The following is a 70,542-nucleotide window of genomic DNA, read 5'->3' as shown; positions in this document are numbered from 1 at the left end:
ATATAATGACTGTGATATATATATATATATAATTTGATGTGATAAAATGTGATATACAAAGAGAAACGAAGTGTTTAATAAGTGTTTGTATTGTTGTTGATTTGTGTATCATAAGTGTTAATTATTTGACTGACCCTTATGTAGAATTTATCTTCTAATCTAGTGCATGGATGGAGCAAGATTTGATTTGATGATTAATAAACATACACATTCCATTGTGTTGATGTCGCTGTGTAGTTTTTTATCTTTTTTTTTTTTGTAGATTCACTGTTTTTGGGCCATTATGCGGAACCTAAATGGGTTTGAAGTTTGGGTCCTATAACATCATGTTAAGCATAGGTCTCATGTTGTGTGGACTTCGGGATACCATGCTTCATATCTAAATATTTGGGCTTGGCTACTTGCATTTTGCTTGCAGCTAGCTCTTTGTTTTCTTGGGCTCAAATCTTCACCAAAGTTTGATAAAAAACAAACTTTACCAAACCACTACTATCTTAAATTAATAAGCATAGGTTTGACCCAAAAAAAAAAATTTAATAAGCATAGGTATCTCTTTAATAAAAATAAAACATGAGATCTCTATGTACCTTTCATGCTCTCAAAATATTTGCTTACCCACAAGGTCTAACATAACTAGTGAATAGCTTGAACTCCTTAAGACCCTGTTTGGAAAACAACTTAATTAAGTGCTTATGATTATAAGCGCTTATAACATAAGCACTTATTTATAAGCTATTTTAAAATTTTATTGAAATAAATTGAAAATAAGTTGTATATAAGCATAAACTTTTTTTCATAAGCTATCCTGAATAACTTATGAAAATAAGCTCAAAACAGCTTATGTTAGGCCATAAGTTTTTTGCATAAGCTCTCATAAACACTGACATAAGCGCTTATGCTATCAGATCAAATAAGTTCTTCCAAACGGGGCCTAAGTATATAGTGCAAGGTTCAATTTGTGGGCAGTACATATGAAGATAAACTTATTTAGGTAAATTCAGTGATACCCTGAATTTTTTTTGGGGTGTGGTACCCTTATTAAGTAATTTAATAGATTATTATCATGTTATTCAAGGTAAATACTACATATTTAGATTTTACCTTACTTATCAATTAACTTCATCTCATGAAATTCATTTTTTAATGAAAAATGAATGGGTGGTGGAAACGAATGATGGTGATGGTGATGGTGATGGAGATGCGCGTAAGATGACTATGATTGACGAATGAACAAAACTCATAAAACACAAGTCGCAAATCTCACATCCCTAAGAATGGAACGATATATTACTACGATAGAACAAAATTAAAATCTTAACCGGTACATGAGTCTTTATTATCGAACCAACTCATTTTGGGTACCACACCTTAATCTGGCTTAAGGTACCATAGCAAACACCATTTATTTGAGAAACTTATCTACTTAATGTGATTTTCAAGTCTCAATAATTCACAGTTAAAATCTAGGACTTCGTGTTTTTCTTTCTTCAATTTAGCACATGACTCTTTCTTCAGAAATGGGGAACATCCTTGGTTTAAATGACTGATAGAAGCTTCTTGTAAAAGCAATGCTTTTCCATTTTTTCTAATTCTTTTTTTTTGAAAGTACCATTTTTTCTAATTCGTATTCATAATAAATTATTATACACGCTTAACATTTTTTTTTACTTATATCACCATGAATTCCTTCATTACCTCATTCCGATTCGAGCAGCATGCATCATATATATTATATAGATCCCGTTGGGTATCTAACACGCGTGGTCAATTAATCAGGTCAAAGAAACTATACAGATTCTTTAACTTTCATCTTTCTTTTTCAAAAATAAGTACAATAGAACTCACTCATGCGTTTACTTTGACTATTGGTCTTCTCCATGGATATTTTCACTTATGTATACTAGGTGCGTACGAAGAGGATTAGTCTCCAGGTTTTAACCAACATGAAAATGGAACTTTTATTTTTCAAATTTGAAGGCCTTATTATATCAATCAACACGCTTAATGTCGTTATTGATTAATATTGATCATTATCACCTATATTAGGGTTGAATTAAGATAAAGCAATTTGGAATGGTATGCACGACTTAATCAAGGTTGTACTTAACTGAAGATATGTTGGTTATTAGTTATAGTTAAGAATAGCCACTGGACAATGTAATGTTATCCGTTTGACCTTCATGGTGCTACTGGCCTCTAGGTAATGTAATGTTGTATTTCAGTTGTGACATGTGTCCTTAGGCGCTGTAGTCATTTTTTTTTTTTGATAATATAATAATGTAGTAAATTTTCCATAAAAACAACTAATTTGGGGTATAAAAAAAGTCTCTATGTGGTTCCCAAATCTTTCATATACAATTGAGTACAATCTAAGGTGTTGGTGTATACAAGCTATATAGATAATAGATCAATGTACGAGTGATGTTATAAAAATTTAAATTCTGAAAATATTGTTAAAGATTTTTACACTTTAATGAGAGGTGATGGCACTCGTTAAGGATTTAAAAAAAAAATCATAAACAAGGGATGGTTATCCAACCATATTTAGGCTTCGTTTGGTTGGAGGGAGGGGAAAGGAAAGGGAAAGAAAACACGGAAATCGAGGAGTGAATTTGGACTAAGGTTTAGTCCAAATTCACTCCTCGATTTCCGTGTTTTTTTTTCCTTTCCTTTCCCCTCCCTCCAACCAAACATAGCATTAATGTGCCTGGCGTGAAGGGAGCAGTATCACTCATGACAGATATGAAGTCGGGTATTAAAATTAAGTAAACCTAATGTTGTGATCAAGATAAATGAACAAGCTGGCTCAAGAAAAAAAAATGTCTTTTAAAATATGATTGTACTATACGGCTCATTCAAATTGTGGATGGTTTATCATTCATTCCTATCCATTTGGCATGTCGTTAATGAAAAAGACACTGGTCAATAGACCACTTTTTTGCAGATTAGCAATATCAATCAAGCATAAAGTTGCACTACCTGTCCACTGTTTCTTCATTTGGAGGCCGGTCACGCTGGATGTTTGCTGCCTGTGAGAGTTGGACTGTCGTCACACTCATGCTTATACAACTATTGCTCAGGCCCACTGCCCACTGGTTTATTTATTTTATCTTTTTTGGGGCAAAAGAACAAGCTATTGTTGTGAATCAATCAAATGCTGGGTTTATATTTTGTTTTAGAAAAAGATTAGTTTAACACTTTGAAACATGAGAAAACTTAAACACAATGCCTAAAATGTAAAATGACGATGTCTATTAGAGATGATAGACTATTATTTCCAAGAGATGCTCGCGAGCACTTTCATTATACTAGTTCTCCTTGTTTTTCCCATCCGCACGCATCTTCTTTCTTCTCAAGTTTTGTTTAACTAGTTTCAAATAGTAGTTTATGAATGTCTCTTGATTTCCTCTAATGGCAATTAATACCACGCCTTTGTTCACAATTAACTTCATTAGGAGGTGTGTTGGGTAGAAATTAATACCCCGAGATCGTTTAGGGTTATTGTTCGATCAGCCCAATAAGACATTAATTGTAGGCTGAAGGACAATAAGGCACTAGAAAAGTACTTTAATCGTCTTACTCATTTGTTCATTTTTTAGCGTAATTCTTATTTCAATGTAGTCCTTTGAGATGATTTTATCTTCAGTGAATATGACCAAATCTCTTTTGTAAGAAATCGAATCATCGTCTACGAACTCCAAAGCCTTAAGCAATCATAAAAGTTGACATCTGTCAAGCTACCCTGATGAACAAACACGAGTCACACTTCCGCATTAGCAATGGTGGGTGAGAAGACAATTAGGTCATCATGATCAACGAAGATCATTTTGTAGTCCTTGTCACAAAAAGTATGGATAGGTTCATTTGTCCGATTGTAAGCTTTCCCCTCTGAGCCTCTAACGATCTTCAATACTTCATTTAGTGGCAGATCCAGGACCCGGAGTCAGGGGGTCAAATTTTTCAAATGAACACATCGTAAAAATATAATTAAAAACAACTTTAATATGTATACACATAAGAAATTATAAAATTCATAGTTGTGCAAATAAGTGCAAAACTTAGTCTACTAGTATAATTTAAAATTTTCAGGGGGTTTAAAAAAAATTATATAGGAAATTAAGTGCAACTTTTTTTGTTTAGAGGGTTCAGATGTACCCCCTCACTTATAGCTAGGTCCGCCCCTAACTTCATTCAAATGCTTCTTACAAGAGTTAGAAGACCAGTAAAATCAGGTCCCTGCAATTGAATTCACAAATGGTTGAGCCGCTCCTTCAGCCGAGTCATCTTCTTCACGCTTCAAACCCAGTTGAACCGCTTCGACTAATCTTTCATCAAATATGAGACTCTTCAACAACTAATTTTGAGATCATGATGAGTCGTGCTTAATTTGATACTCCCTCTATTCCTATTTATAAGTCAATTTTACCAAATTCTCTTAGATTAAGAAAAGTAGTTACAAGCAATAAATTTGTAAAAGAATTTATTCACTTTCCTAGATTACCCTTATTTAATTTTTCTCTCCAAGATATTATTTCAAAATCTCATTGTCTCTTTCATATTAAATATGAGGATAGTTTTGGGAAAAAATAATTAATGCTTCATTGATATTGTAAATAGACTTATATTTAGGAACAATAAAAACACTCAAAAATGGTCTTATAATAAGGAACGGAGGGAGTAACATTTTTGGGACAAATATTATCAAACTGAAGAAGTTTTATCACTCTCTTTAATTACTTGCCAAACATGTCCTAACATCACACGGATCTTGTTCATTCAACCATATCTGGAAGTAGTACGTTCACGTATACCTGTTTTTAAACAGCTACTGTTACGGAACATAATGGCGTGTCACATTTAATTCTGGTCTCTTTAATTAATATAGATAGGAGACTTTGTTCTATTTCTACCTTATCACCTTCAATTTTGGTCTCTTCATTTAATATAAACCAGAAACTTTGTTTCAACCTTGCAGGATCACCACGAATACAACCTGGGAGTACCAGGTACCTTTTGTATTCCATGGCTACTAATCAAACACATAATTCATAAAACTAAGTGCAATCAATAATAGTCTTCATTCAATTCATTTAATAACTTTTTGGACTTCACCACTCCACCGGCACCAGTACACTCTTGGCATTTCAGGGGAATGGCCTTTTGAATAATATTCATCACCCAACGTGTCAACCAGTTTATCAAAACCTTCCCTTGGGTGTCAAATTCATTGGATATGCCTCTTTTTTAAGTATAGTTTATCTCAACATTCAACAAACCTTAAGAGTTGCTTAGTTTTGATTGTGAGTTAGATTTTGGATGGAAATGAAGAGCAGGGAGATATTTATGGTAAGTCCTTTTATTATTTGAGAGTTTCAAAAAAAGGGAGGGTGTTCCGGTATGGAACCTTAGACGTGGGCTAATCAAACTGAGAATAAGCGAAGTAAATGAAAATTAAGAAAATTGCGTGAAATGATAGGTCTCCCGCCGCTTAGGCGATGCCTGTTATTTATAGTTTGGGTTTCAATCCGGTTGGATCATGGGTTACCCGGCCCATTTGATACATAAGTTTAGTCAGCCCAATTATTAGTTACATTGATCCGCCCATACCAGACCACAAGCCCTCAAGACACTAAGACTTAGTATAAGGCGAATGTGTCTTTAATAAGCCCTCAAACGTTACATCACATACAAAGCCAACAAAGGCGTGTAAATTTTGATTCCTGCAAATTTTGATAAAACAGATAATGATAATCATCTTTGCGTGTTGAATCGGGCTTGTCAGTTCTCCTCAGCTGTCACTTCACATGCCCTTACCGTGGCACATTTCAAAGTCATTATTACTTCCCCTGTCATAAATATATCCACAAAATATCCTGCATCTATCTAGGAACTTGGAGCTGCAGTTTGGCGTTATCAAGTTCCACTAATAAAATCATTAAGAAAGAAATAAATGTAATTGAAATCATAAATAAAATCCACATATGAAAACTCACACCTTTTCCTAAAGTAGTTGTACCGATATACCCTCTTTGAATCGTGAAAATTGAATTTACTCTTTCAAACATCCTCTGTTCCGGACCGATATGCCCTTTCAAATTCAAAATCTTCAACAGTCACCTTCTTTCACATTCAAAACTTTTCAGACCAACACGTCACTTCCGTCCAATCGTCAACCATGCGCTTTAAATGCACGCGTGAGATCATGCGACTGCTCATCCTTTAACTCACCCTTTCGTCTTCATCCCCTTCTCTATATAAAGTCCCCTATTTTCACTTTACCCTTACTTGTGCTTTCTCTTTTCACCATATACCAGACCAAAAAATTTAACTTTGTTGCTTCCTCTTGCTTCCTCACCCTTGGAACTCCACCGTTGCCTCCCGGAATTCCCTAGTTCAGAACTTACTCAAGTCCCATTTCTCTAAGGTAACTCTCTTCTCTCTTTTCTTTTCTGGAATTCCTGCATCTTACTCTTGCTTTCAACATTGTGTATGAAAAGTCTGCGTCTTTTAACCCAAAAATCTCTAGTTTGAATAACCCAGAACTCACCCCTAAACTCCTTCTTCATCTCATCTCATACCTCTAAAATTTCATTTTCAGGATCAGAAAAAATGGCTACTAAACGTACTCGTAGAGAAACCTCCACTCCTAGTGCTCCAACTTCCGCGGACTCTCTATGGGTCTCCAGTAAAATCAAAAAACAATTTTCTAAAATTTGTACCCCAAAAGCTGTCATTGATTTAGTCACCAAATATAATTTTAGGAAAGATGGCCTAGATGCCCACCTGGACATAATTCCCTGCGCCCCTGATGAACCATGTTATTTTGGGAAAACAGATGGTCAAGGGCGAAACTTCACCTATCTATTCGAAAGTTTATTCTCCGATCTAAAATACGACCTGCCATTCTCTGACTTTACCTGCTCTGTACTAACCCTTTTAAACGTTGCCCCCACTCAGCTCCATGGCAACGCCTGGGCGTACTTAAAAGCTTTTGAAGTTCTGTGTCAAACCTTACACATTATACCCACCAGCAACAAATTTTTTTACTTTTTTGAAACATGTGGACGAAATGTGAGATGCGAATATGTCTCACTTGCCACCGCTAGGGGTTTAGGATTATTTACCTTGTACAAAAGCCATTACAAACACTTCAAAGATATATTTTTTAAACTTCGCGAGTCTGATGCCTGCAAAGACATTTTTTATTTTGCCGATGGAAGCCCAAAATTTCCCTTCTATTGGATGAACCAATACGAGAGCATCATCAAAATTCCCGATGATGCTCTTACCCCAGAGGAACTAGTAGATTGCCAACTTCTATCTGGCCTAGGCTTGAACCTTAAAGATTTTATGGTTGCTCTCTCTAAGAATGCAGTTGGTAAATACATTGGTAAGGCATCTTAACTTTTTCGCCCCTTTCTTAAATTGTATAAGAAACCTTTCTTAAGTTCTAATTCTTTTCACTTATTTGCAGGCACAATGGCTCGCCTATCTGAGGAAGACATCCTTCGATTCCGCCGTGAACAACAGGCTGCCCGCGAGAAAAGAAACTCCGGGAAATCTGCGGTCGAGCATGCCACCAGCCACTCCGGTACTGAATCCGGCCGCCTCGCAAAGAAGAAAAAGAAGAATGAAGATCATGCCTCTGTCCAAAGCAAAGCTTCTAACCAAACCTCGCTGGAAAAGTTCATGAACAAGGGTGAATCCGCTGTGGCGAACAAAGGTTGTTCGTCGAGTACACCACCCCTTTGCTGGAAAAACTTGCTGAAAGAATTTGAGGAGTTATCCTCGGATGATGTGACCTCAATTTGGGATTCCAAAATTGACTTCAACTCTTTGGTGGAAACAAATCTGGTGTTCGAGGCGGACCGTGATAAGATGAGGAAACTAGGCTTGAAGGAAGCTTGTCAAGCCATGATGACAAAGGGCTTGGAGATTGCTGCTATCTCCAAGATGATCGACCTTGAATCCGCCGGTTTAGATGGTCTCGCTTCAGCCAAGCTTGTTGAAGAGAAGGAAAAAGAAATTGGAAAGATGAAGGCTACACTCAAGTTGCTAGACAAGTCGAACAAAGCTAATGAAAAGAAAGCCGCGGATTTGGCTTTAGAGTTGGAGAAAATGAAGAAAACTTCTGACGAAAACAATGCTTCCATCCAAGCATTGAATGAAGAAAATGAAAAAATGAAGGCTGACTGCGCCAACCTGACTGTTGTGCACAATCAAGTGCTTGAAGAGAATTCCTTGATGAAAACAGAAATCGCTGATTTGAAAATTTCTGTTTTGGATCAGTTTGAAGCTGGCTTTTCTAAAGCAATTACTCAAGTTACTTTCCTTAATCCTGGCTTGGCGATCAACTTGGCGGGAACAGACCCTTATGCTCGCATTGTTGACGGAAAATTGATCAGCCCGGATAACGCGGATGAGGAAAGAGTTGATGAAGAAGAAGAAGAAGAAAAAGAGGAAGAAGGAAGAAGGAAACAAAGAAAATGAAGAAGGAAATGCCAACAACAAGGAAGGAGGTGGCGAAACTATCTAAATGATCTAGGCTTTTATTTTGTTAACCCCTTTTCTTTCAACTTTCAATGTAAAAGGCTGCGAGCTTCTTTTGCTTTAAGTTACTTTATGTTCCTTGCTTTATGTAACAAATTTTCCTTTATCGTTATGAATTTCTTTTCAGTATTTACATGAGTGCCTCACATTCTAATTGTTTCGCCTAAAAACCCACATATATCATAATTATTTCGCCTAAAACCTAAAACTTTCATAACTTCTGTAATAACATTATCCCTTATTCACCCAAACAACTATCATTATAACTAATTCTATGACTGAGCATAACTTTACTTAGTCATCCAAGTTATCATATAACTTCAAAATATAAGCATAACTTTACTTAGTCATCCAAGTTATCATATAACTTCAAAATATAACTTAACATAAATGTCATTTACTAACCTTTTCACCAAAATCGATCCTCCTTCATCATTTAGTCGAGCACATTGCCTTCACATTTTACCGTACATAGTAAAATACTCTTGAGTGAATCTCTTAAATGTTGTAAAGTTTAAACTTAATCAACTACTTTGGAATCATAAGGCCTTTGTGTGTATAACTTAGTCAAATTTTCATTTTTGACATAGTTATTCATGGAAATCAAAGTCACAATATTTGATTTCAGTAATGTGCTCGCGTGGAGACTTGTGCTTAGTTTGGACAAGCTTAAATCCAATTTAAGGTTGTGCTTATGAATTCGTGGTCAAATGCTCTTGTTTTAAGAGACTTACTCTTTTCTCAATTGTCTGACGTCGCCCAATTGATAGACCTTAGTTGATAAGTTTCCGCTATGGGTAAAGGAAATAAATAAAATGATACGCCCTTGATCACTTTAAAAAGGTTATGCCTCGTTAAAAACTCTCCCGCCTGGGGTAGAGAAAAGAGTGCATACCTGTTATTCATTAATAGTTGATGCCTCGTTAAAAACTCTCCCGCCTGGGGTAGAGAAAAGAGTGCATCAATTTTAGTCTTACACAACAAACATAGTCTTAAACGATACAAAGAACAAACGTAGTCTTCAATACACACAAACTGAAACAACGAAACATAGTCTTAGACACACATAGACTGAACCAAACTGTACAACACAAAGCAAACTGGACGATCACCCTGCACTTCAACTGTAATAGTAACGGAGATGTTGTGTGTTCCAAGCCCTTGGAACCCTTCGCCCAGATAATTCCTCCAAATGATAAGCCCCTTGACCAAGCTCTCGCAAAATCCTGTAAGGTCCTTCCCAATTAGGTGATAACTTCGAATCACCAACTTTCATTTGCCTCGGAACCACTCTGGAATTGTATCGCCTTTCCGACCTCTGTTTTACCATTGCTTGCCTCAGGCGAACTTCTGCTTGCGTTTCCTCTGCCAAATTGAGATCAACCAGTCTATTCATGTCATTCTGGTCTTCATTATAAGTCGTCACCCTGAAAGTGACATCTTGCAACTCTGCTGGGATCATAGCATCTACCCTGTAGGTCAACTTGAAAGGTGATTCGCCAGTAGTTGATTGAGGAGTAGTATTGTAAGCCCAAATTACCGTGATCAACTCTTCAGCCCACAATCCTTTAGCTTCGCCTAATCGCTTCCTAATTCCATTGAGAATGACTTTATTTGCTGACTCTACTTGACCATTTGTCTGAGGGTGCTCAACTGAGGCGAAACGCATTTCAATTCCCATTTCTGCGCAAAAATTCTTCACGCTCCTGAGACGATAGTTGCTGGAACGCCAAACCTGCAAATCAATTTTCTCCAATAAAACTTTCTGACTTTTTCTACTGTTATCTTCGCCATTGATTCCGCCTCAATCCACTTAGTGAAGTAGTCTACCGCAACCAAAATAAATCTAATCTGAGAACCTGCTGGAGTAAACGGTCCCAGAATATACACTCCCCACATTGCAAATGGCCACGATGAACTCATTGAACTAAGAGTTTCAGGTGACGCCCTATGTAAATCTGCATAAATTTGACATTTTTCACACTTCTTCACATATTCCATACAGTCCCCTCTTAAAGTTGGCCAATAGAACCCTGCTCTGAGCACTTTCGCCGCCAAAGATCTGCCTCCCACATGACTTGCACACACACCTTCATGAACTTCAAACATGATTCTTTCCGCCTCATCTTTAGAGACACATCTCAATAGAGGCACTCCAATCCCTCTTCTGTACAATTGATCGCCCAGCAATGTGTAACGACTTGCCTCGCGAACTTGATCTTTAGAAAATGTCAGCACGTCAGAGCCTTCTGCTTCCAAACACTTTTTGATACGCCCCATCCAATCTGAATCCGCTAAAGTCAACACCATCATTGTCTCATCCTCTTCGATACTTGAGCTGCTCAAAACCTCCTGGATGACTGACTTATTGTTCCCCGGCTTCTTGGTGCTTGCTAACTTTGACAGAATATCCGCCCTTGTATTTTCCTCCCTCAGAACATAATTGACCTGCACTGTGCCTATCTGCTTTATCAATCCTTGAGCTTTCAGTAAATACTTAGCCAGTTGTCCGTCTCTCGCCTGATATTCACCTTGTATTTGCCTGGAAACTATCTGAGAATCTGTTTTAATCATTATGCTCTTGACTCCCATCTCGATCGCCAACTTCAATCCCGCAATTATAGCTTCATATTCTGCCTGATTATTACTGGCTTTGAAGTCAAACTTAAGTGACTGTTCAACTGTTACGCCTCCTGGTCCTTCTAGAATTATTCCGGCTCCGCTTCCCTTGACATTGGATGAACCATCCACAGACAAACTCCATTCTCCAACTTCCATAGTTTTCTCACTGGAAGACATTTCATTGACAAAATCCACCAACACCTGTGCTTTAACAAGACCATTCCTTTCAAAAGTGATTTCAAATTCTGACAACTCAACAGCCCAGGAAACCATTCTTCCAGCCAGATCAGGCTTTTGCAAAACTTGGCGAAGTGGCAAGTCAGTTTTTACCACAATTGGAAAGCCTTGAAAATAAGGTCTTAACTTCCTGGCGGATATAATTAAAGCTAACGCAGCCTTTTCAATTTTTTGGTATCTATCCTCAGCCCCTTGAAGAGCGTGACTCACAAAATATATGATCCTCATATCATCTTTATTCTCTTGCAACAAAACTGAACTAACTGCATTATCAGATATGGAAATAAACATTGACAGTGAAATACCTGGAATTGGTTTGGCTAAAATTGGCGGGCTGGACAAATGATCCTTCAAACTTTTGAACGCCCTTTCACATTCTTCAGTCCACTGAAAAGTTTTGTTCTTCCTTAAACATTGAAAAAATGGTGCTGATTTTTCCCCAGAACACGGAAGAAACCTGGACAAAGCTGTTATCCTTCCTGTTAATTTTTGCACATCTTTAACTGAGGTTGGACTCTGCATATCAAGTATCGCATTACACTTATCAGGATTTGCCTCAATTCCTCTCTTTGTGATCATGAAGGCCAAAAAATTTCCACTTTGAATTCCAAACGAACATTTTTCTGGGTTAAGTCTCATGTTATGCTTTCTTAGCTCGCCAAACGCCTCTTCGGGATCAGAACAGTGTGCTATCATTTCCTCTGACTTGACCACCATGTCATCTACATAAATCTTCATGTTCCGCCCCACCTGCTTGTCAAACACCTTATCCATCAACCTCTGGTATGTTGCTCCTGCATTCTTCAGCCCAAACGGCATAGTCTGATAGCAATAGTTCGCCTGGTTTGTCATAAAAGCTGTCTTCTCTTCGTCTGGCTGATACATTCTTATCTTATGATACCCTGAATATGCATCCATGAGGCTAAGCATTCCGAATCCAGACGCCCTGTCCACAAGCTTATCAATATTCGGTAAAGGATATGAATCCTTAGGACAATGCTTGTTTAAATCTGTATAATCTGTGCACATTCGCCATTTTCCATTAGCCTTCTTCACCATTACTACATTCGCCAACCATGTTGGATACTTAACCTCCCTAATGAATCCAGCTTCCAGTAACTTGTTGGTTTCCACCTTCACTGCCTCTGCCTTCTCTTCGCCCATCTTTCTTTTGAATTGAACAATAGGTTTCGCCCCGGAATTTAAAGCCAACTTGTGACAAATAAATTCCGGATCGATTCCTGGTAAATCCTTTGCACTCCATGCAAATAAATCCATATTCTCAGATAACAACTTTACCAACCTGTTCTCTTGACTTGTAGTTAAATTGACAACAACTTTCAAATTTCGCTCACCAATCTGGATCGCCTTAGTTTCCTCCTCTGATGTCATCTTGTGCTCAATGAATCCATCACGAGGATCCAAACTAATGTCTGTCTGATCTACATTCACCTCATATACTCGATGCCCCTCTTTCACTGCCTTCTTTCCCATATGTCCATACTGCTTGAAACTTTCTGAATAACACTTTCTGGCAACCATTTGGTCAGCCTTTAAAACTCCAACTCCTCCTTTGCTCAACAGATACTTAGCTGTTAAGTGTCGTGTAGAAATAATCGCCCCCAATCTGTTTAGTGATGGCCTCCCAATGAGTACATTATAAGGCGAAGTACATTTTACTACCAAAAACTTAATAGCAAATGTCTCCGCATTTTTTCCTTCTCCAAAGACAGTCTTCAACTCCACATAACCTCGAACAAATACTTTTTCTCCAGAAAAACCCACTAAAGAGCCATCATAAGGCAACAAGTCAGATTCAGTTAGCCCCAATTTTTCAAAAGCATCACCATAAATCAAATCCGCCGAGCTTCCTTGATCCAGAAGTACCCTCTCAATTTCGTAATCAGCAATTCTCAGCATTACAACAATTGGATCGTCTTCATGAGGTTGAACTCCCTCAAAATCTCGCACAGTAAAAGTTATATCGGGTTGATCGGTTGCCCAACTTCCCCAATCGTTAGAATAAACAGCATTAATGGAATGGACGTACCTTTTACGAGTTGAATTAGTCATTCCTCCACCGCGAAATCCACCAAAAATAGAATGAATCCGCCCCTTCGCTTTCCCTTCTGATTGTCTGTTTTGACCATCACTTTCAACCACTTTTCCATCTCCGGTTCGCCTTGTTGAAGTTCCTGCTTCATCTGAATTGCTTCGTCCTTCAAGCTGTTTCATACACCCAGCCTTTACCAATTTATTTATCTCCTTCTTCAGAGTGAAACAATCATCAGTATTATGTCCCGAGATCCTATGATACTCACACCACTTCTTCTTATCCACATAACCTGTTGACGGCTTTGGCTGCCGCGGAAAACGGATAACGTTCGCCTCCAGACACGTGTGCAAAGCTTCAGTCAAATTAACCGCCAAAGGTACTGCACGATCATTTTGATTCCGGGTCCACGTCATTGAATGTCCAGGCCCACGCACTCCATACGGCTGAGCACGATTTTTGAAATTAGAACGGTTATCAAATCGGCCGTCATAACGGTTGCGATTTTTATACCCCGCGTTGCCACGTTCAGTCCATCCCTTCGAATATTGATCCGCAACCGCTCCCTTCTTCGCCTCCAACTGCTGTTTCTGCCCTGTAACCGCTGCATTTGGGCGGTTGTTTTTTATCTGATCGCTCTGCTCCTCCCTGATGTATCCTTGCACCCTTTCGCGTAAATGCGCCATTGTCTCCACAGGTTTTCTACTTAAATTGCTGTTTAAGCCACCCGGCTTCAAACCCAATTCAAAAGCTGCAATGCAGATCTCCGGCATTTTATCCTCCAAATGAACAGATAATTGATTGAAACGCCCCATGTAAGACTGCGAGTCTCATTTGGTCCTTGACGAACATTGAATAATGTCGCCGGAGTCACCTTTTGTGCACGACTGGTAGAAAATTGAGACAAGAACTTTGTAGATAACTCCGTGAAATTGACAATTGACCTTGAAGGAAAAGTTGTAAACCAAATCATCGCTGACTTCTTGAAAGTTGATGGCAGCATTTTGCACTTCAACGCATCTGATGCGCCTACAATAACCATTTTTGTGTTAAAATACACTAAATGGTCCTTTGGATCTGAGTCGCCATAATAAGAATCAAGCTTTAACGTCTTCAAATTATCTGGGACGGCGATGTTCGCTATTTCCTCTGTGAAATGTTGAAAGTCCACCACCGTCTCAGCCATTCTTCGATCGCCCTCTCGTAACCCCTGAGTCTGATTGAGATCGGTAAGTTGGTTTTGTAACTGTTGATTGTGTTGACGAAGTTCATTGAGATCATCCATGATCCGCTGAAGAACATCGGGAGGAACATCATTCTGTTGAACGTGATTCCTCTCTCCGTTCGCCCCGGATCGAGTCACCATCGCGGTGAAAAATGAAGCCTAGGAAAGTATCCTTCGGCCCCACGGTGGGCGCCAATGTTCTGGTATGGAACCTTAGACGTGGGCTAATCAAACTGAGAACAAGCGAAGTAAATGAAAACTAAGAAAATTGCGTGAAATGATAGGTCCCCCGCCGCTTGGGCGGTGCCTGTTATTTATAGCTTGGGTTTCAATCCGGTTGGATCATGGGTTACCCGGCCCATTTGATACATAAGTTTAGTCAGCCCAATTATTAGTTACATGGATCATGGGTTACCCGGCCCATTTGTTAAATCTTTGCCGTCAAGTTATGCTCATGAGGCTCATAGAATGCTAACTCACCCTTTCTCCTTAGACCTTTTAATATGATTTGTGATTTGTCGTTGTAGAACCTATGGGAAAATTAGAATTTGCAAAAACTAAAAACTGAATAGGGAGATTAATTAGGATTCCTTCTCACCATTTGTTTGAACAATCACACATTCCTTCTCTTTCCCTTTTTTCCCTTGTCTTCTTCACATTCGTGGTACGATCATGTCTTCTTCACATTTGTAGTGGTGGTTTGCGACCATAAACGAGGTTACTTGGGAAGATTTCTTTATCAAGGTAACATTAGAATCCGCCGTAGAGTTTATTTCTTCATTAAAAAATTAGGGTTTTAGTGCATTTCTTGTTTGTTCTATTTGAGCATTGTCGTTATCTTCATTGAAATTTAGGGTTTCTTTTTTCATTGAAAGTCAAGGTTATAATCACATTTTGAGCATTGTTGTTTTCTTCATTGAAAACTAAGATTCCTTTCTTCATTAAAAATTAAGGAAGTGTTGTTTGAGCATTGTTGTTTCAGGTTCTATTCACATTTTGAGCATTGTTGTTTTCTTTAACGAAGGACTTTGGGGTATAATGATAATGTGAAGATGTGGTGGAAATTGAGTGATAGCTTGAAGTATATTATCCTTGATTACCATGGCGTGAAAATGGCTAATTTTGCTATGTAACACAATCAAGAGGATCATTTGTATGTTGAGCATGACAAAGTGTCTGCCCTATAAGAGGTGATAATGTTAGAACTTCCTAAAGAGGGAGTTGTGATCAATGAAGTGTTGAAGTCCCCAAAGTGGCCACTTGATATTAATGATAATATTGAAGTTCTTAAGAGGGGATTGATATCAATGAGAGTGCTAAAGTTCTTGAAGAGAGGGTTGAGAGTGACGATGATAGTGAAGGTACAAAGTGGGTTCATTTTGAAGAGAGTGAGGAAGAAATGAATTTAATGGATGATGTTGGGTTTGAGCCAAATGAGAATAGTAGTGATATAAATTTTCCTGAGTGGATGTTATTCAAAGGAGATATTCAACTGGAATAACTTACTCACGTGCATACAAAGCAAGGTAGGCTTGCTAAGAAAGCGATTAAAGGAAATGCTAGGAACCAGTATGCACTATTATGGAGCTATAGTGTTGAACTTCAAGAGTGATAGATCCAACAATGATTGTCACCACCGGGCTCAATCGTAGAACCCTAGTTTTTGAAGAATAAGGGAAAAACAAGAGAAGGTCAGAAGGACGAATGAAAAATGGGTGGCGTGAGAAAAGAGGGCCGAAGGCGAGATAAGGGGTGAGCATGAGTAGAGAAGGAAGGGTGTGAGAAGGAAAGCAAACACAAAGGAGATAAATCGAAGAAGGAATGAGCAAGGTCGTGCAATACATTCGAAAGAATTAGGAGAAGAAGGAACTTAATCGCCTTACACAATTTTTTACAGAGTCTATTTTCCCATGTGTCTTTCATGTTCAAAATCTACGTGGTAATGAGTTGGGTTAGAAGGTGAGTCTCATCGTGTCAAATTAGATTAAAAATTCCAAGTATAAAGGGTGAGTAAGCTTTGTGAGCCCTATAAACATAACTTAACAACAATGACGAAAGTAGGCAATTATGTATATTTTCAAGGACTAAAACCAACATTTGTTATACTTACATACACTAACAACATATTTAACCCTTCTTTAAATTATCACCTGTTTGAGATTTGTGTTCTTTTTTTTTTAAATCGTAAAGATAATTTACACTCTCCCTAAACATTCGCCTTCCTAACTCATATATCACACAACTCTTAATACTTAAACTATCAACTATCATTCAGTACTTGAGATTTGTGTTCATGATTTGTTGGTTTTTTTTTAACAAAATAACATGAAGTTTCTTTGCAGGACAGTGGAAGGTTGTAAACATTCAGATTGGTCCAATTAGTGATTTTACACAACTTTCCCACTCTTTTTACAGGCAATGCAAGGGTCAGAGTCAGACACAGTCTTCTTCCCTTTGTGTGTGCCTGCCTCCCCCATCTCCATTCATTCATAAATAAAAGCAAACCCCTTTCCACTTTCCAATTCAATTCAACTTTCTCTTTTCATTCCAATTCACTTCAAAACCAAAACACCACACGCAACTTCAATTCAATTCACACCAAAACACATTAACAAAAATGACATCCTCATTCCCTTCTTGCTTCCGCCCTTCCCCAACCACTGACCACTCTCCTCCTCCTCTTCCGCCGCCGTCACCACCTTCCACCAACCCCAACCTCTCCACCTATCTCTACAACACCGACATAGGCCCAGTTTCCCTCACCTGGTCACGCTCCATCATGGGTCGCTCCCTCCACGTTCACCTCCACCACCACCCCTTCGATTCCCCTCTCCCTCTCTCCTCCTCCTCCTCCTCCTCCTCCTCCTCCTCCTCCTTCCGCCTCCACATCAAGCCCTTCATCTTCTGGAAAAAGCACGGCACCAAGAAGCTCTCCCCCAACACCCACCTCTTCTGGAACCTCTCCAAGGCAAAATTCGGGTCAGGACCCGAACCCAACTCCGGCTTCTACGTCGCGGTGGTCGTCGACAGCGAGATGACCCTCCTCGTCGGCGATTCCAGTAGAGACGCCTACACCAAATCCAAAGCCCACGAACCAAAAACCGGTCAATCGCTTCTGCTGAAGAAGGAACACGTCCTCGCCAACAAAATCTACACCACCAGAGCTAAATTCGGTGGTAGAATGAGAGAGATTCAGATCGATTGTGACAGTTCAAGGCTCTGTTTCAGCGTCGACGGTGAGAAAGTGATGCAGATTAAGCGGTTGAAGTGGAAATTCAGAGGGAACGAGAGAGTGGAAGTTGATGGGGTTCCGATTCAGATCTCATGGGACGTTTACAATTGGCTGTTTCAGAAGGATAACAGTGATGGGCACGCCATTTTCATGTTCAAATTCGAGGAGGAAGAAGAAGATGAAGAGGATCAGCGAGGGAAAGAGAGGAATCTGGTGAATTTGTGGACGCACCAGAACTTGAATTTGGGGGTTTCTGAATGGGGGAAAGTTGGGTCGTCTTCGTCAGCGTCAATGGCGTCTTCCGGTGGGTCTTTTGGCGGCAGCTCCTCCGTGATGGAATGGTCCAGTGTGGAGGAGAATGAGTTGGTTGTTCCCATTGGGTTTTCTTTGCTTGTTTATGCTTGGAAACGATGAACACTGTTTTCTTTTACTTTTTCATTCATGTTGTATGATTAATTACTAGTGACATGCAACCGTTTTTTGAACGGGTGACGACATTCGTTAAAATTAGGTCGGCGATTAATTAGTGAGTGCTGCTAACCCCATACTAACCCATTTGTTTGGTGAACATAGAGATTAAATAAATCTAGTTTAGGAAGAAGATGAGTTGATAGCAATAGTAGTTGGAGAGAGTAGTTTGAGATCTTTGTAATTCTTTGATTTCCTTTTTCTTTCCACTTGCTAGATGTGGAGCTTATTGGAGTGTGATGTAGTATAAACTCAATTTGCAGTTATCATGTCTTGAAAATCATATTGATTAATGCATAGTTGAACAAATTAAATTACTTCCACTTTAGCTATTATTTTAGTTTTATGATTACTATTGTTCTAGTATTACAGTTGGATTGGGATTGGAATTGTAGTTGTGGGGTGCACGACCAAAGGACATGAGAGGTAGGACATATGACCTAGTCTTTTGTGTGATACATTTGCAAATGGCAGCTAAGGTTGAAGGTGATGATAGTCCTCTTTTGTGACCGATACTAACCGCCAAGTTGGTTGACCTAGTCCACCATTGAACCAATTGTTGAATTCAATGGAACGGTTAATATTAGTTGACAATTCAACCAAATGCTATGCTGTTTTGATTTGGTTTTCTTACCAAAACCAAAAGTGGCTCCCCGAATACTCATAGGGTCCAATATTATCTCGGACAATTCTAATATATCTGTAGGTGAGTACACCCTCCGGTCACTATTATAAGCAAAAGTTAGTTTTGTAGGTTCATTCAATTAATAATGTATGTGATCATTTTAATGACTACATACATCATTTATTGAATGAACCTAAAAAGCTAACTTTTACTTATAATAGTGACCGGAGGGTGTATTATTTAGTTGGTCAGAATGATTAAAATAAAGATTTATTTCAACCAACAGTTAACCGAGTTGAAAACGCCAACACACTTGTTAAACAATTGCCAAATTACATAAATGCAATCATCATCTCAAAAATCATATACAAAATAATTCTAAAATAAAACCTTAAAACTTAGATGATGAAGCAAATAAAGTTAGAGTATTATTCAGGTCATTTAGTGAACCTACGTACAATGAGTAATGAGAGCCCACTTTATATAGTAGGTGAGCCACCTAACCCTAGACCTAGGTACACTAAGTTCGGTTGGTTGAGTAATTTAACACGTCCCGCTGAATCAGAAGGAAATTGCAGAACTTTCCCTGGAAGAACATCTAATGGCGGGTCGTTTGGTTGTGTGTCTCTCGTGAACTTTCTTCATCAAGATGCGGGCCCAACCTCATGGGACTTCTCGCCCGGCCCAGAACATGACAGTCCAATCGCAGGATGTCCGACTAACATGTTGAGTTGCCCTCTGAAGTAAGCCTTCCGTACATGCGAACTCTTTGGTCCACCAGCTAGTAGCCAAACTCTTGAAACTTGTCTATTCGACCCACAAATTATGACGATTCAAAAACTTTCATTAAGTCCAGCTCATCAATAGCAGGTCATACCATGCTTATAAGTGCATGTTTAATGGTTTACTTACGTAAGCTTTAGAGCCCGTTTGTTTCATTTTTTCTCAACTAGACACTCTTTCCTCGATATGTCGATAGCCCACTATCTTGGGTTTAGAGGGCATGCTAATAGGGAAACAAACATTGTTACTCATTTTACTAATTGATACGACTTTAAGATTATCTCTAATATAAAAATTTATTTATGCATCAGAATGTCTTTTACGGGTATAGTATAACCAGTCCTCATCAAGCACCACTGTGGACATACATAACTATCGCTACTAGAGCTTTCAGCCTGCATCTACCGTGAAAGAATTAGAGGTAATTAACCCTCTAGACTGAAGAAATAAAAGGTTAATTCCAAATAGTAACCCTGTAGATTGGGTTTGCCTGGTAGGAAATTGCAGAAGAAATGGGGCAGGAACAGAAGCAGTTGATGGTTGTCTTGCCTAACGGGTGGGTGGGTGTGTGGACCACATGAGTGGATGAAGAAGATTCCTCTGTTTGTCTCGTGAACACCAAAATAAAAATAAAAACGCTGTCTGCCAGCTAACTTTTGTTGAGGATATGAATCTTTTTACTAGGTGACTAGGTCAATGTAATCCACCATTTTCTATATATTTAATCTAGTTACGTGGGGTGCGTTTAATGTGCACCACTCAATTAGGTGGTGGATCCATACACCATCAAATTTCTGCGGGAAATTACTAGATTGTCCCTGTCTTCTACCTTCCAACCCTAGTTTTGCACCACCGCTCTCTCCCGCCGTCTCATCATGCCAAATCTCATCTTCGCCTCCACCCAATCAGTCTCCATTGCTCTCACCGCTCCTCACCTTCAAACTTGTGGCCAATAATGAGCTTTCCTCATTGCAATTTGCTCATGCGGATCTCCGGATCTCCGACACCAACCTTCTCCCAATGTCGCGACACAGAGCCACTTGAGCACCGCCAGCCAGTGTGCTGTTCGCGGCGAGGTCAAGGCGGTGGAGTTCGCGGTGGTGGCCCCTTGGCTGCTGCTGGTGCGATTCGCGGCAGCGAGGGAGGTAGATCGACCCATAACTGCGCGGCTTTGGGGGGCAGGACCAAGGTGAAGTCACGCGGTGGGTGGAGTGGATGGCGACGTCAGCCGCGGTGGCTGCCCTGACTGGAGATTGCGACGACGACTGGGCTTCTGGAGAGGAGCGGTGGAGTTCACACCTACATGAAGGAAGGGAGGACAAGTGGAAGTGGGTGGCAGAAGACGAGGGATGTTACACTGTGAAATATGCGTATTCCTTCTTACAGGGACATGAGCTTGAAGAAGAGGTGCTAGTGTTTGTTAATCTCTGGAGAGGCCTAGCACCCTCAAATGTGCTAGCCTTTGTGTGGAAGTTTCTATGGGGAATGCTCCCATCAAAATGCAACCTGGCCCATAGGGAAATTCTACCGCAAGGTGCTTCTATGCTGTGTCATTTCTGCCAGGAAGTGAATGAGACTTCTGAGCACTTGCTTCTTAATTGCCCCTTCTCTTCGCAGGTGTGGAAATTTTACCGCAGGTGGATGGGCATCTGTACATTTCAGCCAAGAGATAGCAGGGAGCATTTTGCACAGCATGGTGGCGAGTTGACCACGAGAAATCAGCGTCAAGGTGCCCAAACGGTGTGGTTCGCTGTTCTGTGGTCAATATGGAAGATGAGAAACAATTTGATTTTCCGAAATGGGGAAAAAGATGTTGAACGTGTGTGGGATTTGGCTCAATTGCGAGCTTGGAATTGGCTCAAATCAAGATGTCCCAAGTTCAAGTTCTCAGTCTATGAATGGATCAGCAATCCAAGGTATTGCCTAGAAAGTTTGTGATATGCTATTCTACACCCTGCATTCTGGTTTTGCTCTTCTGCTGCACTCCCTTTCTTCGTTGCGCTTCATATGTGTTAGCAAGGAATAATTTTTACACTGGCGGTTTGAGGTCCTTTATTTTTTCCTCTGGATGCACACTAGCAAGCTACAAGGGAGGATTGGAATTTCTGCTGTTAACTGTTACCTCAGCAGGCAAATTCTAATCTCACGGGTGTGAGGGTGCTGATGTAGTTTTGGTTGGTTGTTTGTTTTATTTCCACAAGTAGTGTGCGTGAAGGTTTTGTCATTGGTAGGTAGTATTCTAGTGAGTACTGTACTCTGTCTTCCTTCTTTTGTTCTCTTCCCCCTGTATTCTAGTGAGTTCAATGTCATTCATTTGTATGTTTTGTGTAAGATTTAGACTATGCTGATAAATGAAATTTGCTTTTGTTTGGTTTTCATTCTAAACTTGACATTTGGTTTGCTTGCATGATGCGCAAACAAGTTTACAATCAAGAAACGCATCAGCAACATAATTATATTGTTGCAGCCAAATAAAACTATATAGAAGAGAATTTAAGTGAATGGTTACTTGACCCGAAAAAAATTATCCCCACTGGTGTGTGATGGCTTGTGTTTTCGGAATGGGCTAAACGGTGGAAACTGGGTTTCAAAGAGCTGTTCATTGTGGTGGTTGTGTTGGTGTTAGAGGTTGTGCTTGCCATGGTTTCTGGGTTGGTTCTGGTTTGATGATAAGGTTCAATGGTTATGGTGAAGATTGAAGCAAGGTTGGGTGTTGGGTTGTGGTGGCTGGTTCACCAGAACAGAGAAGTGGAAATTAGAGGATATTAGAGGATATGAAGGTAATTTAAATCACCTATCTAGTTTTGATCTCTACCGTTTATTTTTTTAATATTATATCATGTGGTTAACTTTTGTGATGTATGAATGCACCACCTAATTGAGTGGTGCACATTAAACGCACCCAGTTACGTGGTCTATTAATTAAAAAAAAAGTTACGTGGTCTATTATTTAAACCTTGCTTATTACTCCCTCCGGTCCTATTTATAAGCATGAAAGAGAAGAAAAACCTTGGTCCTTTTTATAAGAACCAAATGAAAGTTTGAGCTATATTAATTAATTTTTTCCAATGATGCCCTTATTAATTCTAACTTGTAAAATGTGTTTCATTAATTATTCTCTCTCTTTCCCACTTTCCAACACTAATAGCAAAGGGTAATTTTGGAAGTCTATTTTGATTTAAGACAAATTTAATGCATTTTATCTACTTTAACTACATTTCTTAAACTATGTGAATTTTTTTTTTGTTGCTTATAAATAGGACCGGAGGGAGTACTTTATTACATTAAGTAATAAAATCAGGATGTTTACGAAAGTGATTCATGCACACCGTTTACACGATTAATGGTAATGCAAATAAAAAGTTAACACGTGTGTGTAGATTGGACAATAGATTATATTAGAAACATGCTTTCACTTCATATTTTAGATACTGTTTAATATGAAACGTGTTAGTGTAGAACAGTTAAGTACAAATAAATTATTGATGAATTGTTTGAATATTATTATTAGGGTTAAAATCAAGAAACCACTAACAAAAAGGACTAAAACTGCAATTTAGCATGCATGAAGTTTTTTTTTTTTAAAGAACATGAAGTTAATCATAGTGCAATAGCTATAAATATCCTAAGAGTGAAGAGTGAAGACCATCAATATTAAAGAAGAAGCTGAATCCAAAAGAAAAAGCACCAATGTATTTGAGAATACGTTGAGACATCATAGATCGCATGCAAATATTTAAAAATGTTTTCCTCTATATGTTCAAAACTTGAAAGGTCAACTTCTTAATTTTTGGATGGCAATTACAATTAGAGCAGCAATTATAGATGCTTTTAACTCGGGCTTGAGTTTAAAAGTTGGGAAATAAGCAATGCACCCGCAGGCAAATAAAGTCAAAGTTGGAAAGTTGGAGCCACTGCATTTCAAGCGTATAACCCAAAACACGGTATACTTTCGGTTGCATTAGCTTGCAGTTGCATTTGCAAACTAAGAATCATTTCTGAAAAGTACACCAAGAAACAATCTAGTTTGCTAAACTCTAATATAAGCCGACTATTAAGACTTACTTTTACTGTTTGTTGGATTTACATGAGCTTCTTGCAACCCCACAGAATTTTCTAAACAATAAAAAAATGTTTAATTTCAATATTTAGAATAACTTTAAGTAAACTTCTCATCAAATACTTATAAGAAGCAAAAGTTGAAATTATCTTATAATAATCAGGAGCCTTACCCATAGGTGGTTGATTAAGGTATTACATATCTAATTCTTTTAAATAAGGTCTTAAGTTCGGGACCTGAGAGATTTTAATGTAAAAACAAGAATGAAGATACATCGATGTAAAAACATCAACAATTTGATAATTAAGTAGCTAGAACATGACTAACAGGACTCAATTTTTCTGCAACATATTGTATAGCAAAAATGAATGTCTAATTCAAAGTGTTTGCATAAACTGACAAGCTTTATTCGCAGACAAACATTTCAGGTTAGTTTCTTGTTAATAATCTATACTTCTATTTTTTATGCTATAAACGCTCAAAACCAACATTATAATATTTGTTAAGAGATAGTTGCACTTTAATCTTTTATTTCGTTTGTTGTATGTTGTTTTATTATTTTGTTGTTGTAACTTCTAAGTACTAGACAAATAGTTCAAGTGGGTTGTTTAATATGTGGGGTTACTTAGCAGGATCATGACGAAGATAAATGATACATAGCTGGACACCTACTTAACCCATCACATTTTTTTTCATTATATGCTTTCGACAAAAAAAAAACTGGAATTATGGTTCCCCTTTTTTTTTTGGTCAACAAATTATGCTTCCCCTAAATACAACGCTACACTACACCAAACTCTTTTTTTTTTTTTTGTCAACTCCTACACCAAACTTGAAAGCCTAGTTTTTAACATTGGGTTCGACCCCCATTCCCCAGTCCAGTAGAATGAGAATGGCAGTAAAACAAAAAATGACTCCAAGTGTATAATTCTGTTATTAACAGACATAGTTAGACATTTTAATTTGATGTTATCAATTGAAGTCAAGGAATTTGAGATGTTCATTCAGAGATAAGACGTCTAATCTTCCTTTTTGTTTTTAAAATCAAAATGGGCCTTAAATTGTCTCCATGATAAGCATTCTACAGTAGAAGGCACATTTAGATCAATGAAAGATAGATAGGCACATTCTGCCAAGCCTTAAATCTTTATTAGCTGTTATGCTTTACCTCCACGTTATGTCCACCAAACGACAAATAAGTGATGGGTTGTAACTTGTGTTGCTTATGCTTTACATCACACATTTCCTAGTTAAAGTTGAAAGCTTGTATTGTAACATTGTTAGTTGTTTCCTAGGAGTAGCTTGCTGACCTAATCGACAGCTTGAATTTTTTAAGTTAGATATCAAAATATCAAATATGGTAAATATGTAATCCTCACACCACTCCCACAGACAAACAAGTGGTTGACATATCCTAGGTTAATTGTAGAAAGCAATGAATGAAACAAGTTTCTTACAGTAATTCTCAATCACTCCTTTTACCAAAGTCAAATAATAAATGAATTTCAAATTTTGCCCATATGCTATAAAGATGGGTACACTGACTAGATTGCCAAGTCCCCATTTCTCAAACATGACTAGATTGCCAAGTCCCCATTTCTCAAACATGACTTACCTGCCATTTCATAATCAATGAGAATGATACTGTAGAATGGGATCTGATGAGTAATTTCTAAGTGTTAGAATTGATTATATGAAAAAATTAGTTGATCCAAATATGATATCATTTATTTTTTTGAAAGTGGTTTTCATTAACTCAGTGAACGAGGCATTGAAGCCAATACATCAGAGTCAATAAGAGACAAAACCTCAGCCTGCGCCTCCTCCACCCACACATGAGAACTTAGGTGGCCGCATTCCGAGCCAAGTAGTCTGCAACCGAATTCCCAGGACGACGGACAAAAGATAAACAAAAACTATCAAAGCAAGAAATTAAAACTACCAAAATATGATATCATTGGGTACAATATCTCAAAGCAAGAAATTAAAACTACCAAAATATGATATCATTGGGTACAATATCTTTGTAAGTACAAGATTCAGAAATTTGGACACCAATGGACTGTATTCCCTCAAATCACTATCTCTATCTCCTACATGTCCAGTCTTTTGTTTTTCCGGACTTCAGTAACTATATGCTAAATCAGCTAAGGGACATAAGGGTTGAGGGAATTAAGGGTGAAGGGGTCAGGGTTCAAATCCGGGTGAATGAACTAATTTACTAACATTACTAACAATTAACATTTGCCTATTAAAAAAAACTACATGCTAAATCAGCTAACATAGATGATTCAAGATTCAATAATACATGTATCAAAATTGTAGAAATAAAGGACTTTTTCCATTCACTGAAGAAACAGAGCATTTTAAAAACTAGGACAACACAGCAACTCTTGCAAACCATTGCCATAATATGGACGATATACAGCAGGACAGAAAGATGGAGCAAATGAAAAAATTTCTTTCCTGCTCGTCATAGGTTGTTTACAGTTACAAAAGTTTACAAACACTATATTTCAGAGCCAGTTAAAGCTTTACTTTACTGTTAATGTTGATGTTGAAGAAGCATTAATCACAGATGAAGGTGAAGGCCGGCAATATCTCTGGCTACTACTTTTAATTGCTGAACTTCGAGGGCGAGATGACAACGCAGGATCGGAGGAAGCCTCATACCTGCTAGACTGACTTCTTACTTTCTTCTTTTCTCCTTCCTGAACACTTTCTGATGTAACTTGGCTAACCTTTGCGTCGTTTAGGCCGGTGGGAAGAACACAATTGCAGAGAAGACCTTCATATTGAGAAGCATAACTCAAAATCAGAAATCATGACAAGCTTACTAGTTGTTTAGAAGGTGCAGCATATGATTATGAACATGAATTCAAAGCAAGTGCATATTGAATGGGGAAAAGAAAACAGCAACTTGATCAAAGCAGCTTATGATTTACATATATCAATAGATGCTGGCAGAGCAGTCCTCTTGTCACACACAATCATGTATCTCATTTACAATACGAAGTTTAAGCTACCATTCATCAATTAAATTATAAACCCTAATCACACTAAAATTACAGTTGTAGTTCGGAAGAGCAAATTTAAATTTATCTTATAGTATAAACACTTATGAAAGTATTTGAGTAAGCTTATGAAGATAACTTATGACCTAACTATGTTGTTTTGAACTTATTTATATATAAGCTCCTCAAGTTAACTTATGAATAAGCAATTACACTCAGATTAGCTCATGAATAAACGATTATATGTACTTATAATAAGCTATTTTGGGCTTATCTCAATAAGTTTCTTAATAAGCCTATGAATTAGTGCAATTTGGGTGAAAAAACAAACCAAAACACAAAAACAGGATGAAAATACAACAAGCTAATAATAACAAAGAGAATATTATTTGGTCTATTATAGAATATAACATAAAATCATTCATATGACCCAACATCTTAAGCTTTTGGGATAATTGGTTACTTGACACTCACCAAGTCGAGCGAGTCGATTAACCCATCGAGGAATCGATTTCCCTGTTAATTTGAGACAAACATCAGCACAGAAGTGGTTGCAATTCTTCGAGATGAGATGATAGGTGTTCCCGGAGTACTCTTGAGCTAGCTTCTCCATGAATTCCCGAACCTCACTCGGTCCTAGATCCGTAGTACCTATCAAAATTGATTTCCTGAAAGTAAACCCTGGACAGTTTTTCGGCTGCACTTCAAAAATCCCCGTCGTTTCATGCTCATGTGCTCCAAATCCATATTCAACACCATGAACTACCCACCAAAAAAAGATGGAACTTTAAGGTTCAAAAACTGATTCTCTAAAGAAAGAAACACATATTAGAGTATAAAGAATAAGTTGGTTACCTTGAACACCTGAATGGTAGACACCAAGGCCAAGCCAATAGGCGTAGCCATTGATAGGGGTGAGATCATACACGTTGAGGTGAACTGGGACAGTGCCAGATTTCTTCTTCCTTGGACCAGATACCAGTTTAGACAGCATCTTTGTGTTGTGTTATGTTGTAGTGTTTGTTTTGGTTTGGTTTATGTAAATAAATGGAATCAGGGAGGGGTAGAGGGAAGAAAATTTGGAGGGAATCTGAGGGTAAAATGGGAAGATGAGAAAAGTATGTGGCTTTTGGAAGTAGAAGAAGGAGAAGGAGAATCTTGAGGTGTGGCTGTGGGAGCAGCTCTGGCATCCACCGGTAGCCGAAAGTGGTTTGTGGTTGCTGGTTCAGTACCCACCAACTTATTAATTTATTATTATGGTGGTTATGGACTTATGCTCATCTCGTGTCCCAGCTTTGGTTCAAGTGTAGTAGTAGTATTGTCTCTTTTCACTCATCAACCGCTCATGTCCATAATTAATATGTGTGTTATTCAATACTCACTCCTCAAAGATTTTTATTTATTTAAGCATAAAGTATAAGATGAGTAATTGATGGTAGTAAAATGTTATTGAAACACTCACAATCAACTTTATAAGTGTTAATAGAATGATAAATCAAGATTTAAGAATGAGGGAACATGTTAGTTGGGTGGGTTGGAGAAATTCAGGGATCAATCATAAAATGTGCATTTTATTTTTTCAATGTACCCAAAAATATTTACAACTAATATGTATAATTATTAAATTATACTTTAGATAAAGATGAATTAGTTAATGAAAAATAGTTGTGGTTGGTTATTAAAAGAAAAATAAGGGTATAAATTTAAAAAAAAAAAAAAAACAAGTGCATTAATTTTCTTTTTTTAGTACATCGAAAATATAAATTGTATCTCAAGGAATTGAACCTTGCACCTCCCTTACTCAACTTATATGCCTCTTAACTTCTCTCACTTGAGTTATCCCACATGGTGTTAAGCCGTTAACAACAAACATTTAAAAGATATAAAAAATCGAAAACAATCATCTTTGAAGAAATGATGAAGTATTTGCATAATGAGTAATGACTTATGTCTTATACACACCTTACTTCTTTTTCATTCTATTTCCACTCATTTTTTTTTTCTTTTTATCTCTTTTTGTATTTTCTGTCACATCACATATTATATCACTAATTTCTCTCTCATTTCTTCACTATCTTTCAAAGTGGAGGTGGATTGATTGATGAACAAAACATTATTGTATTCATAACTTCTTTCAAATAAGCATATGTTGTTAGACTTTAATAACTTCTCACACATGTACAACCTAAGAAATGAGAAATATAGAGTACGAATGAAAGAAGTGTTTAGGCCTTGGGATTATAAAAAAGAAATAAAGAACGTAAGGAATTCATTTGGTAACAGAGATGGCGATGGCTATGATATTGATAGCGATTTATAACTCACATTTCAAAAATGGTTGCAGAACAAGAAGGGAACAACGATCCCATAATGCTCCGATTTCTGACTACAATTTGCCCAGTAGCCAACGCCGCATGCGTCACAAGAGGCAGAGTCACCGACTACAAGGCAAGAATTCAGAAGCGTGCACGACATCATGTCTCTCAAAACAAGAGAAATTGATAATAACATTCACTTTAATGCTTATTTATAATACTCATTTTTTTTTATATAAAAATACTCACTTATTTATTGGTGTAGTCAATGTCATCCATTTCATCGTATCAAAAAAATGTCATCCATTTCACATTTTCAAAATATTAAGCGTGTTAGTTTTTCATTTAATAGTTTCACCATATAGTATGTTTGATGATTTCTACGTTTTACAAAGAATGTTATTTTAATTTCCCTCTTAGTCTTTCCAAAATATTCATTGTTTAATTTATTCGTTTCAAAAAATATATTTATTGTTTTTGAAAGTTAATGTATTTAATTTCAAAAAAAATTAATGTATTTTCCTACTACTTTTTATCTATATTTTTATAATTGAATTTTATCTCATCAGTCACTTTTTATATTAAAAACCACAATTTTAATTTTTCTTCATCCATTACATTATTCTTTATTCATGTGAGTATTTATTATTTTTTATTACTAAAAAAGATTGAATAAGAGTATTTAACTCAAATATGTGACAATAGAAGCCACATATTGCCACGGTCAACTACCCAACCGTGGCAATATATGACCTTTGTTGTCACGGTTTTAACTATGACAATATGTTGCACACCTGGTTTGTCCAATTGCCACTGCGAGTACTGAGCTAAGAAAATTCTTACAAGCACCGATTAACTCCACAAAATTGGGTGCTACACCCCATTTTTCTTTCTTTGTCTTCATTGATAGAGTGTCACTAACTATTTTACTTTTTTCATAATTTTTTTTCTCTATGAATGAACAGATTTTGTAGAATGATGATCAATATGGAGAAGGATAACAGTGAAGGTAAGTCCTAAAAACAGTACATGAACTAGGCACTAACAAGTAACAACAACACTGCACAACCCCTAAGATCCCATATTGATTAGGGATATAGCGTGAGAGATGTGTTAAGGTCCCATATTGATTAGAGATATAGTGAGGTAAGTCATTATAAAGGGTATAACAATCTTAACCTATAACCTAACTTTTCGTCTAGAGTTAGCTTCCGGTTGAGAGTTTTGATACATTCACACCTTATTTTAACTTTTATCTCATTTTCATTCCTATTTTCTTCATATCTCTCTTATTTTTCTATCACATCACATATCATATTGTTCATCTCTATTTCTAGTTACTACAAATGTTAGTGGATTTAATTGCTGTCTGAAGAAACATTTTTTCTTAGGACGATTTACCTCCCATGGAGTATATCTATATATAAGATTAAAAAAAATACTGATGGTGACTCCAAATAAACTCAAAAGGTTACTAACTTGCTATATATACATATTATTAACAATTGAAGAACTTTGAACATCCCTTAAACAAATTTATACAATATATTATTACAATTTTACAAACAGTTGGAAAATACATATTTGGCAAGATGTTAACCCTACTGATCAAGTATTACTGACTACAACACAAATCCATGCTTAATTAGAGCTTTAGGTTGTGTTTGGATGAGGGATTGTAGAAATTCAAGGGATTTTAAATGCTAGGGAATTCAATTTTGAATTCCCTTGAATTTCAAATTTTATTGTTTGGATAAAATGTTGAAATTCGCTCAATTGTAAAATTCTTTGTTTGGGTAATATAAATGAATTTCCTTCATTTAATTGTTTTTATCTTAATATAATTGGCCGAAAACCCTAAAAATCAGCCCGACTCTCAAAAATAGACCGAAACCTTAAAAGTCGACATAAAAGCCTAAAAAGTGGCTGAAAAACCGAAAGTCGGCCGAAAACCCAAAAATCGGCCGAAAACCTAAAAATCAGTCGAAAACCCTAAAAATCGGCCCGACTCTCAATAATCAGCCGAAAACTCAAAAGTCGAGACAAAACCCTAAAAAGCGGCCCAAAACCCTAAAACGGCAAGAAATCCCTAAAAATAGGCCGAAAACGTGAAACTCGACTCGAAACTCAAAAATCGGCCCATAACCCTAAAAATCGACCTGACTCTCAAATATCGGCCGAAAACGTGAAATTCGGCCCGAAACTCAAAAATCCCCAAAACCCAAAAATCGACTGGAAACTCAAAAATCGGCCGAAAACCCTAAAAATTGCCCGACTCTAAAAAATCGTCCGAAAACTCAAAAGTCGGCACAAAACCCTAAAAATCAGCCCGACACTCAAAAATTGACCGAAAAACCTAAAACCCGACCTTTTAGGGTTTTGTGCCGAATTTCGAGTTTTCGGCCGATTTTTGAGTTTCGGGCCGAATTTCACGTTTTCGGCCGATTCTTAGGGTTATCGGCCAATTTTTAGGATTATGGACCGATTTGGGGTTTTCGGTCAACTTTTTAGGGTCGAGGCGATTTTTAGGGTTTTGTGCCGACTTTTGAGTTTTCGGCCGATTTTTTCGAGTCGGGCCGATTTTTAGGGTTTTCGGACGGCTTTTGAGTTTTCGGCCGATTTTTGAGTTTTCGGCCGATTTTTAGGGTTTTGGGCCGATTTTTGAGTTTTCGGCCGATTTTTGAGTTTTGGGTTGATTTTTGAGTTTCGGCCAAACTTTCACGTTTTCGGCCGATTCTTAGGGTTATCGGCCAAATTTTAGGGTTATGAGCCGATTTTGGGTTTTGGTCAATTTTTGTGTGTCAGGCCGATTTTTAGGGTTTTGTGCTGATTTTTGAGTTTTTTGCTGATTTTTAGGGTTTTGGGCCGATTTTAGAGTTTTCGGCCGAATTTTGAGTTTTCAGCCGAGTTTAGGGTTTTTTGGTCGATTTTTGAGTTTCATGCCGACTCACGTTTTCGGCCGATTCTTAGGGTTATCGACAAATTTTTAGGGTTTTGTGCTGACTTTCGAGTTTTCAACCGATTTTTGAGAGTCGGATCGATTTTTAGGGTTTTGGACCATCTTTCTGTTTTCGGCCGATTTTTGAGTGTCGGGCCAATTTTTAGGGTTTTGGGCCGATTTTGGTTGACTTTCGAGTTTATGGCCGATTTTAGGGTTTTTAGCCGAGATTAATTTTTTTTACTGAATTTAGATAGGGTTAAGGGAGAGATGAAGAATTTGAAATTCCTCCTATTTTGAGGTGATTTCAATTACCCTAAATCCTATTGAGTAAAATACCTCATTTAATTACTAGTAATTTGAGAATTCTCCACATTAGATATCCAAACAAGGTATTTTAATTGAAGGGATTTGAAATACCCTCTAAAATTACATTCCCCTCAAATATTCCCCCATCCAAACACAACCTTAGGGATAAGTCAAGATGCTTCATCTCTTCTTGGTTAGTCTGCAAACGAGTTCCACTAACCGGGTATCGAATGATTTCTTCACTCGTTGTTGAATTGAGCATCACTTGGAATCTACCAGCACTGCCTCGTGATGATAATCCTGTTTTGTGGAAACTTTCCATTGCTAGCTTCCCAATTCCAGGTTGTTGATGAAAAATGGGCCTTGCCAAACCATGATGTTGATGTCCAAAAGTTCTTCCAAACCCATTGGATGAAAAATGAGTAAGTTTATGAATCATAGAGTGAGCCTGAATTCCTAGTGGTCTATTACTACAATAAGAACCATATTGGAGAGGTGGAGATTCCATACTCATGTTGTGGTGAATTTGATTATGAAGAAAAGGAATCATCATGGTTTGTGTTCCTAACCTGTGACATCTTCTTGCAATTGACCTCTCTCACTTGTGAGCATTTTGGTGCCCACCAAGTGCTTTTGAATTGTAAAATTTTCTCTGGCAATAGTTGCAAGAAAAAACTCTTGCCTCTGCTGCATCAGAACCATCAGGAGGGTTATCTGATGAAGCCTTACACAAATCCATGTCCAAACATGTGTTGAGATTGAGCTGTGAACTGCACCCAAAAGCAGAATCATTGCCAGAAACATTCAGATCCAATGAAGTTTCTTTCTTTGCCTCATTTTCTTCTTCTACTTCCTCAACATGTTGCTGTTTAATTTCTGTTTGGTTCTGCTCCTGGCTCAGTGTTTCCATTGCAGAGTACTTTCCTAGTCCTATTGTTGGAAAGGTTAAGAAATTCTGAATTGTTGATTCCTGACACCCTACTTTAAATGGAAAAAAGGAGTACTCTATCTTAGTTCCTATTATTGATTAATTATCATACATATATATATATATATATATATATATATATATATATATATATATATATGCATGGAATAAGGTTAAGCTCTGTTTTTGTTTACACAAATGTCAAAAAAGTAACAATTAGTATTGCTGTTGGAGGGACTGTACTTTTGACTTTGATTGAGAACTTCAGTACCCAGCCATGTGGCTGTTAGTGCAGTGGTGAAAATTGCAGTTTTTGTAGAGTAGTTTTAAATATGGCCCACATATATAGTTTTTGGTTTGGCTTATTAGGGTACTATTGGTGAAGAAGTTGATTTTGCTTTAAGTTGGATGGTTTTCAATCCTTTCCCTTATCAACATCAACATGTTAAGATGGCCCTTGCATGTCCATATTAATTATTTCTGCTCATGAAGATACATGTATTGTGGGATCAATGCTAGTCATGCTAAGGTATCCTTTACTGTCTGAACCAACTTATTTTTCCTCAAAATTAATTAGGTCATTCAGAAACTATTAATATAAGCTTTTTACATAAACTGGCAAGCTTTTTCCATTAATTGATTTTGACCTAAGAATAATAAATTGTAGAAGGTTTTTCCAATCTGCGATCATGAGCGGTTTGAAAGTAAATAAATTCATCATATTGGAGAAAAAACCAAACATTGTTATCTACGTCATGTCTTTCCTTTGTACTTGAAAGTCTATTAGATAGGGCGCCATGTCCCCCGTTGTTGCTAGGCTGCCCCAATGCATCTCCAATGTGGAAGAAAATTGCTTTGGTTTCTCTTTGGTCTTTCTTTTGTGCTTGTCTTCATTTGTAGTAAAAAGGTATAGCTTAATGCTTCAGCTCCCCAATATGTTTGAATGGGAACTTGACTAAAACACATTTGAGGGACACTATTCAATGTAAACAAGACGTGAAATTCAAATGAGTAGTGGTTTTGTCCCCCACTTAACCCCCATTAATCAATCTAAGGGATTGGTTGAGCGGAATATGACATCTGACATGTTGCAGGTTTGAACGTCGAACAAATAAATCTCACCCACCTCAAGTTTTGTCTTATCCCCCCACCATGAACCCTCAGTCTCGACAGTCTCGACCTCCATGCCACACATACCTAGATTGAAGCCCTAACTTAAGCCATCCACTGAACCACTACGGACAACCAGTACCTCCTCCTTCCTCCACCACCGCAAGCTCTACTTTGGAGCCATCTCACATCGATCTTTATGCACCGCACACACCTAGTAAGTTGAAGGCGACATTAGAGAAGCTGAGATTAGGTTGTGACATTATTTGTTGTCGTGCTTCCTTTCACCATGCACGTTCTTTGTTGTCGTCATGTTCTATGCCACTGTATGCACTCTCTTTATCATCGTCGTCACAATTGCCCTTTCCTATTGCAACATATCATCGTTTTTCCTCCAACCTTTAATAGCATGTTAATAAGTGGTCAAAAGTTTGACCACTTTTAAAGTGATTCACATTAGAGGAACCTTATAATTAATACAAACTATATTTTCACCACAATTCAAAGTGCTAGTCAAACCCCACATGATCAAAGATCACGAGAGAGTTTGGAACATATTGTATTTATTCTCATAGCACAAACAACTTCAATGATTCCATTTTAGTATATCTTTAGGTTTCTAATAAATACACAGAACCAAATCTCTTTAGAGATTTCTCTGTCTGCGTCCAAACATTTCTACATTGAAAGTCTTACAAAAACGAATGCCACAATGGTATCCATGCTCATCCATCGTCCCCCTGAGAAAAAAAATATCTTTAGGATATCCACATCAAAGTACTCGAAAAATGACAACTTTAAGTTGCAAGCCTCTTCTCTTGTTAGTCACTCATACTTTCAAATCAAATAATCGATGCCATTTATTAAAGTGCTTTCTCTCTAGACACAAACGTCCGCCGATAGTGACACAATGTTATAACAAATCAAAACATTGTCGTGACCTTGATGGTCACGTATCCAAGTTATATATAATAACTCTAAGCATGCCGGGTTAAGGGTAAAACCATTTAAATAAGGATTTTAAGTTTCAAATATTTCTTTTATTAAGAAAAAAAGCCTCCAAAATTAAAATTAAGATCAATAAAGATTAAATAGACAAGTTTTATTATCAATTGAATAAGACATGCATGTTAAATAAAATTGATTATGATAATTTTATAAATGATTTTGCATCTCAAAAGCCTCGAAAAATAAATTTTAAATAAAAAAATATTTTTACGTAAAAAGTTTAAAAAAAATATTTTTTTAAATAAAAAAATCTCACTTTAAAATTTGCTTTATGCCTCATTTTGATATTGTCTAAGACAAAATATGTTTTGCCAATAATATATATCTTGTCCTTTTCTTTGCGCCTTCTTTTTTCTCCCCCTTACATCATCTCATCTTCTTAATTAGTTCACATTCACACATATTCAGAAGTCGTTTTCAAAGCCTTGTTTGATTTACTTTTGTAGTTTTATGCATGCAATATTTTAGTGCTATTTAATTATGACCATATATATGGATCCAAAAGCCAAACCATTTTGATACACAGATCTAGTGGAGCATGCGTACAAGGACAGGACCTAAGTGCACTCAAATGAAGGACGAAATTTAACTCCTTTCTTTCCCATTCTTTTAAATAGTAATATTCTTTCCAAATAATTATTTCTTTTTAATGTCATGTAATTCATTAATTAAAAAAGTCTTAATAAGAAATAGTGGAACCGTGAAGGAAAATTTTGTCTAATTTAGATCTGCGCCTTTGAAGATTTTGTGTATGTAGGTCTTGGATTGTCTAATGAACTGATAGAGCTTCAGAAAAAACACATTGATACTCAAGTCATACCAAAAAAATGTATCAAGTGTGGGAAGAGCAATAGAGAGCATAAAATCTACATTTTTCTTACACTTAATTCAAACATGTTGCTACGTTGTTTATTTTGTCTCTTCGGCCGCTAGGTAATAACTGCATATTTATGTGACATAACTAATCTGTCTCGCAACTAGCATATAACTGTTTAAAATAGTTCTAACCGCTTAACTAGAGTAGTTTAGTTTAGACTAGTAGAGACTTGATCTTCCTTTTGTCTGATATGAAACTAGCTCCTTACCTTTGAGCCTGATGGCATTGGGCAAGTTAGAGAGTGGTTGGATTAAAGTTTTCTCAACGGAGTTTATGTCAAAGTATTAGGCACATTAAGGTTGAAAGAAATGGAGATTGAGGAAACTCAAATATGTTGGCATATAATTACCTAGAAAGTGAAAGCGGATTTTTATCCACTAACGCTAATCCAAATTAAAATATATGCTCTTGATTGGATATGGCCTCCAAAACACGTCGTCTATGAATTATTGCACTTCTATTTTCAATTGATAATTGACACTCTTAAATTTTTAAGCTATTGAGACACAATTAAATATATTGACTCAATTGCACTTTTCATTCATCATCTATCGTATTCGTGCAATTTAGGCCTTTCTTCTTTTCTTTCTTTTTTAAAAATGAGTCTCGCTTCTTGAAATAAGGCCTCAAATTTAATGACGTCGTACGATCAAATCATTATGCTAGTGGAACTTCCAATTTTAACAAAAATATGTGTCTCGTGTATAAAATTTTATTAATAATTTTTCCTTAGCAGTCACATTTTTCTTCAACCTCACCACTTCCCACATCCACCCTTCCTTTATGCTTTGTTTGGGATTAGAGAGAAAACAGAAGAGAGAGTATGATTAGAAAGATGTGAGAATAGATAATATATTTTATTGATTGTTTGGTATGATATAAAGAGAAAAAAAATTAATGTGAATACTCCCTCATCTCGTTTATTTGAGTATATGATGTAAATAGATAATTTTATTTTTTATATAAAAATACATTTTTACCCTAAAATAAAATGAATAAAAATGGATAGATTAAAGTTAGTGGGGGTATTAGTGTATGAAGGTGTGAAAAACGACTAGAAGGGGGGTTGAATAGCGTTTTCAATATAAAAACTTTCCCCTTAAGATTTAAAGTAAATCTTTTCGGTTTCTCTAAGATAGATGGTGCGGCGGATAAAGATAGAGAGAAGAGAGAAGCACACAAGTATTTTATCCTGGTTCACTTGATAAATCCCTCAAGCTAATCCAGTCCACCCGTTAAGGTGATTTCTTCCTTCTTAGAATGAAGGCAATCCACTAATCAGATAATTGTTACAACTGCACTTGAAACATACAAGTGACTAACAATACACTGACTTAGCTCACACTAAGATTCACTCTCTTAGTCTTCTCTAGGATCCGATCAACCTTGATCTCCTAAAGGAATCACCACTAAGATTCACTCTCTTAGTCTTCTTAAGAATACTGACCTACCCGGTCCCTTAAGGAAAATCAAACAACTGTTTGAGGTTGGTGTTTACAAAGGTTTGCTTCTAAATAAGCTGAGTGTAAACTAAATAAGAACAGATGAAGAAAGTAGAGGCTTGAATCTTTTCTTGTATTGCAGCTCTTGGTTTCTCTCTCTTAGCTTTCTTCTTTTTTTTCAGCCTTTTATAGTCCAAGGTGCAAAGGATATTTCTGTTGAGAGAATATGACCGTTGGAGGGCATTTCTGGAACTTCCAGAACCTGCTGTGGTTGAACCTTGGTAGGTAGGCTTGTCAGAATAGTACACTGCTCTTGTACTTCTTGATAGAGGCATTTGCCTTTAACCAATGACATCTGATCAGAGTTATGCTTCGTGTTGGAACTTGTGAAGCTTGGTGATCAGAGTCAGAGGGATGCTTGGATCCTCTAACCTTCGTAACTTCTGCTTCTGGACCTTCAGAGCTTCTGGACCTTCAGAGCCTCTGGTCCCTCAGAGCTTCTGGTCTTCAGATCTTCTGATCCTCAGATCTTCTGATCCTCTGATCTTCTGATCCTCTGATCCTCAGATCCTCTGATCCTCAGATCCTCAGATCCTCTGATCTTCAGATCCTCTGATCTTCAGATCCTCTGATCCTCAGATCCTCTGATCCTCAGATCCTCTGATCTTCAGATCTTTTGATCTTCAGAACTTCTGACGAATATATCTTCTGGTGTCAGAATCAAAACCTGTTTGTCAAAACACTCAAGACAAACATTAGAGTATCATAGTTGTTCATCCACAAATAAATACTTGTTATCATCAAAACATAGAGTTGTACCACATGACCAAATCTTGATCTTACAATCTCCCCCTTTTTGATGATGACAAAACCATGTATTTTGATGAAAAACTCTAAACAAATAAACTGAATACACTCAGAGTATAAGGTATCAGAGTTAAAACTTATCCTGATGTGTATAGTTTATCTTGCTCCTTCTGAATCCAAGACTCGTGCTTGATTCTGAGCTAAGCTCCCCCTGAATCTAATACTTAATATCAACGTTAGTAATATCTAGATTCTGAGCTAAATAATATAGGAGCTGTCAAGATACTATAAGTTCTCCCCCTTTTTGTCATAAGCAAAAAGAATGAAGGTGGAAAAAAAAAATAGTAAGAGCATAAGACGAAATACTCCCCCTCAGAAGGAATACCAAGGGATACTTGGCTGCTGATTAGTGTATCTTCTGATGAGAGCAGAAGTGTGGTTCTGGTGACATCTCCGTTCTGGACAAAATTTCATCTTCAGATACTTCAGAATGAGAAGCTAGGAACCTACTCTTCTTCTGATGACGCAAGTCAGAAGTTGTAGTAGCATCTTCTGATGTTGTTGCTTCTGGTTTGTCAAGTTCTGAGTCTTTGTTTCTTTCTGAAACGGTCATGCTCATCTCTGCAAGCTTTTTCAGCTAGTTTTGACTTGACCAAATCTTACTCTACTGATGCCTCCAAGATTAACTTCACCTTCAGGTTCAAGTTTTGGATCTTGGGACATATGCCTTTCTCCCGTCATGTGTTGCCTGCATCCACTGTCCAGGTTCCATGGTTGGAGTTTCGATGGACCTATTGAAGATATCTGCAACATATATAATCTTATCCCTAGGTACCCACTTTCTGGGTCCTTTCTTGTTAGTTAGCCCAGAAGTTCTGACAACTTTGGGTTTCTCAACATGATAATGTAAAGGAATTTTTGCATGATATTTAGACATAGAGAAAGATCCCTTTTTAAGAGGAGGTTTAGCAACTTCAGCAGGTAAAGGATCAGGCAATATGGTACCAGAGGGAACAAAGCATTCATACAAAGATTTAGCTTTAGGCAGAGAAGGCTCATTTCTAATTGGTTTAGAATAGCCAATGTCATGCATTCCATTTCTGCTCACGCCATAGATTAATGAAGCCATCAAGCTTCTATCTACGCTTTTAGCCAGGAATCTTTGAAAGGACTTTTCATACTTAGACTCATGCTTACTATCAGAGGCATCGCAGGCAATAACTTCTTCTAACTTAGCAATTTGATTCTTAAGCACAGAGTTAGAATTAACTAAAGCATGGTTATCATTTTTCAAATCAGATATGATTTTCTCATCTTTAGAAGGGGTTTTAGAAACAGCAGATAAGTTCTTTTTCAGCTTCTTATGCTTAGACAACAAAGAGTTATGCTTATCCATAATATCAGACAAAGCATGTTTCAGTTCAGAGGTAGAGAAAGAAGCGAATACCTTATTTTCATCGTCTGAGTTAGGATCTCCTTCTGATTCTGAGTCAGAGTCAACAGCTTCCTTTTACTCTGCTCCTTTGTCTTTGACAATAGCCATGAGTCCTTGGACTTCACCATCAGAGTCAACATCCTCTGATTCTGATTCATCAAAAGTCACCATCAGACTTTTCTTTGGTTTGAAATGCTTCTTTGACTTTTCGTCCTTTGATGAACCTTTGTATTTGCTCTGCCTGTGCTTCCAGATGCAGTTGAACTTTCTGGATATCAGAGTCAGCTCATCTTCATCAGAATCTTCTGATGCTTCTTCAGATTCTTCTGCTCCAGCTTGGAGAGCTTTTGACTTCTCAGATTTAGCCTTCTCAGAGCGCTTCAGCTCATGACATTTCAGTATGCTGATGAGTTCTTCTAAACTCATATGCTCAACATCTCTTGTGAGCTCTATTGAAGTCACCAAGGGCATCCAGCTTTTAGGAAGACATCTGATGACCCTTATGACATGATCTTTAGTTGTGTAGCTCTTGTTGAGAGGTCGTATTCCAGCTACGAGCAACTGAAATCTGGAAAACATATCCTCAATGGATTCGTTAGGTTCCATGATGAAGGATTCATATTTCTGGATCAAGGACAGCGCCTTTGATTTTTTCACCTTCTTGTTTCCTTCATGTGTCATCTTTAAGGAATCAAGGATACACTTAGCGGAATCACGATCAGTAATTTTCTCATATTCTTCATATGAAATGGCACTTTGCAGAATAGCTCTTGATCTGTGATGATCTCTGAACTCCTTCTTTTGATCTTCACTCATCTTCTTCCTTGGGATCTTTACACCATGTACATCAACAGGAGGGGTGTAGCCATCAACAACAAAATCCCAAAGATCAGGATCAAAGCCAAGAAAGAAGCTTTTGATTCTGTCTTTCCAGAAATCAAATCTCTGACCATCAAAGATAGGTGGTCTTGCACTGTATTGATATTTGCTTGTAGTAGTGGTGGAATCCATGAGTTTTTCACACTGGCCCGGATCTACTGAACACTGTTAAGTGTAGTAATCAGAACTTGCGCTCTGATACCAATTGAAGGTGTGAAAAACGACTAGAAGGGGGGGTTGAATAGCGTTTTCAATATAAAAACTTTCCCCTTAAGATTTAAAGTAAATCTTTTCGGTTTCTCTAAGATAGATGGTGCGGCGGATAAAGATAGAGAGAAGAGAGAAGCACACAAGTATTTTATCCTGGTTCACTTGATAAATCCCTCAAGCTAATCCAGTCCACCCGTTAAGGTGATTTCTTCCTTCTTAGAATGAAGGCAATCCACTAATCAGATAATTGTTACAACTGCACTTGAAACATACAAGTGACTAATAATACACTGACTTAGCTCACACTAAGATTCACTCTCTTAGTCTTCTCTAGGATCCGATCAACCTTGATCTCCTAAAGGAATCACCACTAAGATTCACTCTCTTAGTCTTCTTAAGAATACTGACCTACCCGGTCCCTTAAGGAAAATCAAACAACTGTTTGAGGTTGGTGTTTACAAAGGTTTGCTTCTAAATAAGCTGAGTGTAAACTAAATAAGAACAGATGAAGAAAGTAGAGGCTTGAATCTTTTCTTGTATTGCAGCTCTTGGTTTCTCTCTCTTAGCTTTCTTCTTTTTTTTCAGCCTTTTATAGTCCAAGGTGCAAAGGATATTTCTGTTGAGAGAATATGACCGTTGGAGGGCATTTCTGGAACTTCCAGAACCTGCTGTGGCTGAACCTTGGTAGGTAGGCTTGTCAGAATAGTACACTGCTCTTGTACTTCTTGATAGAGACATTTGCCTTTAACCAATGACATCTGATCAGAGTTATGCTTCGTGTTGGAACTTGTGAAGCTTGGTGATCAGAGTCAGAGGGATGCTTGGATCCTCTAACCTTCGTAACTTCTGCTTCTGGACCTTCAGAGCTTCTGGACCTTCAGAGCCTCTGGTCCCTCAGAGCTTCTGGTCTTCAGATCTTCTGATCCTCAGATCTTCTGATCCTCTGATCTTCTGAACCTCTGATCCTCAGATCCTCTGATCCTCAGATCCTCAGATCCTCAGATCTTCAGATCCTCTGATCTTCAGATCCTCTTATCTTCAGATCTTCTGATCTTCAGATCCTCTGATCCTCAGATCCTCTGATCTTCAGAACTTCTGACGAATATATCTTCTGGTGTCAGAATCAGAACCTGTTTGTCAAAACACTCAAGACAAACATTAGAGTATCATAGTTGTTCATCCACAAATAAATACTTGTTATCATCAAAACATAGAGTTGTACCACATGACCAAATCTTGATCTTACAGTGTAAACTTATATAAAAAGGCACACACTCCACCAACTTTCTTCGCAAAATGGAAAGATTGGAAAAAGAATAATTATATCTTCACACCTCAAAAATGAGGTGTGGAGAGGTGGAGGAAGAGAGAGAGAGAGAAAGAAAGGAGAGAGAAAGTAAAGATATGATAGCTGATTTGATTGATAGAGAAAAGAGAAATAAATAGAAATGAAGGTGGAAAAGTTGGAAAAAATGTGCAGGGTCCAAGAAACTTGCCTCATTCTCTATCATCTCTTGGGCAACCAAACAAGGGTCCCAAGCTCTATCCACAACTTCTTTCTTCACAAACTCTCTTCCTTATTTTATCTATGACAAATAATGTGTTACTTTGACTTCCCTCCACCCTCACTCTTCCCACACCCACAATGAGAGCATTGATATTGACAATTAATTTGATTTTTCAATACGTTAATTGATTGACATTTAATAATATGATCCACATAATTTCTCTAGTCAATAGCAATCCATGGCCTAAATTCTTACTATTTCCTTTGTTGTTACGTTTTAGTCATCTATCACCTTAAATACATTAATGTTATGAATTTATTCCTACTTATTGTCTGATTTGATGAAAATCACAACCTGCAACTTCATGCTATGATAAAAGGGCACAGTGGCAGCAAATCCTTTATCCAATATCCAAAATCACATTCTTTTGTTTCATTGCTTTCTGCGTCTCGAGTGCACGAATCAGATCGTAGAGCAAAACCGGGACTTTAGATTTAGTGAGTAGGTGAGTATCTCTTTTCTTCTCAAATAATTTAGTAGAAGGAAGTAGATTACAGTCAGATTCCACCTTTTAGCTTAGTGCTTAGTGACTCAAAAAAAAAGACATCCACTTTCTTGCTTCTTCCTTTATTCTTAAGACCCTCATTTTATGTTTTCTGCTAAAAATATATTTGGTTGATGATTGCTTCAGTTTCCAGAAGAACAGAATGGAAGATCAGTTTCCCAAAGGAATGCGTGTTCTTGCCGTCGATGATGACCCTACTTGCCTCTTCGTTTTGGAAACCCTGCTCCGAAGATGTCAATATCACGGTCCGTTTCTTCTTCTTCTTCTTAACTTTTTCTGTTCAGAATGATACTTATCTTATGTATGGCTTGGGATTGCAGTAACTACGACAAGTCAAGCAAAAACAGCATTGACGCTGTTGAGAGAAAACAAAGGCCAGTTTGACCTGGTAATCAGTGATGTGCACATGCCAGACATGGATGGATTTAAGCTTCTTGAACTTGTTGGACTTGAAATGGACCTTCCTGTCATAAGTAAGCAGATATGTTTTATATAATCTTCAAAACTTTAGATTTTTACCATTTCTTAATCATGGCCCTCATTGGTTGATTATGGGTATAGACGTATAGTTATTGATCAATATAGATTCAGGGGAAATTCAGATTTTTTTCAATAATCAGTTTTCTTACTATGCTCGTGTATTTTTACTCAAGTATATTATATTTACTGCTAGCATGTTTGGTTCAATGGCGAAATGTTCTAAGAGACAATTCTGATTAGAAGCTATGAGTCTTAGCTTTTGAGTAAACGTGCCTTCGATTATATACAAATCATGAAACCAAACATGCTGTTAATAATGTTCTTAGTCCTACCAAAGAATTTGTTCAAGTTTCAAAATTGATTTTTTATAAGCATGAAGCTGTGACTTGCGAATAAACTCATTTAGGAAAGCTTTATTTTAAATTGTGATGTATATTGAATGATTGTTTGGCAAACCTTTGATGGTATAAAATGTTTGATTTCAGTGCTTTCTGCAAATGGGGATACAAAGTTGGTGATGAAGGGGATTTCTCACGGGGCCTGCGATTATCTGCTGAAGCCTGTGAGAATGGAGGAGCTAAAGAACATTTGGCAGCATGTGATCAGGAGGAAGAAGTTTGATCCAAAGGAGAAGACCAAAACCAGCAACCTTGATAAACCAGCTTCTGATAGTGGAAAGTTGACTAAAAAGAGGAAGGATCAAGATGAAGGTGCAGATGAGGAGCAAGAGAATGATCATGACGCTGAGGATCCATCAAACCCGAAGAAGCCTCGGGTTGTTTGGTCTGTGGAGCTGCACGGCAAGTTCGTTGCTGCTGTTAATCAGCTAGGCATTGACAGTATGTTCTTTCCTCTGCCTACAACATACAAAACAATTGTTAATAGTTTTTATCAATTTCTCCAAGACCTTAATCAAATTCTTTCTCATTTTATATCATCAAAATATATTTGAATATCCTAGAGGTCAGAATTATCAATCTGATTTCAGAATAATTTATAATATAGACAAGTGCCACTTTGAATAAATATCATGTCAAAATTATGACTCAAAATTTGTGTCTTATTGTGAAGTTCTTCATTACTGAATGGGTGTGGACCTCATGATGTTATTGTTTTGCTGGCAGAGGCTGTGCCTAAAAAGGTTCTTGATTTGATGAATGTTGAAAAGCTTACAAGGGAGAATGTGGCCAGCCATTTACAGGCACTGTTTCTTGCTCTCTTGACTTTTAGTTTAATATAACCTAAAACTTTTATTTCCCTGAATGTTTCTGGTTTATGAATTGGCTGCAGAAATATAGGCTTTATCTGAAAAGAATTAGCTCACTTAGCTGCATGGCAAGCCAACAGACTAGTATGATGGCGGCCTTAGGGAGTATTGATCGATCCTATTTGAAAATGGGCTCTATGAGTGGGGTTGGACATTTGCAACCAGTAAATGGTCTTGGACAGTTTCATAATAATGCTTTCAAATCCTTTTCACCTAGTGGAATAATTAGTAGATTGAACACTGCAGCTGGTCTGGATGTGCATGGATTTCAAACTTCCGGAGTACTTCAGTTGGGTCAATCACAATATCTAAACAATTTCAAAGATGATCAGCTTAATATCCAGCCAGCCACAGTTCCTGTTAATCCTAATCGTGTTCGAGGAATGTCAGTGACTATGGGGCTTGATCAATTGCAAGATAATATGGGTGTCATTCCTGTTCAAAACATGACCACTGATTTTGATAGGAGAACAACTACTTCACCCATTTCAAATAAACTCCCAGATCAAAGAGCAAGAATAACCACTTCTGTCTCTCACACACCACTTTTGGGTAGCTTAAACAATGCCTTGATGTTGGAAACTCACCCTCAAGATAAACCAGGTGGTATAGGATATGAAAATTCATCCTCTGCAGGAGCCTTCCAACATTCAGAAATTGCTTTCTCTTTGCTGGATAAAGGTAGATATACTGATAATTGGTCAAGCGACGTGAAGTCATCTGCGATCATGACAAATTCTTACCCTCCAAGTGAGTGTTTTAGACAAACAGCTACACCTCCTTCTATCGATAACATGGCTTCTTTACCCTTGCAAGGAGTGAATTTTACAAATAAGCCTGGGCAGACAAACAGTAACGTTCCATTTCAAGGGTGGGATGACCACAATCAGAATGCTACTTACTATTCAAATGTTATTGATGGATCAATAAGCTCTCCGACTACAGTTAATGAAGCTGTTGTTCCAGCAGGCCATACTCCTACTAACTCAACCATGCCCAAAACCTTGGACTACAATTTTTGTGATCCCTTGCAAATGAAGCGTGATGGCTTCGTGGAGTTAACTGAAGACACCCCGTTGAAGCAACATCAGGGGAATATCATGAACCAGCAGAAGCCTCAAGAAAGTTGCTTCTCTAATAATTTTGGTTCACTGGAAGACTTGGTCTATTCAATGATGGCACAGGTAATAATATTTCTGTTATATAAAGAGGGTTTTCCCAAAGGTTTCTGTATGACTTCTTTTTTAACATATTTACTACAATCAGTCTTCAGATGCTTGATGACTTTAAACCATTTGAAGTTCTGATTCAAGTACCTGGTGTTGTATCTGGTTCAAAACTTTCACTTAGGTACCATAACAGCATATTTAGATCTTTTGAATCAGGTTGATGCCACCTCAACCTTAATTTTCACGGATCTCGCACACTTTTTATTTATTTATATATTATTATGTCGCACTTGTTGTATGCCAATCTCCTTTGATTAGTAAAAGTACAATCAGTAGCCTGATGGAGAGTGTTACTCATTCACTACATGTTGTTGTCATGCAGGAGCAACATAAGATGAAACTATTGGATGCGGACCTCATTTGTGATAATTACTGTGGTGGGATATCAATGTTACAGCAAGTTTGGGACAATATATCAGCATCATGCTATCCTCGCTGATGAACTTTGTAGCATGATAAGTCTTCTACTAGTTTTCTGCAGGCTTTATCTTTTCCAGTTTTCTTTTTCCTGGGTGGTATCTAGATTTCTTCCTTTGAAGTGTTTGGTTTAGAGTTTTGTTGGAATTAGTTTGGTAGAATTGAGTTTGAAAAGTAGACCAAATCATTTTAATGTGGGCATTGATTTCATGTATGTTTGATTTTTTGTTGAATTTAATGTCGATCCACATTTGAGCCAAGGTGACAAAATCTTGTTTCTCAGTTGATGTGATGGGATGTATTTTTCTGTTTGCATCAACATAAAAAAGGCAGGAAATAATGTGGAAACTACAAAACTCAAACAAGGTGTTCACTTTATTTTCTCTTTTTATTTTTATTCTCTTTCTCTTCCTATTTCTCTCATTTTTCTATCACACTCTTCCCATCTGTCTTCTATTTTTATCAATCACATATATTTTCGAAACCTTTTTGACACTTTCGAAGGGCTAAAATACAGAAAATGGGGGAAGTTCTGATTGTTTCAGAATATGAACGTTGTTCCATATTTGAAGCCCCTCCAAAATGTCTAAGAAGTTTCTTAAGAAAGAGTACTTTCATTGTTTCATCAGTTCCTTGACGGGAATTAGATTTCCCACCCCCTGTTTTAGAATTTCCACCCCATTTAAAAGTGGGGAAAAACCAATATTGCCCCTCCGTGTTTTAGTCCGAATGTATAACATTCGGACTCCTCCGAATGTTCAAATGTCGGACTCAGTTAATAATAGAACAAAACTATCAATTCAGATTCACATTTGTAACGGGACAGAACATCAACTCTCGAAGGTCTCAAGAGAAGCGACCCAGAGGCACCCAAATCGACCCACACATCACGACCAAAAGCGACCAAGAATCATCTGTGTTTCAAAACCGACCACACTGAGGTAATTTGTTGGAATCCACGACCAAGAATCATTTGTATTTTGAATCATGTGTATTTTGATGAGTTGGTGTTGTGAATTCAAATTTAGGGTTTCAAATTTAGGTATTTCAGATTAGGTTAGGTTTCGAATCCCTTTTTATGAGTTGATTTGGTGAAATTTCATTCCTATTGTGATTTCTGGAGTATTTGGGGTTCTGAGGTGCGAATTTGGGGATATTCGTACTCCGAATCTTGAAGATTCGGAATGGTTCAGGACTTCAAGATTCGGACTGGTTCAGGACTTCAAGATTCGGACTTGAGAGATTCAGTATTGTCTCTCCTATTGCTTCTGTTATTGTTTTTCATGATAAGATGAATGAGGTGAAGATAATTTCCATGCTTTTGGCTATCTTAGGGTAGTGGTTAAGGACATAACCAACTTGAGATTTCACATTTGAATTTCATAACATTATTTGAATGAGTAAAATACACTCACCCCCCTCAAGGTTTGCAAGAATGACACTCCACCCCATTTTTTATAAAGGCAAAATTTAATGACGAAAATGTTTTCGTCACTAATAAAAAATAATTACTAATTAGTTAAAATTTAAATAAATTAAATGCATATACACTATCATACATCAATTTATGAAAATAATTTTACTGAATTAAATTTAAAAAAACCATCAACTCTGTCTGTTAAGTCCACGTCTCATTTATCTCCAAATCATATTTCTCACCACAAACGGTCACCACCAAACCTTTGCTCCCTTTAACACGACGACAACCATCCCAGAATGTGAAACCCCATGGCACCACCATGCCTCAAAGTTTTGTTGCGACCTGAACCCCAGAACGTGAATCGCACATCCCCAAAGCCACTTGTTCAACTACTTGTTGTGAACTTCACCCCTTTAAGTTGTGAGCGAACGCTTTGTTGGTTTAAGATGTTGTTGGATTTTGTTAAAAACGGTGCTCCACCGCATCGTTGGGTTCTAATAACCTCCGATCCACTTCATATTTCTTAATTTTGTTTCTCTATTTTCTTCACTCATTTGTGTTGCTTTTTGGGTCTACAATCCAATTTTAAAAATTGGAGGTATAAATAGATTATTTTGATTAAAATTGAATTATTACCAAATATGAAAACACAAGCATGTTTCACTATGTTCGAGATATGGTTTGTCAACCAGTCATGTGTGCTATTGCAGAATTTGCATTGTGAATTTACGGAGGAAGAACGCGATTGAGAGAATGAGGAGGACTGTGATGTTTTCATTTTTATATTTATTGGATTATATTGAAAATATTTTTTGAAATTATTGATTAACAATTTAAATAATAACTAATTATTAATGAAGAATATTTTTCGTCACTAAATTTGCCTCTATATAAAATGGGGTGGGGTGTAGATTTTAGATAAGAATGGGGTGGAGTGTTATTCTAACAAAACTTGAGGGGGGTGAGTGTACTTTACTCTATTTGAATTGTATTGAAATTTCATAACATTAGTTTACTGTGTATACTTGTGGATTGCTTCAACTAGTTAGTTACTCATTACATAGCTATTAATCTGTTTTCCTTATTTTTTCTGATAGATTATGGCGAGGACAAAGCAAACTAAGAGGGTATCGTCTGAAGAGTTGGCCGATCGTCGTGCCTATCTCCACGCTTCTCATAGGCAAGGTGATCATGATACAGATGTGTCGACTTCTCGGAAGGGGGCTAGGAAGGGGGCTCCGAAGGCGACCACTGAGGTTCCTGCCCCTGCCACTGAGGTTCCTGCCCCTGCTACTGAGGTTCCTGCTACTGAGGTTCCTGCTCTCTCGACGCCTGAGGTTACTGCTACTGAGGTTTCTCCTCAGTCGACGCCTGAGGTTACTGCCCACGATACTGTTGAGCCTTCTACCTCTTCACTTGATATTGATGCAGTTGAGGAGCCGGAGTCAGAGTCGGGGTCTGAGTCGGGGTCGGAGTCGGGGTCTGAGTCTGAGATTGAGGGTGAGGATGTAGAGGTAGAGGATCCGAATATGCCGCCGCTCCAGAGAGATCCACCGTTTCCTGGTGGGCCGGTTGAGTTGTCACTTCTGCAGCATTACCCGGATCACATAGCGCCGTGGACGTGGCATACCCTACTAGGCACCACTGACCCTCGTTATTTTGAGCGAGGTGATTTGAGGCTTGCCACTGCTGGTACGAAGCTCGGGCTGATGACGTGTAAGGGGGACAATTACACGGAGGTCCGCTTGATTGTGGAGAGGAGCGGACTGTATCCACTGGTCAGGTGCAGCTATGTAGAGACGGACCCAGGGCTTATATCGGCCCTTGTGGAGAGGTGGCACGAGGAGACTAGTAGTTTCCACATGCCATTCGGGGAGATGACTGTCACCCTTGACGACGTCTCCGCTCTTCTTCACATCCCGGTTGGTGGGAGATTCTACACTCCAGGAGTGGCCTCGAGATATGATGTGGCAGAGACCTGCGCTTTGCTGTTAGGGGGGGATGCAGATTTGTACATGGCTGAGTTTGATAGGCTTAGGGGTCCGACTATGAGGTTCAGCTTCTTGCGAGACCTTTACCCGAAAGCTGTTGCAGGTTTGTTTCATTCATTATCTGAACTTTTTCCAACTATTATTTATATTTACTTAATCATAATTGGTATTACATTGTAATGTAGAGGGGCGGTACGAGCATGCAGCCAGGATGTACCTGATGCATCTTGTTGGCGCGACATTGTTCGCCGACAAGAGTGGGGGGCACTCATTCTCCGCCCGTTGGATCGGCATGCTACAGGATCTTGAGCGGGTGTCGGAGTTCGCGTGGGGCGCCATGGCCCTTGCCACGTTGTACGACCAGCTGGGACAGTCTTCTCGCAGCGGGGTCAAACAGATGGGCGGTTACACTTCCCTGTTGATGGCCTGGGTCTTTGAGCACTTTCCAGACAGGCTCGTTCGCCGGTATGCGAACCCGGCTTACACAGAGGACCAGCCCAGAGCTCGTAGGTGGACAAAGTCACGGTCGGGGCATGCTAGGCTTGACGAGAGGCGAGTATTACTTGATGAGTTGACGGCCGACGACGTCACTTGGACTCCATATGAGGCCCACAGGGAATGGCGACAGCGGGATGAGAGGGCTTTGTTCTCAGGCTACATTCGGTGTCCCTATCCCCCTGCTGTGCGACCTCATCTTCCGGAGCGGGTCATGCGACAGTTTGGGTATATACAGACGATCCCGCGCCACCCTAGTGAGATGGATAGATCTCCCGCAGCTGAGGCTGTTGATGCGGCATTCGCAGATTATGTGCAGTACTTGTTCCCTGAGGGCGACCCTGCTATAGAGGAGGGACAGGCTGTGGGCGGTTACATGGATTGGTACGCTAGAGTGTCTCATTGTTTCATCATACCGGATGAGAGGAGGATTGATCTCAGTGCCGTGGTAAATTTTAAATTTTATTTCTATTTTCTTTATGCACTTGTGGTTTTCTGTATGTGATTTACTAACAACGTTTTTTTTATTATTTACTTTCAGGCTGCTTTGCATAGGGCTTTAGAAGTCCTTGAGTTGTCACTTGAGGTGGATGATGCTTTGCTGCCAGGCACACAGGCCCGCGCTTTAACGGAGAGAGCACTTCGCATCCTCCAGGACTTGGCTGGGACACAGGGCATTGCTTACACTGCTGGGAAAGGAGGTCTGGGAGCAGGTGGCCGAGCAGGTGGCCGAGCCGGTGGCCGAGCAGGTGGCCGGGAGGGCGGCAGGGCAGCAGGTGGCCGGGAGGGTGGCAGGGCAGGAGCCAGGGGAGGCCGTAGGGGTAGGGGAGGTCGTCGGGGTAGGGGACAGTAGGGGACATTAGTTGTATGAGCATTTTGTTGACATTACTATTACGATATTAGGGGACTATGTATTTTGCACTACTATTTCGGATTAGTATGAGTTTTATGTTCACTTTAACGTATGTTTTTTTTTTTATTTTTCACTTTTACCCTAAACCCTAATAATTTGTGAGCTTTATCTTCACTTTAACATTTTTTTTTCTTTTTCACTTTTATAATCAACCCTAATAATTTTTAAAATCTATTACTTTTATAATCAACCCTAATAATCAACCCTTGTAATGGAAGCCAAAACCTGGCACTCAACAACACAAACCCTTGTAATGAAGTTTAATCTTCAAGATATAATCCGAAACTTCAACCTTCAGATCAGTATGAAACTTCATCATTCGGATTAGTATGAAACTTCAACTTCCGGACACCTCTGACAGATTCTACCACCTTTTTCAGCACCATTACTCCATAGCTTCACCTACCTCACCACCATTATGGCCTCCATAAACTCCTCAACCACCAAACCACCCCCCATTACATTTCACTTCTGATCACCCTCACTCCCTCACTTCCTCTTTTCTTACTACCCCTCAGGCCTCAACCCCCCACCACCATCATTGCACCACCACCAACAACCTTCATCAACCAGCACCACCTTGGTATGTATCATTGCATCCATTATAATTTGCCAATAATATACGTTTGTTTATATTTTCTACTATTTAAATTTCTCTTCATTTTTTGCCACCACCATCACTTCAACTTTTCTGCCTCGACATAAATCCGAATGTTCAAGTCTCGGATTAGTACGGAAGTTATAGTCTCGGATTAGTACGAGAGTTATAGTCTCGGATTAGTACGAAAGTTACAGTATCGGATTAGTACGAATGTTCATTATACGGATTGTTAACCAGTGGCAGATTGGTTTATGCAGGCAGTATGACGAGCACATTTTTCTATGATGATGAAATGCTGCTTCTAAAACAAGATAATGATGTCAGTGAAGGAATGTTGCTTCAACAACAAGATAATGTTCAGCCTATAAGTGTGGATACCACTCATTTATGGTCGACCGATCAGGTATTCATTGCGTATACCATAATGCCTACACAACCAACTCTGACCACCATCAATTACAATCTCAACCACCATCACTGCCTACACAACCAACACTGACCACCATTAATCTTCACCACCAACCCCATTACTCATTCATCCTACACCATAAATACCTTTACTTCCTATATTAGTCCCCTATGCACCAAAGGCATCCTACACCATTACATTACTTCCCTTCTTCCCTTGTTGCAGGAAATAACCAAAAGAAATGGAACAAGATCCACCATCAACCTTCATCCGCCCTTGCAAACGCCAAGACAACCTTGCCTCCAGCTCTCGTCCTCTCATTCCCGGCCCAGCTGGCGCCGTCCAGGCCGCCATGATTCACCGCAGATCCACCGACGACAAACCAAACATTTCAACCCAACAATTCGTTAGGCAAGTCCTCCAAGACGGCCACGACACCGATCCCGATTTCCAATCCAATGCTTGGCTTTCAGCCCTGCAATTAAACAGATCTGCCACTCCTCTGGGCGCAATCACTCACCATCATGAAAGAGTAGATCACGTCATCGGTGTTATCAAATCCTGCAATCCCAATGGGTTTGGAGATGCAACAGTTACACTCAAGGTATTTCCTTATTCCTCCTTATATTTCAGTGAAATGTTATATTCATGTTTCTCTCATGACATCTGAGATTGAGATTCAGGACCCTACGGGCACTGTTGGCGCTAGTATCCATCACAAGGTCTTCACTGAAAGCGTATTTGCGAAAGACATAACTGTTGGATCTGTTCTGCTTCTCCAAAAGGTTAATCTATAGGCAACTTTAACATTTTAAGCTTCTTTGGACAACTTGGACATCACATCGTTTCTTCACTTTACTTTCAGGTCGCTGTGTTCTCTCCTAGAAAGTCTAATTGTTATCTGAATATAACCTTGTCCAATGTAGTCAAGGTATGATAATCTTCTTCCACATCTAAAATAAAGCATTTGAATCTTTTCCACATCTACAACAAAGCATTTGAATCTGTTTTCATTATACATGTATTTCCAAAGGACAGTGCACCTCCACCTGGAAGCTTCACAAACATAACAGAAGATTAATATTAGTTCTTTACTAATTCTATATTAAGGACTATTTGTGTAACTTTTGAAATGCTGAACTTAGATTATGTATTGTTATTTTGCTTTACTTTTCCAATGCTTAACTTGGATTATGTATTGTAATTTTGTTTAAATTGGATTATGTAACTTTTCAATTTTAAAGTCATGTTATATTTGCTGCAATTGGACTATAGTCATGTTATTTTAACTGTAACTAAAGAATCCGAACTTTTAACTCTCGGACTAGTCCAGAACATCAACCTCTGGATTGGTATGGAGGTTTAAGTCCCGGAGGGTATTCCCGACATTTTTTTAAAAAGGCTAGGGTGTCAATTCTAAACCGGGGGTGGGAAATCTAATTCCCTTCCCTGACTCATGTTGTATAGCTGGTAATAAAGAGGTGTATGTTGTTGAGTGGCAATGTGGGACTGTGGGACTCATATATGAACGGATATCTCCTGCTCTGTTCCGCAGTTATACTTGGATTCATTCAAATTTGTGTATATCCCATGATCAGAAGAAACCAGTAGCCATTACGATATGAATGCATTATCTGGTAATCTTTAAACTTACTATAATTCCCATATTATGACAAAACAACACCTTTACCAAACTAAATCATCCAAGGGAGAAAGCATTATCATTCGCGTTCAAGGATTAATGGTCTGCACATCACTCAATATTACTGATGATAAGCAAGGGAAGCACCTAATGAAAAATAGAAGCAATGGCATAAATAAAGGTTAGTCATTACTCATTAGTAAACAAGAAGCTAATTAAGCCGCATAAATCGTTGTTAATGTGTGCAACATTGGTCAGCAGAAAAAGTGAATCTTCAGTTTAATTTGTGAAAGCTTAGAAACAGAAATCAAGTTAAATGTAAATTAAGGCAGGGTATCACACATCATGCAACACAATTAAGGCAGGTATCTTCACTTCTTGCTGCATATTCCTACAAGCTAGGTCACTGAATTCACAAAGCATTTTCCATGTATCTGGTGCTTTGAGAATTTACTGTGCACAAGCTTCCTAGCATATTCCTTACTTTATGCACTCTTATCAAACTTGTTTTGTAACCGATGTGGGACTCTCAAGTTGAGCTTTAAGAATCACATCGATGTCATCAGTGATAGGTTTAAACATATTGGATGTAAGTGGATCTTTTAAGACAAATAAGGATTCTAAAGGAAATGTGAAACGCTTTAAAGCAAGATTACTAGCTAAAGATATTGAACAAAAAATATATTATCGATTGCAACATTAAAAATGACTCTGTTAGAATGATAATGGCTATTGTAGTTCATTATGATTTGGAATTTTATCAAATGAAGGTAAATAGGACTTTCTAGATTGTGATCTCTATGAAGAAGTCTACATGCAACAATCTGAAGAATATGTAGAGAATGGAAATGAGCCCTTAGTATGCAAATTAAATTCATATATAGATTACAATACACTATAAACTGAATTTATAAAGAAAAGTGGGATCTTGGCTTTTGTAACAAGTGATAAAAAAGAAAAAAGAAAAAAAGTTAAGGGTCCGTTTGTTTTACAATTGGATAAAATTAAATTTGATAAAAATAAGTTTGATAGACGGAGTTTAAAATATCGAGTCCGCTAATGGGGAAAAGTAATAAAGCAAGAAAAAACATGGGTGATTAGGCCTTTTTCGTTCTGTAATTTACTAGTATCCGTAATAATGTGAAAAAAGAAAAAAATAAAGTTAAGATTGATGAATGATGTTTTATATGTTCTTTTTGTTTTAACTAAATTGAGAAGGTATGTTTTGATCAAATGTTTGATATTTTGATCATATGTTTGATAATTAAAATTTGATTTTAGAGGATAATTTGTCAAAAAAGATAATTAATAAAATATAACATACATCTCATCCAAATTGTTAGAAAACTGAAGTGTTTTATTCCAAATTGCAAATATTTTGCATGATTTACACTTACACTTTTAAAACTTCCAGTAACAAGTTAATCTATTTTTCGAAAAAATTGTAGCTTAAAATCTTGCCCAAAATTTCAAACTAGTTCCTTCTTTCAAAATATTTGAAACTGAGAATCTTAGATTTTTGGCTTAAATGCATTTGGTGCCCCTGATGTATCGCTAATGTGCAAAAGGCAACCCGGCTCTTTTTTTGTCGACGTTTGTACCCCCCTTGTTTTGAGAAAGTACAATGAATGCCCTTCCGTCAGGTTGACGTTAAAATCCTAACGGAGGGGCTGACGTGGATTTTATTTTTACTTTTTCCTTTATTTCCTTTACTGCCACGTGGATTTTATCAACTAAAAACAAAAACAAAAAAAAAAGGAAAAAGGATGGATTGCACGTGCTAATCATGTTTCGAATTGGGAATAGGGTTCCTTAAATCCATCCCCAAATTGAAACCTAGGTTCCATCGAAGAACAAGAACAAAATGAGTGGTTGTGAACCCCGATTTGGAAACCTTGTGCGTTCCAGGTTCCAGAACTCGCGAAAGAGAGAGAGAGGTTTAGGCGAGTGAGGAATCGCGAAGAACAACCAGAGGCATCCATGGCAAGTAATTTTTCAACAGGGAGCTCCGTCTCCAGTGGGTATGGTCGAAGGAGGAACGTACTGTGCAAGTGTGGTCTTGTTGCTTCGGTTGTGACTACTTGGACGAATGAAAATGGTAACATTGGGAGGCGTTTCTTTGGATGTGGAAGGTTTAAGGTAATCTGCCTAATTTTTAGCATTCTATGTTGAAGGTTGATTGTTAAAATTATTCTGTTGTGGCTGAAATTTTCTGGGCATTTTCATCTTTGTCAGGAACAGAACAAGAGGCAATGTGATTTCTTTCAGTGGTATGATGAGATGGAGGGCAACCCGCGTGACAAGAAGTTAGTTGCAGGCTTGTTGCGTAGAGTTGAGGGGATGAAGAAGAATGAAGCAATGTTGATCAAGTGGTGCGTGTTGGGATGGTCAGTAGCTGTGTTTCTGTTGGTTGTTTGTGTAATTCTGATGATGAAATTGATGAAGTAGAAGTAGGAGTATGGAATCATGTATTAGAAGTAGGAGTATGAGAAGGAATGTTGAAGTAGAAGTGGGAGATGGGTTAGGGTGAAATGAAATTCAGTGTTTTTAATTGTAGCCTTAATTGTACTGTTTCTGCAAGTATTTTGAAAAGAAATGAAATATGGCAGTTTGTCAAGTTATTTTGCATTGTTGTTTGTTTCATATCCACACAAGCATAAAACTTGTGTGACATGTAATTGCACATAAGGCTATCATTAACAAAGGGATGTCAAATGTCATTCATAATCAGAGGCTATGTCATACCAGACAAGAGATGGATATTACCATTTAATTCAATGTAATGTCATAAATAAACAAGGCCCATAAACAAATGAGATTAAATAAAAGCAAGTCTAAAGGCATTACACCACCACAATACACCATGAGCATTCATAAACTAAGTTCCAAAACTTGCTCAAAAAACAACAATATCAAAAAGTAGGCCTACAGTCAATACAACCCAAAAAAATACAACAATCTCAATAGACCATAGATCAACTTGTGCTCTCTTGAGTGCCAACATCAACTCTTGCTCTCTTATTTCCTCGTGTGGATGCTCCAGAAGGAGGTAGTGAAGCTGTTATGGTGATTCCTTGAGAAGGTTGCTGAGAAGCTGGCTGAGAAGCTTGCTGAGAACCTTGTTGAGAAGCTGGTTGTGGAGCATCCTAAGAAGTAGTTTGAGGAGCCTTCCTCTTTCTCTTTGCTGCAGGCTTATACTGTGGTCTCTGAGGTGCTTTTCCAGCCCTTGCAGCAGAAACATTTGCACTCCTTGTTCCTGGGATTGTTCCACTTCCAGTAGCCCCTCCTGGGTGGACTTTCTTTGCATTTTTCTGTAAATGTGAATTATGTAGACAAAGTATCATAAAAACCTTGAGCAAAACTTGATCATTAGTGAACCACAAAATATAAGACCTAAAAATAAAGTTTGAATTGAACCTTGTTTCCTCCATTTTCTATTTCCCTGTCAGCACCAGTTTTCCCTCCACAAGTCCTGACATTGTGACCCCATTTTCCACATCTGCTACACTTGACTTTTGATTGATTTCTTGCTAACTTATAAGGATTTCTTGGTTCATCATTCTTCTCGTTCCTTTGTTTCTTTGGCCTGCCAGGTGCCCTTCTTACATAGGGTGGACTCAATGGTGGAAGATTGCTCTCTGTCCATAGATTTGGACCATTGTTTGGTAAAATGACGTATGAATAAGTGGAAAGAAATGTATCCCTCCTGCAAATTGCAAACACTCAGATTAATAACCCCCATAATTTAATTCATTATACCTAAGCTATTAAAATCACAGTGAAAGTTTAGAAAGAATCCTTACTTGTAGTAGTTGTGAACATAGTCTTCAGGGTTACACCGGTTATACCAAATACAAGCAATAGCATGACAACATGGGATACTTGTCAAATCCCATCTTCTGCAAGCACAATGGTTGTCCTTAAACTCCACATAATACTTTTTAAAAGGTCCATTGTAAACCTCAAAAGATGAGTCAACTGTCTTCCCACACCAATGAACTAACCAATTTTCTGCCTCTTTCTTGTTTGCCTCAAACTTCTGTTGAATCATAGGAGCTATGTTTCCCCTATATATGTTCATTAGCTGTCTTTGCTTAATAATCATGCAGCTTATGTAGTGCTTCAAGCCTTCAACCAGTGAAATGATTGGTTTGTCTCTGTGTTTCAGAATTGCCATGTTGAAAGCCTCACACATGTTGTTCACTTGAAGGTCGCACAGGGAATTTGTGCTGAAATGAGCCCTTGACCACTGCTTTGGATGTATCTCACATAGGTCCTTCCAGGCTTCTTCATTCATCTCTTTCAGTTTTTTCATTGCCCTATCAAATTGAGGCACAATGCATGCTCTTGCAGCAGCCCACAGAGCTCATTTCATCTCTTGTCCTGGATATTTCTTCCTCCAATTGCCATAAACATGCTTCACACAGACCTTATGCTCCACATCACCTTGCAATGACTGTAAGGTGGGTACCAAACCCTGAAATTTGATAACAAATGAAAGACAATTAGTGGTATAATTCATGAAGAAATTTAACAGTAACTATAGGTAGATGAGCACACAATTAGTGGGAACCATACCTTTTGTTGATCTGAAATAAATGCCCATTTGTTTTGCTCTACCAAATTGAGGTCTTCCAACAATAAAACCACAAACCATTCCCAAGAGTCCCTTGTTTCAGCTTCAACTATGGTAAATGCAATGGGGAACATCTGGTTGTTCCCATCCTTTCCAACAGCTGTAAGAAGCTGCCCACCATACACTCCTTTCAAAAAGCACCCATCCAGTCCAATAAGTGGCCTACAATACCTTATAAATGCAATTCTACAAGCAGCAAAACAGACATACATTCTCTCAAAAACAAGCCCATTAACTCCAAGGGAGCTCTTGATGATCACTGTGCTGTTTGGATTTCTTCTAAGAAGCTCATCAGCATAGCTCCTAAGATGTTTGTACTGATCCTTTTCTGCACCATCAATCATCTTCCTAGCTACAGATCTAATTCTTGAGGCCTGAAACCTGTTAAGAACCACTTCCCACCTAATTTGTGCCTCAGCAATAACAGACTCGCACTTCAGATTTGGGTTATGTCTTATAGTAGGCAGCAATTTCCTAGCAAGGAAATGTGGCCTGGCATGGCGATTCTTTGCACTCCTACAGCATGTGTGCTCATCTACCAGAGATACCAACTGTCAAAAATTATTCTGCTCATACTTTGATAATTGCAGTAGAAAGTACATTCACCCTCGCATTTGACTACCACTCTCTTACTGTCACTCTTCTCAATTATAACATTCTTCCTCCTCTGGAGTGCATACTCTCTAATGGCAGTCTTAAACAGCGTTGATGTATTGAATTTCTGGAAAAATGACATAGTCAGTAGAAATGAGCACACATGCCAGAAATAGAAATAGAAATCAGTAGAAATAGAAATAGAAATGCTAGAACAAAGAGCTAGATCCACAAGTAATATTAGTAATCCATGAATAGAAAGCAGTCTCATAATATTAGTAATGCATACTCTCATAATATTAGTAATCCAGAAATAGAAATACCTGCCCAACTTCAAATTTCACTTCTGCACCATTTGGAGGGAGCTTGAATCTTGGGAACTTCCTTGGTTGGTGGCAAATTTCATCATCTGTGTCTGGTGGACTTTCTAGATCATTAGTAGATCCATCTTCATTGTCAAAATCATCAAAGCAGGTTGGATTATGGCTTAATTGCACTTTTCATCCCTATTCTATACCTCTTGTGCAATTTTGATCCCCTTTGTTTAAAGCGAGCAATTTTAGTACACCAAAGATCAGGGTGTGACAATTAGGTCCTTCCGTTAGTCTCCGTTTAATTGCAAACAGAATATTCTTATTTAGATTCCTTTTTACTAACTAAAATAATAAAAAATAAAACAAATTATTTAAAAAATGAAAGATTATGAGATTATCCCTAAAATTACTCTCATCTTCACCCTATCATCACGTTCAAAAAAAAATTCTTCACCCTATCATCTTCATTATCCATCTTCCATCATCTTAACCCAAAAATTAAGAAAATCAAAACCCACAAAACCCATAAATTTTTAACGCATATAATATTCATCTCCCATTTCATCTCAATCCTCTAACAACCAACAAAATCCAGAAATATTTTAACTCTCTTCATCTTCATTCTCCCCCTTCATCCTCAACCATCCCTCTTCATCCAAAAAAAAAAAATTCAACGCTTTTAACAACACCTCAGCACATTCACAACCAGATTCAAAATCCTTTTCTTCACCCTTTCCTTCTCCTCCTCATCTCCAATCACCCTCAACCACCCCATATTCCAGAAATAACAATCGCACGCGCCAACATGACTCCTTCCTCTGGCCCCAGTCACTCCACACATGCGCTCCACCCTCTGCCCTCGTCCTCTCCTCCTTCCTCCCTCCAACCTCAAAACCCTCCTCCCTCAAAACAACAATGGTTCACAGTGTAGATCTAGTGAGTTTCAAGGTGTAGATCTAGGAAATGTGATGGCAGATCTGGGTTTGTTAAATCTGAATCGATGAGGTGATGGGTTTTTTTGAAGGAGAAGAAGAATACGAGCCATCCACAACCACCGCACGACGAGCTCTTCCGCGCCGGCCACCGCTTCTTTCTTTGACGGGGACGATGAAGCTCCAAAGAGAGACACATAGACAATGCGAGGAACATAAACATGTGTGAGGGAAGGAAAATAAAACGAAGAGACAAAGGTCAGGAACATAATCATTAAACAATACGGGAGATTCAGAGAGCTTAGAGAGAGGGACAAGTTGTTGCTTAGGTGAGAAGGAGATTTAGGTGAGAGAGGGAAGAAGATGAAGAAAATGGAGAAGATGAAGATTCAGAGATTTTTTTTCTCTGAAGATTCAGAGATTAAGTGAGATTAGATATTTTTTAATTTTAGGGTTATATTTATCTAGTTTAATTAAGTGTTTATATCCTATTTAATTAACCTTAAATGAAATGATTATGAAATAAGCTAAGCAAATATTGATAAAAAAAATCTATTTAATGAAGTGGCAGCCTAGTGGCAAATTTAGTCTGATCCACATCACTCATGAGCTCCACATAGACTAACTCTGTTAGCAATTTGACGGAAGGACTCAATTGTCACATTCTGATATTTGGTGTACCAAAATTGCTCGTTTTAAATAAAGGGGATCAAAATTGCACAAGAGGTATAGATCAGGGATGAAAAGTGCAATTAAGCCTTGAATTATTGACAGCATCATCATCCTCTTCTTCTGAAGTATCATCTGGATTTCTTTCATCTTCTGGAACTTCTAAAGCTGTCCTCCAATCCCAACTCTCATCAAAATCACTGTCATCAAAACTAAACTCATTATCATCCCCTTATTTGTTTCCATCTTCATTTGTTACCTTCTTTTTACCTTTCTTCTTCTTGTTGTCCTTCTTTTTGTCCTTCTTTTTCACCTTTTTTTTCTCCTTCTTTTTCTCCTTTTTTTTCTTCTGAGATTCTAGTTCTCCCTCAACATGAGATTGTAGTTCTCCCTCAACCTGAACTTCAACAATATCATTAACTCCTTCACCATTACCTTGTCCCTCATTCAATGCCTCATTATTACCATGTACAACTCCCAGACCAGTCTCCTTAACCCCCTCACCATTACCCTGTCCAGAAATTTCCTTCTCTTTAATTCCCTCAACAGTAACCTCAGCAGCATTTAATGCATCAGTACCCTGTGGCTCATTCACAGCTTCACTTCCCTTACCCCCCTCAACATCAACAGGTGTAAAATCAATTAAAGGAACTTCTTCAATAATCTCTGGCTCCTCCTCTACTATATGCACAACATAGAAGTTAATTACCTCATGACCCCTCACATCATTGAGAAACACATGGACATCTGAATCATCTTTGAAAGGCTTACAACCTATGTCAAGTCCTAGGGCAGGATGTCTATACCACACATTAAAATGCACATAGCCAATGTTTTTGACAATTTTGCCTAGATCAATTGAGTTAATCTCATCTATATCCCAGTTTGGTAGAGTAAGACAAACCCCATTTATATAATCTACCCTAGGTTCACACACAAATTTCCCACCAAGCCATACATGCACTGTTGCTAAATCTCGACTAATGGGCCTGCAATGAAAACAACATGCAATGGCAATAAACAAATGTGCATCAACATTTTAAAACACACTTTATCAACAGCACTGTCGCAGAACAAAAGGACAAACAAAAGATGTTCAAAAATTGGAGAAGAATCTTGAAAAATAGTACCTAAACCGATAATGGTTAGGATACTTCTCCCCCCACCAGTATGTAGGGTTATCTCCTAACTTTTTGCATGTGCTCTCTTCAGGGACCACATTTTTTCCTTTATCATGTCTCGGGGACCCTCTTCCTCTCCCACCAAGACCACGCCCACGACCTCGACCTCGATTAGGAGACCCAACAACCATGTGAGAAGATTCGAAGAATAGGTTTGATGAACAAATGGGGCCTGGAACGCACAAGGTTTCCAAATCGGGGTTCACAGCCACTCCTTCTGTTCTTGTTCTTCGATGGAACCTAGGTTTCAATTTGGGGATGGATTTAAGGAACCCTATTCCCAATTCGAAACATGATTAGCACGTGCAATCCATCATTTTTCCTTTTTTTTTTGTTTTTAGTTGATAAAATCCACATGGCAGTAGAGGAAATAAAGGAAAAAACGTCGAAAAAAAAATAGTCGGGTTGTCTTTTGCACATTAGCATACATCAGGAGCACCAAATGCATTTAAGCCTAGATTTTTTTTACAATGTCAGGGTCTGCATCTTCCGAATTTGTTCTGAACTAACCAGAAATATATGTTAATTCGGCAGACAATGGCCCTAGAGAATGTAAAAAAAATTACTTGCAAAGGTAAATCTATCAGACAGTCCTCGTCTCAGAATTTATAGTTGGTAATAAAGGGCTGTACGTTGTTGAATGGCAATGTGGGACTCATATATCAACGGATAGCTCCTGCTCTTCTCTACGGTTATACTTGGCTTCATTTTCATTCAAATTTGTGTATCCCATGATTACCACGAATACATCAGCAGAAACTAAACATATTCATTATCTGGTAATGCAAATTACAAACTGCAAAATGAAAGAATATTGAGTTAGTTCATTCTTTTTCCAATTCAGATTGTGAGTTAACACCAATTAACACACTATAGTAAGCAATTTCTAATTAGTTAGTGAATCACAGATCAGCTTTGTCATTCTTCTTGGAGTATTGTCTTGTTTTCAATCAATATCAAATATGGGACTCTCGAGCTGAGCTCCCTGCTACATTCCTTTCTTTGTGGGACTCACTAGGTGTGGATAAGATATTGTTCCTATATATCCTGTATGCAACATTGTTCAGCAGAAAAAGGGAATCTGCTGTTGAATAGTTGTGGAAGCATAGAAACAGAAAACTAAGTTGAATGTAAAATAAGGAAGGTATTATAAGTTTATAACACATCATGTAGCACAATTGAAGGCGACATTTGCATAAAATTGGTATTTGGAAAATTTATAGCACTTAGGAACGTGTGAATAAAATGCCAGTTTTCATGTATGTATGTGTGATGCTTGGTGAAATTGACTACGAAACAGAACTGAGAACCCACGGTGCACAAGTTGGTGGTACATCTCTCCCATGCTCCCTTCCTAGTATGTTCCATATTTTAAGCACCTTTATCAAACTTGTTTTGCTTTGTAACCAATGTGGGACTCTGAAACAGGTATACAATTTACATAGAAAAGAAGAAAACATCATCGTTTGATGATTAATGGTCTGCCCATTAACATTAGTGATGATAAGTACAGGAAGCACCTAAAGAAAAGAGTAGAAGCAATGTTAATCAATGGTTAATCATATATCAAGTGAAATTATCACGAGTTCAAGAGGTATGCTATCTGCACTTCTATTAAAATCATGCAACTATAATCATATATGATATAGATCCATGTTTCCCTTAAATAATTCATGATCCCCTTAAATCATTGCAAATATATGTGACTTTCGCCAAGTATATTGTTGGGTATAACTAATAAGTCAATTAAATAGAGCACCATCTAATTTACATATGAGCAATTTTTTTAAGTGGTTCCATAACTAATTAAGGTGCATGGAGAAATTCCATTATATTTTTAAAATTCCAATATGTAAAAAAAAAAATTGTAGTATAATTAAGGGCCTGTTTGTTTCCTGTATTCAAAATAGTTTTCAGTTTTTAAAAACTGAAAACCTGTTTTGTATGACCTTTTTTTTAAAAACTGTTTTTGAAAACAGTTCTCATTTTCAGTTTTTAAAAAAAAAAAATCAAAAAAACTAAAAGATGTTTTCAATTTCCGTTACCTGCTTTCTTTTTCTAAATGTTGCAAAACATCATGACATTTAACATTTAACGTGCTTTCTTCTTCTGAAATTTTTTTTTAAAAAAAATTCTTTCTGAAACAAAACTGCAACCAAACAAAACAGGCCCTAAACTTGCGAAAGTTCTCCTTCCACAATCAAAGAGTTCTGTTTTTACTAAATTTGAGACAGAAAATATTTTACATTTTCAAAGGATTCAATATCCGAACGTGAACCATATTCCGAACACTCTCCGAAATTTTACCAAAGTCCCTTCGAGATATCAAACCCTGGGAAAATATATGAATATTTTCCAGTTAATGACTTGCAATGAAAAGCTCTACGTTGAAGGTTAGCAATGTGGGACTCATATACCAATGCCTCTCTAAGTCCTCGGAATTTTGCACACTCCCCTGCATGTTTAATGTCTCCGATTTTTGGTCAGGCACTCTACAACTAGTCAAAGTTTTCGGGTTTACAAATGTCACAAGAACATCCTGCAGCTGCAGACCCTAACCAGGCACCACCACCAAACCTTGCTGACACAATTAGTGCTGCCATTGCTTCTTCTGACCCACTGCAAAGCTCTCATTCAATCCTGTCAATTAAGAATCAGATCAAATAAAGTTGCTGTACAAAGAGAATCATACTTTTCATAGCATCAAAGGTACATTTTAAAGGGCATCATATGTAATGAGGCAAAGGCCTGCCAAAGAACTTTGAGTTAGGTGTGAAGTAGTCAGTAGCAAAAACAGAAGCATGACTGCATACAATTCTTGCTGCAAGAAAAGCATTTTTCATGTATTTTAACCGATGTGGGACTCTCGAACATGTTGTTTTGTGAAAATTGAAATTGACTATGAAACTGGATTTTGTTTCCAAACGATGTGGGACTCTCGAGCTGAGAATTAAAATAATCATATCTTTTTCCTTTGCATAAAAACATCATGAATGTTGAAATATAATACTCGTAGAACATTTTTTTATCAGAGAAAAGCTTATAGTTTTAGAGCATAAAATTAATATATAAATTTCTCTAAAAAAATTAAGAATCAAGAGTGAAAGAATAATTTATTTTTTCAAATAGAAACACTTTTGAGAATAATAAATAAAAAGAAGGTAATGTAAAAAATATGCTGAGATTAAAAAAATGGAAAAAATGAAAAAGTATATTTCTAACATTATTAATATAGCTTATAATACATTTTCAATGAGTCTATAAATTAGTTTAATTATTGTTTTTTTATATTTGTGTTTATTGCTTATTAAAAAATTTAATTTATTTTTAAATTTTATTTTTAACACTCATACTATTTTTTCTAGTTCCGACACTGCTTTTCAGTTGGGGATTTTATGTTAGTTACTATCCTTTTGTGGTTAGTATACTGGAAGCTGAATACCATAATAACCGAAACTTATATACAAGAGAATCATGATGCGTTATAATAACTTGCTTATTTTACATTCATCTTGATCCAGCTTAGTAGAACAATTGAAGGCCACAATTGCACAATTTAAAGCAATATTGTAATGTAGCACAATCTAAAGAATCAATGGTCACATAATGCAGCATTACTTCCTTTAAAGGAGCCTCTGCCTCTTCCATAACTTGTTTTACTGATAAATCCTTTGATAGTGTCAAACCATTTAACCTCTCATGCTGGAGTACAATTGAAAACACATTTCCGTCCATAACCATTCAGAAAGCAACTTTTTAAACAAGTTCCGTAATTCTTTCCTTATTCCAAACTGCAAATAATTTTTAAATTACAAAAATGCAAAGATTTTTGTATGATTTATATACTTCTGCAATCCAAAAATGCAAAGATTTTGTATGATTACATGATTACATCTTCACCTTAATTCTTAGAATTTTTTCTATTTACACCTCTTTTTTCTATAGAATTTTATCCTTTTAACATAGAAAATCTTTCACATTTCCAACAACTCCAAATTCAGAAAATGGGTCAAATTCAAAAATTTGGAATTGAAGAAATGGTGAAAGAATTTCTGATGAAAGGTATATCTAAAATCTTTTTCTAGTCTCTTATTTTATAGCTGGTAACGAAGGACTCTATGCTGTTGAGTAGCAATGTGGGACTCATATATCGACGGATCCTCACTGCTCTGCAGTTATATTTGGCTTCATTCAAATACTCTTATTGCTTCTTCCAGCTAGCATTACCGCAAAGCTTGGAAATTTAGTGATCCTCTAAATCCATTTTGCTTCTCACATTGTTAAGCCAAAATTACAAGTACTACAATTCTCGACACCATGGTGCAAAAGTGGTTTCTCGACAGAAAGGGTTGGGCGAAGCCGGCAACTCAGCACACGATGTCCCTCAAAGACAAGTTAGTAAAAGTCATAACTCGACACACTCAGAAGATGAAGAAATCTCGATCATCTTAATGGAAGAGGCAGTTACCGAATAACAAGCAACTACAAGCACGTGCGTACACCCACGATGCCACGAATAGTAACGGTTGCCCACGACTCAGAAACATCCACATGGCAATAGAGTCACGTGCGCGAAGACCATCGGCTAAGCGTGGGGTATGGCGCCAAAATTCAAAACCCACGAAGCCATCGTGCATCCAAGGAAAACCGCCAAGAACATGGGCAGAAAGAACAATATAAATAGAGGAAGCAGCAGCAGAAGAAAAAAGGGTTCCCAACTAAAAACTCTGAAAATTCACTAAAAGCTCTAAACGTCCGCATCAATGAGACTTCGAGAGCAGAACGTGATGATGGAGGAGTATGTTGCAGAACCAACGCTTTAGTTTCCCTGCATTTCAGTTTGTTGATTTCCAGTTCTTGTGTGTAGCTTGTTTTGTCGAAATTTGCTTTCATGTTATTTTAGTTTGCTTGACTGTTTTGTAATCGACTCATATTCAATAAAGTCCAGTTTCGTTTGAGTTGTTTATTGTTGTCGAGAATACACTCGTTCACACACTACACTTTGGCAAAGCGTTTTCTCAAAAGGACCCCGAATCTAAACTTCCTTTAGTCGAACTAAGAGGATATTTGTTTACCAAAAATCCGTGTAAACAAATTGGCACGCCCGGTGGGACCGTTTTTGTGAAAACTAAGTTTTACAGAAGCATTTTGTGTGTTTGGGTTTATTGCATGCTATTTGGTATTTGCTACTTGTCTTGATTGTGATTTATATGCACCTGAGAAGTGGTAAGACTTTGAGTATGGCAAGTAATCGAGGAAGAACCTCCCCTCAAGGATCTAACGTGGGTAATCAGAGTAGCCCTGGGGGAAGTAGCGGTAACAATAATGAAGAAGTTTCTACTGGAATGGGCATGACACCAGTATGCCAACCCAGAACGTGGCAATTTCTGCAGTTGCAGAAATGCCTGTATCTACATCAGTACAGGCACAAATTGTTCCAACGATTACGAGGGATATGCCTTATGGTATGCCTACATCTATGATGCAAGGCATACAAGGCACGTATTCGACGTTCCCTGAAAATGTTCCCCCATTCAGCATACCCCCTTTTGGGGCAAATGGAACAATGTTAAACTTGGGAAGTCGAGTTAGTCCCCCTATTCCTGGATCTAGTTCACAAATTTATTTATCTACAGGTATGAATAATGGTTCACTTCAAGCCATTAGGCAGCAAGTAGATGATAGTAACCATGAAATGGTTAACATGCTATCTCGACAGATAGGTGAGCTAATCAACCCTGTGCTCCAAAATAATAATGCCAATAATCAGCATTTGGCACGACAGATGGATCGTTTGGCGACAGCCCTAGGGGCACCAGTCGAAATCCAACCGGCACCAGGGATTAACCAAATCCCGTTGCCTAACCATGTCCCTGCCCCGGTGCGCTATCAGGCGCCGCAACACCAAGAGATGAGGGCAAATCCTTTGTACGAGGCAGTGCAGCCACCATTACAAAATGTGTATATGGTAAACAGGGAAGAACACGCTGATGGTGTGCTAGAAAGAATTCGACACCAGAACGCTGGGGGGCAACAAAATGTTGCTGCTGTGGTGGAGCAATTGTTGAACCAACATGGTTTCAACGTGGATTTCGCGAATAGACCCCATTTTGTGTCAGCCTTTACAGAGGAGGTTCTCGAATCAGAACTTCCTCGAGGCTGGAAGGTCCCCAAATTCACTAAGTTCTCGGGGGATTCAGGAGAGTCCACGGTAGAACACATAGCCAGGTACCAAATCGAAGCAAGAGACTTAGCCATCAATGAAAATTTAAAAATGAAGTACTTCCCGAGTTCTTTAACCAAAAATGCATTTACCTGGTTCACCACCCTCGCTCCCAGGTCAGTCCATACATGGGCTCAGTTGGAAAGAATTTTCCATGAACAGTTCTTTAGGGGAGAGTGCAAAGTAAGTTTGAAGGATCTGGCTAGTGTTAAAAGAAAGCCAGCAGAGTCTATTGATGATTACCTAAACAGGTTTAGGATGCTTAAATCCCGATGTTTCACCCATGTCCCTGAACACGAGCTAGTTGTCTTAGCCGCTGGTGGTCTAGAATATTCCATTAGAAAGAAAATCGACACTCAGTATATTCGAGATATGTCTTTACTCGCAGATAGAGTGAGGCACATCGAATTGCTAAAGGCCGAAAAGTCAGAGGAAAGGGCCAAGACTACTAAGTGGCCAAAGAAGGAGAAGGTAGCGTACATAGATGCGGATTCAGTAGGTCAGAGTCCATGTGTCTATCGAGAAGTCCCGGCGGACGTCGATTTGAATGACGTCAATCTGGCTGAACTTCAGCCAGGGGATCCTTATGTTTGTAAAGCATTGAAACCACGTGAAAACAAACTTGGGGAGGAAAACCCCAAGAACACGATTCCTGCTGTGAAAACTTATACTTTTGATGTGGCCAAATGCGATGCAATCTATGATATACTTGTGTCTGATGGTTTGCTTGTGGTCCCTAAAGACCAAAAACTTCCTTCTCCTGAACAAAGGAAAGGGAAGAAATATTGCAAATATCACAACTTTTTTGGTCATTGGACCTCACAATGTGTTCGTTTCAGGGACCTTGTGCAGGGAGCATTAGACTCAGGAAGACTCAAGTATAATGAAAAAGCCAAATGTCAAATGAAGATCGACTCTGATCCACTGCAGATAGCTGAGGCCAACTATGTAGAGCCTTTCTACATTGGCATGGTCGACATTTCCGAAAAGCTGAGTCTGGGTTTGACGCTGGGAGAAGTAAGAGAAGAAAACATAGCTGTCGAAGAACCAGAGGTTGAGGAAGAAGTGAACTTGGAAGAGGTTTACCCCAAGGCTGGAGAAACCCTTGTCGAGTTTCTATCCCGCAGCAAAAATGGCGAGAAAGAAGTTATGCTGTGCCCTCGATGCAGCGCTGTTTTCGACAAATCCGCAGCCAAGGCCTATCAAGATTCAGAAATGAAAAGGCATTATCAGAGGAAGGCTCCTGTATCCAGGAGACTGAAGTACCCTCACGAGGAGTGGGTCGAGAGAGACCAGGAACTCGATGGCCATAAAGGCCAGAAAACAAGCAATAAAGACAAAACTTACCTCCCCAATGCTGGATTGCCAAGAAACCAATGGTTCGGGCCAGCGCCTCCAAGGCCAAAACCATACCCTAAGTGGCAGAAAATCGACTTAGGCCAGGGATCCTCTTACATCAACAATTCCCGTGTGTCACGAAGCTACTCCTATGGCTCTGGGAACTACTATGCTCCTGAACAAATGACCAGGACTCAGTTCAGGCGTTTTTTGAGGAAAAGGAAAGCTGAGAGGGAAAGAGGTGGCAAGTTCCGTTCACTATGGGACATAAAGCCAGAAGACAACTCTCGCAATGAACCTAGTGTGGCGTCGATTATCAACCAGCTGGACCACGCCATCAAACAAGGAACAACCGTACCACCGAATTCAGCTAAGGAAAAAGGGAAGGATGTTGTCGAAGATGAGGATGAAGACATGCTCGAAGATTTCGACGACAGTGATGGAGAAGAGCTTAACATCATCTGCATCGTGTCCATCCTACCTGCAGAATTCGATAGAATCTCCGAGGTCACTGAAAGCGAGGAAGACTACTATGTCGACGACGAACCAGATGACAATCCTTTGTGTTATTATGTGATGCAGAGAGGATCT

General features: G+C 38.1%; 9 protein-coding genes across 10 annotated transcripts; 6 read left to right on the top strand and 3 right to left on the bottom strand.

The window, feature by feature from the left end:
* The first annotated feature begins 17,099 nt into the window (after positions 1-17,099).
* On the top strand, positions 17,100-18,704 carry LOC130726889 (uncharacterized). The gene has a single exon (XM_057578217.1). The coding sequence runs from the start codon at positions 17,305-17,307 to the stop codon at positions 18,331-18,333; it is 1,029 nt and encodes a 342-aa protein (XP_057434200.1). The 5' UTR covers positions 17,100-17,304; the 3' UTR covers positions 18,334-18,704.
* Positions 18,705-21,010: 2,306 nt separating this feature from the next.
* LOC130709816 (uncharacterized) lies at positions 21,011-21,733 on the top strand. Its single transcript, XM_057558974.1, has one exon. The coding sequence runs from the start codon at positions 21,011-21,013 to the stop codon at positions 21,731-21,733; it is 723 nt and encodes a 240-aa protein (XP_057414957.1).
* A 4,441-nt stretch (positions 21,734-26,174) lies between these two features.
* LOC130726897 (deSI-like protein At4g17486) lies at positions 26,175-28,141 on the bottom strand. The gene is made up of 3 exons (XM_057578224.1): positions 27,725-28,141; positions 27,344-27,631; positions 26,175-26,643 (listed from the first exon to the last, which is right to left on the bottom strand). The coding sequence occupies exons 1-3, from the start codon at positions 27,861-27,863 to the stop codon at positions 26,390-26,392; spliced, it is 681 nt and encodes a 226-aa protein (XP_057434207.1). The 5' UTR covers positions 27,864-28,141; the 3' UTR covers positions 26,175-26,389.
* Positions 28,142-32,519: 4,378 nt separating this feature from the next.
* LOC130709799 (zinc finger protein 3-like) lies at positions 32,520-32,984 on the bottom strand. Its single transcript, XM_057558973.1, has one exon. It carries the CDS (start codon positions 32,982-32,984, stop codon positions 32,520-32,522), a length of 465 nt encoding a protein of 154 aa, XP_057414956.1.
* Positions 32,985-33,029: 45 nt separating this feature from the next.
* On the bottom strand, positions 33,030-33,341 carry LOC130709783 (zinc finger protein 2-like). The gene has a single exon (XM_057558972.1). The coding sequence runs from the start codon at positions 33,339-33,341 to the stop codon at positions 33,030-33,032; it is 312 nt and encodes a 103-aa protein (XP_057414955.1).
* Positions 33,342-42,864: 9,523 nt separating this feature from the next.
* On the top strand, positions 42,865-46,853 carry LOC130726842 (two-component response regulator ARR10-like). 2 transcript variants are annotated; one of them, XM_057578163.1, is made up of 7 exons: positions 42,865-43,140; positions 43,327-43,445; positions 43,521-43,673; positions 44,166-44,519; positions 44,805-44,881; positions 44,971-46,131; positions 46,499-46,853. In XM_057578163.1, exons 2-7 carry the CDS (start codon positions 43,343-43,345, stop codon positions 46,613-46,615), a joined length of 1,965 nt encoding a protein of 654 aa, XP_057434146.1. In that variant the 5' UTR covers positions 42,865-43,140; positions 43,327-43,342; the 3' UTR covers positions 46,616-46,853. The 2 variants fall into 2 exon arrangements, with proteins under 2 accessions (XP_057434146.1, XP_057434155.1); XM_057578172.1 differs by lacking the exon at positions 42,865-43,140 and having other exon boundaries at positions 43,251-43,445.
* A 259-nt stretch (positions 46,854-47,112) lies between these two features.
* On the top strand, positions 47,113-51,679 carry LOC130726835 (protein MAIN-LIKE 1-like). Its single transcript, XM_057578155.1, has 4 exons — positions 47,113-47,534; positions 49,111-50,107; positions 50,190-50,947; positions 51,041-51,679. The coding sequence occupies exons 2-4, from the start codon at positions 49,114-49,116 to the stop codon at positions 51,350-51,352; spliced, it is 2,064 nt and encodes a 687-aa protein (XP_057434138.1). The 5' UTR covers positions 47,113-47,534; positions 49,111-49,113; the 3' UTR covers positions 51,353-51,679.
* A 576-nt stretch (positions 51,680-52,255) lies between these two features.
* LOC130732162 (uncharacterized) lies at positions 52,256-53,427 on the top strand. Its single transcript, XM_057584268.1, has 3 exons — positions 52,256-53,026; positions 53,106-53,207; positions 53,288-53,427. Exons 1-3 carry the CDS (start codon positions 52,664-52,666, stop codon positions 53,357-53,359), a joined length of 537 nt encoding a protein of 178 aa, XP_057440251.1. The 5' UTR covers positions 52,256-52,663; the 3' UTR covers positions 53,360-53,427.
* Positions 53,428-56,044: 2,617 nt separating this feature from the next.
* On the top strand, positions 56,045-56,512 carry LOC130709767 (uncharacterized). The gene is made up of 2 exons (XM_057558971.1): positions 56,045-56,203; positions 56,300-56,512. Exons 1-2 carry the CDS (start codon positions 56,045-56,047, stop codon positions 56,510-56,512), a joined length of 372 nt encoding a protein of 123 aa, XP_057414954.1.
* Positions 56,513-70,542: the final 14,030 nt, after the last annotated feature.

This window comes from Lotus japonicus, chromosome 1 (assembly GCF_012489685.1).
Source record: "Lotus japonicus ecotype B-129 chromosome 1, LjGifu_v1.2".
NCBI lineage: Eukaryota > Viridiplantae > Streptophyta > Magnoliopsida > Fabales > Fabaceae > Lotus > Lotus japonicus.
This window is presented reverse-complemented; position numbering and strand designations above follow the sequence as displayed.

Excerpts from the sequence above, each read along its gene's own strand:
- LOC130732162 (XM_057584268.1), top strand. The coding sequence starts at position 52,664 with ATGGAACAAGATCCACCATCAACCTTCATCCGCCCTTGCAAACGCCAA. Across the intron at positions 53,027-53,105 it reads ATGCAACAGTTACACTCAAG|GACCCTACGGGCACTGTTGG; the intron begins GTATTTCCTTAT and ends ATTGAGATTCAG. Across the intron at positions 53,208-53,287 it reads CTGTTCTGCTTCTCCAAAAG|GTCGCTGTGTTCTCTCCTAG; the intron begins GTTAATCTATAG and ends CTTTACTTTCAG.
- LOC130726889 (XM_057578217.1), top strand. The coding sequence starts at position 17,305 with ATGACATCCTCATTCCCTTCTTGCTTCCGCCCTTCCCCAACCACTGAC.
- LOC130709767 (XM_057558971.1), top strand. The coding sequence starts at position 56,045 with ATGGCAAGTAATTTTTCAACAGGGAGCTCCGTCTCCAGTGGGTATGGT. Across the intron at positions 56,204-56,299 it reads TTGGATGTGGAAGGTTTAAG|GAACAGAACAAGAGGCAATG; the intron begins GTAATCTGCCTA and ends CATCTTTGTCAG.
- LOC130709816 (XM_057558974.1), top strand. The coding sequence starts at position 21,011 with ATGGCGACGTCAGCCGCGGTGGCTGCCCTGACTGGAGATTGCGACGAC.
- LOC130726835 (XM_057578155.1), top strand. The coding sequence starts at position 49,114 with ATGGCGAGGACAAAGCAAACTAAGAGGGTATCGTCTGAAGAGTTGGCC. Across the intron at positions 50,108-50,189 it reads TTACCCGAAAGCTGTTGCAG|AGGGGCGGTACGAGCATGCA; the intron begins GTTTGTTTCATT and ends ATTGTAATGTAG. Across the intron at positions 50,948-51,040 it reads GGATTGATCTCAGTGCCGTG|GCTGCTTTGCATAGGGCTTT; the intron begins GTAAATTTTAAA and ends ATTTACTTTCAG.
- LOC130709799 (XM_057558973.1), bottom strand. The coding sequence starts at position 32,984 with ATGATGATTCCTTTTCTTCATAATCAAATTCACCACAACATGAGTATG.
- LOC130709783 (XM_057558972.1), bottom strand. The coding sequence starts at position 33,341 with ATGGAAACACTGAGCCAGGAGCAGAACCAAACAGAAATTAAACAGCAA.
- LOC130726842 (XM_057578163.1), top strand. The coding sequence starts at position 43,343 with ATGGAAGATCAGTTTCCCAAAGGAATGCGTGTTCTTGCCGTCGATGAT. Across the intron at positions 43,446-43,520 it reads CCGAAGATGTCAATATCACG|TAACTACGACAAGTCAAGCA; the intron begins GTCCGTTTCTTC and ends TTGGGATTGCAG. Across the intron at positions 46,132-46,498 it reads TCTATTCAATGATGGCACAG|GAGCAACATAAGATGAAACT; the intron begins GTAATAATATTT and ends GTTGTCATGCAG.
- LOC130726897 (XM_057578224.1), bottom strand. The coding sequence starts at position 27,863 with ATGCTGTCTAAACTGGTATCTGGTCCAAGGAAGAAGAAATCTGGCACT. Across the intron at positions 27,632-27,724 it reads CTACCATTCAGGTGTTCAAG|TTCATGGTGTTGAATATGGA; the intron begins GTAACCAACTTA and ends TTTGGTGGGTAG. Across the intron at positions 26,644-27,343 it reads TAATCGACTCGCTCGACTTG|GTCTTCTCTGCAATTGTGTT; the intron begins GTGAGTGTCAAG and ends CTCAATATGAAG.